Genomic DNA, 72,089 nt, shown 5'->3' on the forward strand with positions numbered 1-72,089 from the left:
ACAAGGAACATCATCGGTTCCTAAGGTTCGCATTCCTGGACAAGCATTACCAGTTCGTGGCGCTTCCTTTCGGATTAGCCACTGCTCCAAGGATTTTCACAAAGGTACTAGGGTCCCTTCTAGCGGTGCTAAGACCAAGGGGCATTGCAGTAGTACCTTACTTGGACGACATTCTGATTCAAGCGTCGTCCCTTCCTCAAGCAAAGGCTCACACGGACATAGTCCTGGCCTTTCTCAGATCTCACGGATGGAAAGTGAACGTGGAAAAGAGTTCTCTATCTCCGTCGACAAGGGTTCCCTTCTTGGGAACAATAATAGACTCCTTAGAAATGAGGATTTTTCTGACAGAGGCCAGAAAAACAAAACTTCTAAACTCTTGTCGGACACTTCATTCCGTTCCTCTTCCTTCCATAGCGCAGTGCATGGAAGTAATAGGTTTGATGGTAGCGGCAATGGACATAGTTCCTTTTGCGCGCATTCATCTAAGACCATTACAACTGTGCATGCTCAGTCAGTGGAATGGGGACTATACAGACTTGTCTCCGAAGATACAAGTAAATCAGAGGACCAGAGACTCACTCCGTTGGTGGCTGTCCCTGGACAACCTGTCACAAGGGATGACCTTCCGCAGACCAGAGTGGGTCATTGTCACGACCGACGCCAGTCTGATGGGCTGGGGCGCGGTCTGGGGATCCCTGAAAGCTCAGGGTCTTTGGTCTCGGGAAGAATCTCTTCTACCGATAAATATTCTGGAACTGAGAGCGATATTCAATGCTCTCAAGGCTTGGCCTCAGCTAGCAAAGGCCAAGTTCATACGGTTTCAATCAGACAACATGACGACTGTTGCGTACATCAACCATCAGGGGGGAACAAGGAGTTCCCTGGCGATGGAAGAAGTGACCAAAATCATTCAATGGGCGGAGACTCACTCCTGCCACCTGTCTGCAATCCACATCCCAGGAGTGGAAAATTGGGAAGCGGATTTTCTGAGTCGTCAGACATTACATCCGGGGGAGTGGGAACTCCATCCGGAAATCTTTGCCCAAATTACTCAACTGTGGGGCATTCCAGACATGGATCTGATGGCCTCTCGTCAGAACTTCAAGGTTCCTTGCTACGGGTCCAGATCCAGGGATCCCAAGGCGACTCTAGTAGATGCACTAGTAGCACCTTGGACCTTCAAACTAGCTTATGTATTCCCGCCGTTTCCTCTCATCCCCAGGCTGGTAGCCAGGATCCATCAGGAGAGGGCGTCGGTGATCTTGATAGCTCCTGCGTGGCCACGCAGGACTTGGTATGCAGATCTGGTGAATATGTCATCGGCTCCACCATGGAAGCTACCTTTGAGACGAGACCTTCTTGTTCAAGGTCCGTTCGAACATCCGAATCTGGTCTCACTCCAGCTGACTGCTTGGAGATTGAACGCTTGATCTTATCAAAACGAGGGTTCTCAGATTCTGTTATTGATACTCTTGTTCAGGCCAGAAAGCCTGTAACTAGAAAAATTTACCACAAAATATGGAAAAAATATATCTGTTGGTGTGAATCTAAAGGATTCCCTTGGGACAAGGTAAAGATTCCTAAGATTCTATCCTTTCTTCAAGAAGGATTGGAGAAAGGATTATCTGCAAGTTCCTTGAAGGGACAGATTTCTGCCTTGTCTGTGTTACTCCACAAAAAGCTGGCAGCTGTGCCAGATGTTCAAGCCTTTGTTCAGGCTCTGGTTAGAATTAAGCCTGTTTACAAACCTTTGACTCCCCCTTGGAGTCTCAACTTAGTTCTTTCAGTTCTTCAGGGGGTTCCGTTTGAACCCTTACATTCCGTTGATATTAAGTTATTATCTTGGAAAGTTTTGTTTTTGGTTGCAATTTCTTCTGCCAGAAGAGTTTCAGAATTATCTGCTCTGCAGTGTTCTCCTCCTTATCTGGTGTTCCATGCAGATAAGGTGGTTTTACGTACTAAACCTGGTTTTCTTCCAAAAGTTGTTTCTAACAAAAACATTAACCAGGAGATAGTCGTGCCTTCTTTGTGTCCGAAACCAGTTTCGAAGAAGGAACGTTTGTTGCACAATTTGGATGTTGTTCGCGCTCTAAAATTCTATTTAGATGCTACAAAGGATTTTAGACAAACATCTTCCTTGTTTGTTGTTTATTCTGGTAAAAGGAGAGGTCAAAAAGCAACTTCTACCTCTCTCTCTTTTTGGATTAAAAGCATCATCAGATTGGCTTACGAGACTGCCGGACGGCAGCCTCCTGAAAGAATCACAGCTCATTCCACTAGGGCTGTGGCTTCCACATGGGCTTTCAAGAACGAGGCTTCTGTTGATCAGATATGTAGGGCAGCGACTTGGTCTTCACTGCACACTTTTACCAAATTTTACAAGTTTGATACTTTTGCTTCTTCTGAGGCTGTTTTTGGGAGAAAGGTTTTGCAAGCCGTGGTGCCTTCCATTTAGGTGACCTGATTTGCTCCCTCCCTTCATCCGTGTCCTAAAGCTTTGGTATTGGTTCCCACAAGTAAGGATGACGCCGTGGACCGGACACACCTATGTTGGAGAAAACAGAATTTATGTTTACCTGATAAATTACTTTCTCCAACGGTGTGTCCGGTCCACGGCCCGCCCTGGTTTTTTAATCAGGTCTGATAATTTATTTTCTTTAACTACAGTCACCACGGTATCATATGGTTTCTCCTATGCAAATATTCCTCCTTGGAGAAAGTAATTTATCAGGTAAACATAAATTCTGTTTTTTCAATAAATGTTGCACAAGAAAATTTGTCTCTGCGCTAGGATAGTAATCAAAACACAACTTTGTCAAAGGAGATCCCTCTTGTCTCCTTATGTGTATAAAAGTTGTGCTAATGAAAGCTAAATCTGAGTTTAGAAACCGAATGGGCAATTCATCTAAGAAAAAAAAGAATCAAATGAAATTTAATCAATATATTTTAAAAAAATATGCATGCATAAAAAATAAAGCATACAACCTAACACCGCAAATTTTCAATCCAATAATAGTCAATATTATTGGATTTTATGTTTCATTTTTATGCATGCATATTTTTCATGTAATTTACAAGAGTCCATGAGCTAGTGACGTATGGGATATACAATCCTACCAGGAGGGGCAAAGTTTCCCAAACCTCAAAATGCCTATAAATACACCCCTCACCACACCCACAATTCAGTTTTACCAACTTACCTCCTATGGAGGTGGTGACGTAAGTTTGGGCTTGATTTCTCCAACATAGGTGTGTCCGGTCCACGGCGTCATCCTTACTTGTGGGATATTCTCTTCCCCAACAGGAAATGGCAAAGAGCCCAGCAAAGCTGGTCACATGATCCCTCCTAGGCTCCGCCTTCCCCAGTCATTCTCTTTGCCGTTGTACAGGCAACATCTCCACGGAGATGGCTTAGAGTTTTTTGGTGTTTAAATGTAGTTTTTATTCTTCAATCAAGAGTTTGTTATTTTAAAATAGTGCTGGTATGTACTATTTACTCTGAAACAGGAAAGAGATGAAGATTTCTGTTTGTAAGAGGAAAATGATTTTAGCAACCGTTACTAAAATCGATGGCTGTTTCCACACAGGACTGTTGAGAGGAATTAACTTCAGTTGGGGGAAACAGTGAGCAGACTTTTGCTGCTTGAGGTATGACACATTTCTAACAAGACTCTGTAATGCTGGAAGCTGTCATTTTCCCTATGGGAACCGGTAAGCCATTTTCTTAGTTTAAGTAAAAGAATAAAGGGCTTCATTAGGGCTTAAAAAACTGGTAGACATTTTTCTGGGCTAAAACGATTACTTTACTAAGTATATTTGGCAGATTATTACTTTTAATAGTTGTTAAATCTTGGATTGTTTTAATAGAAATGGCAGACACTGTATTGGACACCTTTTTCACTGGGGGCCTTTTCTAGTCATAGACAGAGCCTCATTTTCGCGCCTTTAATGCGCAGTTGTTTTTGGAAAGCATGGCATGCAGATGCATGTGTGAGGAGCTAAGAACCACTGAAAAAGCTTATAGAAGGCATCATTTGGTATCGTATTCCCCTCTGGGCTTGGTTGGGTCTCAGCAAAGCAGATACCTGGGACTGTATAGGGGTTAAATGTAAAAACGGCTCCGGTTCCGTTATTTTAAGGGTTAAAGCTTTCAAATTTGGTGTGCAATACTTTTAAGGCTTTAAGTTACTGTGGTGAAATTTTGGTGAAATTTGAACAATTCCTTCATACTTTTTCACATATTCAGTAATAAAGTGTGTTCAGTTTAAAATTTAAAGGGACAGTAACGGTTTTATTGTAAAACGTTTTTTGTGCTTTGTTGACAAGTTTAAGCCTGTTTAACATGTCTGAACCATCAGATAACGATGTTCTATATGTATGAAAGCCAATGTGTCTCCCCATTTAAATATATGTGATATATTTGTGTCATAATGTCCAAACAAAGTAGGGATAATAATTCCATAGATATGATATTGCCCAAGATGATTCCTCTAATGAGGGGAGTAAGCATGGTACTGCATCATCCCCTTCTGTGTCTACACCAGTTTTGCCCACACATGAGGCCCCTAGTACATCTAGTGCGCCAATACTTATTACCATACAACAATTAATGGCTGTAATGGATAATTCTATTGCATGCATTTTTTTCCAAAATGCCTACTTATCAGAGAAAGCGTGATTGCTCTGTTTTAAACACTGAAGAGCAAGAGGACGCTGATGATATCTGTTCTGACATACCCTCACACCTATCTGAAGGGGCCAGGAGGGAGGTTTTGTCTGAGGGAGAAATTTCAGATTCAGGGAAAATTTCTCAACAAGCAGAACCTGATATTGTAACTTTTAAATTTAAATTTCAACATCTCCACGCACTACTTAAGGAGGTATTATCTACTCTGGATGATTGTGACAATTTGGTCATTCCAGAGAAATTAGGTAAGATGGACAAGTTCCTAGAGGTTCCGGTGCCCCCCGATGTTTTTCCTATACCCAAGCGGGTGGCGGACATAGTAAATAAGGAGTGGGAAAGGCCCGGCATACCCTTTGTCCTCCCCCTATATTTAAGAAATTAGTTCCTATAGTCGACCCCAGAAAGGACTTATAGCATACGGTCCCCAAGGTTGAGGGGGCGGTTTCTACTCTAAACAAACGCACTTCTATTCCTATAGAAGATAGTTGTGCTTTCAAGATCCTATGGATTAAAGGTTAGAGGGTTTGCTTAAAAAGATGTTTGTTCAGCAAGGTTACCTTCTACAACCAATTTCATGCATTGTTCCTGTCACTACAGCTGCGTGTTTCTGGTTCGAAGAACTAGAAAAGTCGCTTAATAAAGAATCTTCGTACGAGGAGGTTTTGGACAGAGTTCAAGCTCTTAAATTGGCTAACTCTTTTTTATTTTAGATGCCGCTTTGCAATTAGCTAGATTAGCAGCGAATAATTCAGGGTTTGCTATCGTGGCGCGCAGAGCGCTTTTGCTTAACATCCCTTTCAAGGGTAAAACACTGTTTGGCCCTGACATGAAAGAGATTATTTCAGGCATCACTGGGGGAAAGGGCCACGCCCTTCCTCTGGATAGGTCTTTTAAGGCTAAGAAGAAGCCAAATTTTCGTCCCTTTCGCAGAAACGGACCAGCCTCAAATTCTACACCCTCTAAGCAAGAGGGTAATACTTCTCAAACCAAGCCAGCCTGGAGGCCGATGCAAGGCTGGAACAAGGGTAAGCAGGCCAAGTCACCTGCCACTGCTACCAAAACAGCATGAAGTGTTGGCCCCCGATCTGGGAAGGATCTGGTGGGGGGCAGACTTTCTCTCTTTGCTCAGGCTGGGGCAAGAGATGTTCAGGATCCTTGGGCGCTAGAAATAGTTTCTCAAGGTTATCTCCTGGAATTCAGGGAACTACTCCCAAGGGGAAGGTTCCACGGGTCTCAATTATCTTCGAACAGGCATTCTTACACTGTGTAGAAGACCTGTTAAGCATGGGAGTGATTCATCCTGTTCCATTAGGAGAACAAGGGATGGGTTTTTACTCCAACCTGTTCATAATTCCCAAAAAAGAGGGAACATTCAGACCTATTTTAGATCTCAAGATTCTAAACAAGTTTCTAAGGGTTTCATCATTCGAAATGGAAACCATTCGAACGATCCTTCCTACCATCCAGGAAGGTCAATTCATGACCACGGTGGACTTAAAGGATGCGTACCTACGTATTCCTATCCACAAGGAACATTTTCGGTTCCTAAGGTTCGCCTTTCTGGACAAGCATTACCTGTGGCACTTCCATTCGGATTAGCCACTGCTCCAAGGATTTTCACAAGGGTACTAGGGTCCCTTCTAGCGGTGCTAAGACCAAGGGGCATTGCAGTAGTACCTTACTTGGACGACATCCTGATTCAAGTGTCGTCTCTGTCAAAAGCAAGGGCTCATACGGACATTGTCCTAGCCTTTCTCAGATCTCACAGGTGGAAAGTGAACATAGAAAAAAGTTCTCTGTCCCCGTCAACAAGAGTTCCCTTCTTGGGAACAATAATAGTTTCCTTAGAAATGAAGGTTTTTCTGACAGAGGCCAGAAAATCAAAACTTCTAAGCTCTTGTAAGGTACTTCATTCTGTTCTTCTTCCTTCCATAGCGCAGTCCATGGAAGTAATAGGGTTGATGGTTGCGGCAATGGACATAGTTCCTTTTGCACGAATTCATCTAAGACCATTGCACCTGGGCATGCTCAGACTGTGGAATGGAGATTATACAGACTTGTCTCCGACGATACAAGTAGATCAAATAACCAGAGATTCACTCCGTTGGTGGCTGACCCTGGACAACCTGTCACAGGGAATGAGCTTCCGCAGACCAGAATAGGTCATTGTCACGACCGACGCCAGTCTGGTGGGCTGGGGCGCGGTCTGGGAACCCCTGAAAACTCAGGGTCTATGGTTTCGGGAAGACTCTCTTCTCCCGATAAACATAATGGAACTGAGAGCGATATTCAATGCTCTCAAGGCTTGGCCTCGACTAGCAAAGGCCAAATTCATAAGGTTTCAATCAGTCATCATGACGACTGTTACATATATCAACCATCAGGGGGTAACAAGGAGTTCCCTGGCGATGGAGGAGCATCCGGGGGAGTGGGAACTCCATCTGGAAATCTTTGCCCAAATAACTCAATTATGGGGCATTCCAGACTTGGTTCTGATGGCCTCTCGTCAGAACTTCATGGTCCCTTGTTACGGGTCCAAATCCAGGGATCCCAAGGCGACTCTATTGGATACAATAGTAGCACCTTGGATCTTCAACCTAGCTTATGTATTCCCACCGTTTCCTCTCATTCCCAGGCTGGTAGCCAGGATCAATCTGGAGAGGGCTTCGGTGACCTTGATAGTTCCTGTGTGGCCACGCAGGACTTGGTATGCAGACCTGGTGAATGTGTCATCGGCTCCACCATGGAAGCTACCTTTGAGACAGGACCTTCTTATTCAGGGTCCATTCGAACATCCGAATCTGGTTTTCCTCCAACTGACTGCTTGGAGTTTGAACGCTTGATTTTATCAAAGCGTGGGTTTTCAGATTCTGTAATAGATACTCTTATTCAGGCTAGAAAGCCTGTAACTAGAAAAATTTACCATAATATATGGAAAAAATATATCTGTTGGTGTGAATCTAAAGGATTCCCATGGAACAAGATAAAAATTCCTAAGATTCTTTCCTTTCTACAAGAAGGTTTGGAGAAAGGATTTTCTGCGAGTTCTCTGAAGGGACAGATCTCTGCTTTATCTGTTTTACTTCACAAAAGGCTGGCAGCTGTGCCAGACGTTTAAGCGTTTGTTCAGGCTCTGGTTAGAATCAAGCCTGTTTACAGACCTTTGACTCTTCCCTGGAGTCTTAATCTAGTTCTTTCAGTTCTTCAAGGGGTTCCGTTTGAACCCTTACATTCCATAGATATTAAGTTATTATCTTGGAAAGTTTTGTTTTAGGTTGCAATTTCTTCTGCTAGAAGAGTTTCTGAGTTATCTGCTCTGCAGTGTTCTCCGCCCTATCTGGTCCATGCAGATAAGGTGGTTTTTACGTACTGAGCCTGGTTTTCTTCCGAAGGTTGTTTCCAACAAAAATATTAACCAGGAGATAGTTGTACCTTCTTTGTGTCCGAATCCAGTTTCATAGAAGGAACGTTTGTTACACAATTTGGACGTTGTCCGTGATCTAAAATTCTATTTAGATGCTACAAAGGATTTCAGACAAACATCTTCCTTGTTTGTTGTTTATTCTGGTAAAAGGAGAGGTCAAAAAGCAACTTCTACCTCTCTATCTTTTTGGCTTAAAAGCATCATCAGATTGGCTTATGAGACTGCCGGACGGCAGCCTCCTGAAAGAATCACAGCTCATTCCACTAGGGCCGTGGCTTCCACATGGGCCTTTAAGAACGAGGCTTCTGTTGATCAGATATGTAAGGCAGCGACTTGGTCTTCACTGCACACTTTTACCAAATTTTACAAATTTGATACTTTTGCTTCTTCTGAGGCTATTTTTGGGAGAAAGGTTTTGCAAACCGTGGTGCCTTCCATCTAAGTGACCTGATTTGCTCCCTCCCATCATCCGTGTCCTAAAGCTTTGGTATTGGTTCCCACAAGTAAGGATGACGCCGTGGACCGGACACACCTATGTTGGAGAAAACAGAATTTATGTTTACCTGATAAATTACTTTCTCCAACGGTGTGTCCGGTCCACGGCCCGCCCTGGTTTTTTAATCAGGTCTGATGATTTATTTTCTTTAACTACAGTCACCACGGTATCATATGATTTCTCCTATGCAAATATTCCTCCTTTACGTCGGTCGAATGACTGGGGAAGGCGGAGCCTAGGAGGGATCATGTGACCAGCTTTGCTGGGCTCTTTGCCATTTCCTGTTGGGGAAGAGAATATCCCACAAGTAAGGATGACGCCGTGGACCGGACACACCGTTGGAGAAAGTAATTTATCAGGTAAACATAAATTCTGTTTTTTATGATTTCTTCTGTAACGAGCGCTTCTAAGCATTCTGAAGCCCAATTCCTCTGAGTACAGTGTTTGTCAGAAGGATGTGAAGAGAGTATCGCCTATTTGATTTTATGGTTTCCCTCGCGGGAAATCTTTTCAAGGGTACTGTTATCGGTCGTAGGGATTAATCTCCTACCTCCCTTTTCAGATCGACAATATACTTATTTACCATTACCTCTGTTGATAGCTTTCAGTACTTGTTTGGCTATCTTAAATAATGATACATACTTACCGAAATACACCCATCCACATATAGCAGACACTCAGCTATGGTTTGGCGCTTTATAAAGTTTTTAAAATATATGTATTTTACCTATATTTGCCATGAGTCAGGCCTATGTGTATTTCCCTCTGAAGTCTGGCAGTTTTGTTATGGGAATCATGTTTTAGGAAGTTTGTCTTACCTGGGGTATAGTCTGTTTTTTTGTTTTTTTTTTACTTGTTTTTTCTTTGAAAAACTTGCAGGCAAATTAGGCTTGCGAGGGCGCAAAATGCAGTTTCTAATGACACGGTGAGTCCACGGATCATCTCTAATTACTATTGGGAATATCACTCCTGCCCAGCAGGAGGAGGCAAACAGCACCACAGCAAAGCTGTTTATCACCTCCCTTCCCTCCAACCCCAGTCATTCTCTTTGCCTACGTTAAGAGCAAGGAGGTGGTAAAGTTTAGGTGTCTGGAAGAAGATTCTTCAATCAAGATTTTATTAATTTTCAGCAGTGCAAGTTTGTTCTGCTTTCTCCTGGGGTGTAGCCATAGCCCAGGTAAGTCTCTTCAGTAGAGCAGTGGTGGCTTTTAAGCAATTGGGAACTTGTGGGGTATAATCCTCACTGCGTCTCCCAAGTAGTTATTGCTGCCCTAACTTGAAAGCCTGAGTAAGATTACTCAATCTGTCTTTTTCCACAGGTCCATGTGAGGGAGCAAGCCTCTCAAACCTAGTGAGCTGCCCTGCTGCCTGGCAGATTACATTGAGGTAAGTGCTAATCTTATTTTTCTGAGCAGTATATGGCACTTTAACACTTCACTTGGATGGGACGCTAGATACATTGCTCCTATTGAGTTAAGGAGATAATATAAGGCAGTGTTTGCAGGCACTGGGGACAAGGAGACATAGGCTGTTAGTATGTTCAGATCTAGAAGTGGTGTGTTTTCACTTGCTCCCAACGGCTTTACTTCAGAGTACAATTATGCCGGCCGGGAGGTTAGTGTCTTTCTAATGACATGGTAAGTCCACGCATCATCTCTAATTACTATTTGGGAATATCACTCCTGGTCAGCAGGAGGAGGCAAAGAGCACCACAGCAAAGCTGTTACATATCCACCTCCCTTCCCTCCAACCCCAGTCATTCTTTGCCTACATTAAAAGCAAGGAGGTGGTAAAGTTTAGGTGTCTGAAAGAAGATTCTTCAATCAAGATTTTATTATTTTGAAGCAGAGCAAGTTTGTCCTGCTTCCTCCTGGGGTTTAGCCGTAGCCCATCTCAGTCTCTTCAGTAGAGCAGTGGTGGCTTTTAAGCAGTTGGGAACTTGTGGGGTATAATCCTCACTGCACCTCCCAAACAATTGTTGCCCTATTCGGAAAGCCTGACTAGGATTATTCAGTCTCTTATTTTTCCCACGGGTCCATGTGAGGGAGAGGACCAATCATACCATGTGAGCTGCCCTGCTGCCGGGCAGATTGTTCTTCAGGTAAGTGCCTAATTTTATTTTCTTGATGAATGTGGCACACTTTGTTAAGCCTGATTTTGGGACACTTACAATCCTATTTGGGGTTAATGTGATTTTAGTAGGCAGTGTGTGCAGGCACTGGGGATGTATAGTATTTTGGAGAGAGGCTCAGACTTTATTATTTTATTGTTCCAGTTCTGAAGGCTGATATGGTTATTGTTCAGGTTTTCATTCCGGTTCTTGGGGGACAGTCAGTGTGTGTTTACTATGAGAAGCAACGGCTCTGGCATTAATAATGGGGACCGGCTTCTTCTAGTTAGATTACGCCCACGAATAGGAAGGGCAGGCTTCTGAGGCGGCAATTATTGTTAGTGTTCATGTTAGTTCTGGTCCGGAGTCTGTTACTGCGTCTCTACTTAAAGGAATCAGTGACAAGTGTTACGGAGCCGTTTTTGAACAGCTAGACTTGAGTCCGGATCGTAGTTTGAGGAATCCGGTTCACAGGGGGACAGGTAGGCACCTCAGCAAGGAGTGCTGAGGTGAGGAGGCTGCCTGAGGGTTATTGTACACTGCTGTTTTTGCGGTAGTCAAGGAATAAAATAAATGTATTTTTACTTAAAATTTAAAGTGACTAACATTTTTTGGTATTAATATTTTTAAACTTAAATAAAGCTGTTTAAGTTTATTTTGTTTATAAATTGAGTAAAGATGGATCAAGAGGCCCCTGCAAAATGTTACATGTGGCTTGTGTTTTGACTCTAATGTGGAACCCCCAATTCCATTATGTCCCTTATGTATTGAAAGAACATTACATTACAGGGATAGAGTTTTTGAATCTGAGCCATCATTAGCTAAGGCGGATGCTGTTCAGGGGTCCCCTGTCCAAGATATGCTGCAGCTTTCTCCTCAAGTGTCCCAAACATTATCGCCCACACATGCAGTGCCCTGCGTTTCCTCTCAAACTCCAGTTGGGGTTACCTTGCATGACATTGCTACCTACATATCCTCTGCGGTAACTGATGCGCTGTCTGCTTTTCCCATGCTACAGGCAAAGCGCAAGGGGAAATGTAAGGAATCAATGAGTAAGGTTTCTGACAGTCGTGGCTATTCTGAATGTTTCCTCCTAGAAGTCTGAGGAGGAAGATACTTCGGTAGCATCTGAGGGTGAAGTCTCAGACTCTGTGTAATTCCTTCTACTGATGCTGAAGTTGTATCCTTAAGGTTTAAGCTAGAACACCTCCAGTTCTTACTTAGAGGTTTTGGCCACTCTGGACGACTCCGACCTGACTGTTGTGGTCAATCCTAAGAAGTCAAGTAAGTTAAACAAATACTTTGACTTCCTTCCACGGTGGAGGTCTTTCCGGTACCAGACCGGGCTACAGGGATTATTGCTCGGGAATGGGAGAGACGTGGTATCCCTTTTTCTCCATCCCCAACTTTTAAGATGTTTCCAATAGCTGACTTTATTAAAGACTCTTGGCAGACGGTCCCCAAGGTGGAAGGGGCAATTTCCACTTTGGCTAAGAGAACCACTATTCCCATAGAGGTCCTTAACGACCGAGGACGTGCAGGGTACGTCCTCAGAAAAAAGGCAGTTAATGCCTGAGAACGTACCCTGCACGTCCTCGGTTTGGAAAGCAGCTGGAAGCGATCCTGATCACTTCCAGCTGCTTTCCGGTTATTGCAGGATGCCTCGATATCGAGGCATCCTGCAATAACAATTTTTGCCCCTCCGGTGCAGAGAGAGCCACTCTGTGGCCCTCTCTGCACCGGACATCGATGGCCGCATTCGTTGGTGGGTGGGAGCGTAAATGGGAGGTGGGTGGGCGGCCATCGATGGCTTCTTAGTCAGAGAGGGGGGCGGGATCGCCGGGGGCGCGCACAGGGCGTGTGCACGGGGAGGGAGCGGGTGGGAACCGCTTACACTACAGAAACTTGTACATATTTTTGTACAAAATAATAAAAATAAAACGTAATGGAAGGGATCTGGGAGGGGGTGGGGGATTGATCTGGGGGGGGGGGGAGCTACACTACAGAAAAAACTAAAATAAATAAAAAAAAAAACCATTTTTATATGCAAACTGGGTACTGGCAGACAGCTGCCAGTACCCAAGATGGCCCCCAATAAGGCAGTGGGGTGGGGGGGGGGTAGAGAGCTGTTTTGGGGGGGATCAGAGAGGTTGGGGGCTAAGGGGGATCCTACATAGCAGCATATGTAAATATGCTTTAAAAAAAACTAAAAAAAAAAAACTTTTATTTTAGTACTGGCAGACTTTCTGCCAGTACTTAAGATGGCGGGGACAATTGTGGGGTGGGGGAGGGAAGAGAGCTCTATGGGAGGGATCAGGGGGTCTGATGTGTCAGGTGGGAAGCTGATCTCTACACTAAAGCTAAAATTAACCCTGCAAGCTCCCTACAAGCTACCTAATTAACCCCTTCACTGCTGGGCATAATTCACGTTTTGTGCGCAGTGGCATTTAGCGGCCTTTTAATTACCAAAAAGCAACACCAAAGCCATATATGTCTGCTATTTCTGAACAAAGGGGATCCCAGAGAATCATTTACAACCATTTGTACCATAATTGCACAAGTTGTTTCTAAATAATTTTAGTGAGAAACCTAAAGTTTGTGAAAAAGTTGACTATTTTTTTTAATTTAATCGTATTTGGCGGTGAAATGGTGGCCTGAAATATACCAAAATGGGCCTAGATCAATACTTGGGGTTGTCTACTACACTACACTAAAGCTAAAATTAACCCTACAAGTTCCCTAATTAACCCCTGCACTGCTGAGCATAATACACTTGTGGTGTGCAGCAGCATTTAGCGGACTTCTAATTACTTAAAAACAACGCCAAAGCGATATATGTCTGCTATTTCTGAACAAAGGGGATCCCAGAGAAGCATTTACAACCATTTGTGCCATAATTGCACAAAATGTTTGTTAATGATTTCAGTGAGAAACCTAAAATTTGGAAAAATTTTACTTTTTTTTTTTATTTGATCGCATTTGGCGGTGAAATAGTGGCATGAAATATACCAAAATGGGCCTAGATCAATACTTTGGGATGTCTTCTAAAAAAATATATATACATGTCAAGGGATATTCAGGGATTCCTGAAAGATATCAGTGTTCCAATGTAACTAGCGCTAATTTTGAAAAAAAGTGGTTTGGAAATAGCAAAGTGCTACTTATATTTATGGCCCTATAACTTGCAAAGAACATGTAAACATTGGGTATTTATAAACTCTGGACAAAATTTAGAAACTATTTAGCATGGGTGTTTTTTGGTGGTTGTAGATGTGTAACAGATTTTGGGGGTCAAAGTTAGAAAAAGTGTGTTTTTTTCCATTTTGTCCTCATATTTTATAATTTTTTTTATAGTAAATTATAAGATATGATGAAAATAATGGTATCTTTAGAAAGTCCATTTAATGGCGAAAAAAACGGTATATAATATGTGTGGGTACAGTAAATGAGTAAGAGGGAAATTACAGCTAAACACAAAGACCGCAAAAATGTAAAAATAGCCTTGGTCCCAAACGGACAGAAAATGGAAAAGTGCTGTGGTCATTAAGGGGTTAAGGATCCTATGGATAAGTAGTTGAAGGGGTTACTAAAAAAAGATGTATGTACACCAGGGTTTACAATGGCAACCTGCGGTGTGTATTGCTACCATCACTAGTGCGGCGGCTTACTGGTTTGATATATTCAGACAGATACTCCCCTTGAGGAGATCAGGATAGGATCAAGGCTCTTAAGTTGGCCAATTCCTTTATTACTGATGCTTCTGGTTTTGCAGTACTGGCCCGCAGAGCTTTATGGTTGAAATCATGGTCTGCGGATGTGTCATTTAAGCTTTTGGCGATTCCCTTCAAGGGTAAGACCTTGTTTGGGCCGGGCTTGGCTGAAATTATTTCTGACATTATGGGAGGTAAGGGTCTTTTCCTCCAGGATAAGAGGAATAAGCAGAAGGGACGTTAGAGTAATTTTCGTTCCTTTCGAAACTTCAAGGGTAAGCCTTTCTCTCCCTCTACAAAGCAGTAACAGTCCAAGCCTTCCTGGAGGTCCAACCAGTCATGGAACAAGGGAAAGCAATCTAAGAAGCCCGCTACTGACTCAGTCAGCATGAAGGGTCTGCCCCCGATCCGGGATCAGATCTTGTGGGGAGCAGACTTTCTTTCTTAGCTCAGGCTTGGGTTCGGGATGTTCAGGATCCCTGGGCGGTGGACATCGTGTCCCAGGGGTACAAACTAGAGTTCAAAACCTTACCTCCCAGGGGCAGGTTTCTGCTCTCAAGATTATCTGTAGACCAGATAAAGAGAGGCGTTCTTACACTGTTAGACCTTTCTGACCTGGGAGTGATAGATCCTGTTCCAATGCAGGAACAGGGTCTGGGATTTTACTCCAATCTGTTTGTGGTTCCCAAAAAAGAGGGAACTTTCAGACCAATTTTAGATCTCAAGAGTCTAAACAAGTTCCTCAGAGTACTGTCCTTCAAGATGGAAACTATTCGTTCCATTCTTCCCTTGGCTCAAGAGGGTCAATTTATGACAACAGTAGATTTAAAGGATGCGTACCTGCATGTTGCCATCCACAGGGATCACTCCAGGTTTCTGAGGTTCGCATTTCTAGACAAACCCTTCCAGTTTGTGGCGCTTCCATTCGGCCTCGCCACAGCTCCCAGAATTTTTTCAAAACTCCTGGGACCTCTGTTGGCGGTGCTCCGGTTGAAGGGCATTGCAGTGGCACCTTACCTGGATGTCATTCTGGTTCAGGCGCCATCCTTTCAACAAGCGAACTCCCACACGGAGATGTTGTTATCCTTCCTGCGCTCTCAAGGATTGAATGTGAATTTGGGAAAGAGTTACTTAATGCCAGCTACAAGGGTAGTGTTTTTGGGAACCATAATAGATTCCCTATGGAAAATATTTCTGACAGAGGTCAGAAAATCGAAAATCTTTGATTCTTGTCAGGCGCTTCAGTACTCTCCTCGGCCATCAGTGGCTCAATGTATGGAGGTAATCAGTCTGATGGTAGCTGCCATGGACATCATTCAGTTTGCCCATTTCCACCTCAGACCTCTGCAGTTATGCATGCTCAGGCAATGGAACGGGGATTATGCGGATCTGTCTCCGTGATTACATCTGGATCAGGCAACTAGAGATTCTCTTCTTTGGTGGTTGTCTCAGGAACACCTCTCCCAGGGAACCTGCTTCCTCAGACCCACCTGGGTGATTGTGAAAACAGACGCCAGCCTGCTGGGATGGGGAGCAGTCTGGGGCTCTCTAAAGGCTCAGGGGACATGGACTCGGGAGGAGTCTGTTCTCCCCATAAACATCCTAGAGCTGAGGGCAATCTTCAATGCTTTTCTGGCCTAACCTCAGTTTGCTTCAGCCCGGTTTATCAGGTTCCAGTCGGACAACATAACTTCAGTGGCTTACATCAACCATCAGGGAGGAACTCTGCGTTCCTTGTCCATGATAGAGATAGCCAAGATTATTCAGTAGGCGGAGACCCACAACTGCTATCTGCGATCCACATTCCAGGAGTGGACAATTGGGAAGTGGATTTTCTGAGCAGACAGACCTCTCACCCGGGGGAGTGGGAACTCCATCTGGAAGTGTTTTCCAGCTTGATTCTCAAATAAGGACAACCAGAACTGAATCTCATGGCATCTCATCAGAATGCCAAGCTCCCGAGGTACGGGTCGAGGGATCCTCAGGCTGTACTAATAGATGCTCTGGCGGTCCCTTGGAATTTCAGTCTAGCATACCTATTTCCTCCGTTCACTCCTTCCTTGGGTCATTGCTCAAATCAAACAGGAGAGGGTATCGGTGATCCTCATTGCACCGGCGTGGCCTCGCAGGGTCTGGTATGCAGACCTAGTGGAGATGTCATCTCTTCCACCTTGGAGACTTCCATTGAGGAAGGACCTTCTACTTCAAGGGCACTAACTTCACTCAAATCTAGTTTCCCTGAAGCCGACTGCTTGAAAATTGAACGCTTAATTTTATCTAATTGTGTTTTTTCTGAGTCGGTCATTGAGACAATGATTCAGGCTCGTAAGCCTGTGACTAGAAAGATTTACCATAAGATATGGCGTAAATATCTGCATCAGTGTGAATCCAGAGGCTACTCTTGGAGTAGAGTTCGGATTCCTAGATTTTTGTCCTTTCTCCAGGAGGGTCTGGAGAAGGGTTTATCTGCGAGTACCTTGAAGGGTCAAATATCTGCCTTGTCTATTTTGTTGCATAAACGTCTGGCGGATGTACCAGACGTGCAATCTTTTTGTAAGGCCTTGGTCAGAATCAGGCCTGTGTTCAAACCTGTTACTCCTCCCTGGAGTCTTAACCTTGTTCTTAAAGTTCTTCAACAGGCTCTGTTGAGCCTATGCATTCCTTAGTTATTAAATTATCTTGGAAAGTTTTGTTTCTTGTTGCAATTTCTTCTGCCCGCAGAGTCTCAGAACTCTCGGCGTTGCGGTGTGATTCGCCTTATCTTATTTTTCATTCTAACAAGGTAGTTCTGCGTATTAAGTTAGGGTTCCTTCCTAAGGTGGTTTCGGATAGGAACATTTAATCAAGAATTGTTGTTCCTTCTTTGTGTCCTAACCCTTCTCATAAGGAGTTTCTGCTGCACAACCTAGATGTGGTGCGTGCGTTGAAATACTATTTACAGGCGACTAAGAATTTTAGTCAGTCTTTGGCTCTGTTGTTTTCTCTGGGAAATGTAAGGGGCAGAAAGCTACGGCTACTTCTCTTCGTGGCTGAAGAGTATAATTCGCTTAGCCTCCTGAGTGTCACGGCTTATTCTACGAGGGCTGTTTCCTCTTCCTGGGCTTTAAAAAAATGAAGCTTCTGTGGAACAGATTTGCAAGGCTGCAACTTGGTCCTCTTTACACACTTTTTCTAAATTTATATAAATTTGATACTTTTGCCTCGGCTGAGGCTTCTTTTGGGAGAAAGGTTCTTCAAGCAGTGGTGCCTTCCGTTTAGGTTTCCTGTCTTGTCCCTCCATTATCTGTTTCCTCTAGCTTGGGTATTGATTCCCAATAGTAATTAGATCATCCGTGGACTCACCGTGTCATTGGAAAGAAAACAAAATTTATGCTTACCTGATAAATTTATTTCTTGACACGGTGAGTCCACGGCCCGCCCTGTTTTTTTAAGACTAGTTTTTGTTGTATTATAAACCTCAGCCACCTCTGCACCTTGTTGCTTTCTCTCCTTTTACTTCGGTCGAATGACTAGGGTTAGATGGAAGGGAGGTGATATTTAACAGCTTTGCTGTGGTGCTCTTTGCCTCGTGCTGGTCAGGAGTAATATTCCCAATAGTAATTAGATGATCCGTGGACTCACCGTGTCATTAGAAACAGCATTTTGAATGAAAATATTTCTGACAGAGGTCAGGAAATCAAAGATCTTCTACTCTTGTCTGACCCTTCAGTCCTCTCCTCGGCCGTCAGTGGCTTAATGCATGGAGGTGATCGGTTTGATGGTAGCCGCCATGGACATCCTTCTGTTTTCACCTCAGACCTCTGCAGTTAGGCATGCTCAGGCAATGTTAACACAAAAACAATTATACACAATATGCTAGATGTTACCAAACCATATCTATGTACAAATGGTAAAAATACTGCCTTCTGTGTGTACCGCTGCCTTCTATCAGTCTCTTCCAAAATGAGAATGCTTAAAATTGTGGTTGTATGTGGTATAGAGGTGCAGGTGTTTTCTTATTCGATGTTCCAGAGTTGCCTGAGAATGAAAGGGCTTTATTTCTATGTGTGTAGATCAACACCACATAATTGATGCAGTATACTTACTCTGAAAAAGTTCAGAGTCTGGCTCCCTCTTATGAGTTAATCTGTATGATATGTTGAGAATAGAGATTTCCCAAATCCAATGTGGCTGTGATTGCAGAATAACGTACTCAAAATACGGTGTGATACTGATGTAAAATGTGCAGTATACTTACTCCGATAAAATCGGAATCCGGCTCCTTGTGCAGCGCTCCCGCTGATATGGTAGAAAGAATCCAAAGGACAGCAAACAAAATTCGTATAAAATACAAATTTATTTAAAACATGTCACTATAGATAAATAGGTAAAAGCTCATAATAAAAAGCTCTATGCGTTTCAACGATATTACGTCTTTCTCAAGAGCAGTAAAATAATGAGATGCTGCCTTTGGGTTTACACAGGTGCTTTTTATACAAAAGTAATCAATATTCCTTTTCCGGTTTTACCGGAGCCAGACTCACAAATTTATTAGATACTAATATCGTCAGCCGATTTTTTTTGTTTAGATTAATATTCAAAGTTAACTTTTTTGTGTGCAAAAATTGCACGGGGTCTAATTGTAATTTAGATATATAAATCGGATGAAGATATTTTGAAATTTTACCTCGTTTGTTTAGGACCAATCAAAATCATTTGAATACCACAGTTCCATTTCGAGTTCATGGTAAACATAAGTTCCAAAACAGGTCCGCTCCTGTGTTGCGGTCACGTGTTGGTAGAAGGGCCAATCCTGGATAGTGTTCGGCAATCTTTTGTTTTCATTCCAATACAGATAGATTTTGCCGTTTTACGTCAGACATGGCAAACAATCCTGATTGGCATTCCATAGTCCTTGTTTGTATGTCTAGTGGCAATAGTTATTATAGAAATTGATCTGAAAATAATAGTGAAGATCACTAAAAGTTCACTTTGCAATGGATTACAAATTCACAAACTTTATTTGATAAATGTTCTATTTCAGAACCATTATATTATTCAACTGAGATTATTCGCTAGAAAGCACTGTTATTTGTTGTAACATGGAGAAAAACTGCTTGTATGAATAAAGTTACAAAAGTGATATATCACAAATGTGATACATATGTAAAAATAAGAAAAAATATGAAAAAAGTGAAAAAATATGAATAAATAAGAAAAAATAAGAGAAAAAATAAAATAAAATAATAAAATTAAAATAAAGTAAAATGAAATAAAAACATAATTTATGTAAGAACTTACCTGATAAATTCATTTCTTTCATATTAGCAAGAGTCCGTGAGCTAGTGACGTATGGGATATACATTCCTACCAGGAGGGGCAAAGTTTCCCAAACCTCGAAATGCCTATAAATACACCCCTCACCACACCCACAATTCAGTTTAACGAATAGCCAAGAAGTGGGGTGATAAGGAGCGAAAGCATCAAAAATAAGGAATTGGAATAATTGTGCTTTATAAAAAAAAAAAAAAAAATCATAACCACCACAGAAAGGGTGGACCTCATGGACTCTTGCTAATATGAAAGAAATTAATTTATCAGGTAAGTTCTTACATAAATTATGTTTTCTTTCATGTAATTAGCAAGAGTCCATGAGCTAGTGACGTATGGGATAGCAGATACCCAAGTTGTGGAACTTCCACGCAAGAGTCACTAGAGAGGGAGGGATAAAATAAAGACAGCCAATTCCGCTGAAAAAATAATCCACAACCCAAATCAAAAAAGTTAATCTTATAATGAAAAAAACAAATTATAAGCAGAAGAATCAAACTGAAACAGCTGCCTGAAGTACTTTTCTACCAAAAACTGCTTCAGAAGAAGAAGAAAAAACATAAAAATGGTAGAATTTAGTAAAAGTATGCAAAGAAGACCAAGTTGCTGCTTTGCAAATCTGATCAACAGAAGCTTCATTCCTAAAAGCCCAGGAAGTAGAAACTGACCTAGTAGAATGAGCCGTTATCCTTTGAGGCAGGGACTTACCCGACTCTACATAAGCATGACGAATCAAAGACTTTAACCAAGATGCCAAGGAAATGGCAGAAGCCTTCTGACCTTTCCTGGAACCAGAAAAGATAACAAATAGACTAGAAGTCTTTCTAAAACCTTTAGTAGCTTCAACATAATATTTCAAAGCTCTTACTACATCCAATGAATGTAAAGATCTCTCCATAGAATTCTTAGGATTAGGACACAATGAAGGGACAACAATTTCTCTACTAATGTTGTTAGAATTCACAACCTTAGGTAAAAATTTAAATGAAGTCCGCAACACTGCCTTATCCTGATGAAAAATCAGAAAAAGAGATTCACAAGAAAGAGCAGATAACTCAGAAACTCTTCTAGCAGAAGAGATGGCCAAAAGGAACAACACTTTCCAAGAAAGTAATTTATTATCCAGAGAATGCATAGGTTCAAACAAAGGAGCCTGTAAATCCCTCAGAACCAAATTAAGACTCCAAGGAGGCGAGATTGACTTAATGACAGGCTTGATACGAACCAAAGCCTGTACAAAACAATGAATATCAGGATGATTAGCAATCGTTCTGTGAAAAAGAACAGAAAGAGCAGAGATTTGACCTTTCAAAGAGCTTGCAGACAAACCCTTATCCAAACCATCCTGAAGAAACTGTAAAATCCTAGGAATTCTAAAAGAATGCCAAGAGAATTTATGAGAAGAACACCAAGAAATGTAAGTCTTCCAGACTCGGTAATAAATCTTTCTAGACACAGACTTACGAGCCTGTATCATAGTATTAATCACTGAGTCAGAGAAACCTCTATGGCTAAGAATCAAGCGTTCAATCTCCATACCTTCAAATTTAATGATTTGAGATCCTGATGGAAAAATGGGCCTTGAGATAGAAGGTCTGGCCTTAACGGAAGTGTCCAAGGTTGGCAACTTGCCATCCGAACGAGATCCGCATACCAAAACCTGTGAGGCCATGCTGGAGCCACCAGCAATACAAACGAACGTTACCATTAGAATTTTGGAAATCACTTTTGGAAGAAGAACTAGAGGCGGAAAGATATAAGCAGGTTGATAATTCCAAGGAAGCGACAACGCGTCCACTGCTTCCGCCTGAGGATCCCTGGATCTGGACAGATACCTGGGAAGTTTCTTGTTTAGATGAGAGGCCATCAGATCTATTTCTGGAAGTCCCCAGATTTGAACAATCTGAAGAAATACCTCTTGGTGAAGAGACCATTCGCCCGGATGTAACGTCTGGCGACTGAGATAATTCGCTTCCCAATTGTGAACCACAGAGATTAGACAGGAGCTGGATTCCGCCCATACAAGTATCTGAGATACTTCTTTCATAGCCTGAGGACTGTGAGTCCCACCTTGATGATTGACATACGCCACGGTTGTGACATTGTCTGTCTGAAAACAAATAAATGATTCTCTCTTCAGAAGAGGCCAGAACTGAAGAGCTCTGAAAATCGCACAGAGTTCCAAAATGTTGATTGGTAATTTCGCCTCCTGAAATTCCCAAACCCCCTGCGCTGTCAGAGATCCCCATACAGCTCCCCAACCTGAAAGACTCGCATCTGTTGAGATCACAGTCCAGGTTGGACGAACAAAAGAGACCCCTTGAATTAGACGATGGTGATTCAACCACCAAGTCAGAGAAGATCGAACATTGGGATTTAAGGATATTAATTGTGATATCTTTGTATAATCCCTGCACCACTGGTTCAGCATACAAAGCTGGAGAGGTCTCAGTGAAAGCGAGCAAAGGGGATCGCGTCCGATGCAGCAGTCATGAGACCTAGAATTTCCATGCACAAAGCTACCGAAGGGAATGATTGAGACTGAAGGTTTCGACAAGCTGAAACCAACTTCAGACGTCTCTTTTCTGTTAGAGACAAAGTCATGGACACTGAATCTATTTGAAAAACCAAAAAGGTTACCATTGTCTGAGGAATCAAGGAACTCTTTGGTAAACTGACCCTCCAACCATGTCTTTGAAGAAACAAAACAAGTTGATCCGTATGAGATTCTGCAGAATGTAAAGACTGAGCAAGTACCAAGATATCGTCCAAATAAGGAAATACCGCAATACCCTGTTCTCTGATTACAGAGAGAAGGGCACCGAGAACCTTTGAAAAGATCCTTGGAGCTGTTGCTAGGCCCAAACGGAAGGGCAACAAACTGGTAATGCTTGTCTAGAAAAGAGAATCTCAGGAACTGATAGTGATCTGGATGAATAGGAATATGAAGATATGCATCCTGTAAGTCTATTGTAGACATATAATGCCCTTGCTGAACAAAAGGCAGAATAGTCCTTATAGTCACTATTTTGAATGTTGGTATCCTTACATAACGATTCAATATTTTTAGATCCAGAACTGGTCTGAAGGAATTCTCCTTCTTTGGTACAATGAATAGATTTGAGTAAAACCCCAGACCCCGTTCCAGAACTGGAACTGGCACAATTACCCCAGCCAACTCTAGGTCTGAAACACATTTCAGAAATGCCTGAGCCTTCACTGGGTTTACTGGAATGCGTGAGATAAAAAATCTTCTCACAGGCGGCCTTACCTTGAAACCTATTCTGTACCCTTGTGAAACAATGTTCTGAATCCAAAGACTGTGAATCAAATTGATCCAAATATCTTTGAAAAATCGTAACCTGCCCCCTACCAGCTGTGCTGAAATGAGGGCCGCACCTTCATGCGGATTTGGGAGCTGGTTTTGACTTTCTAAAAGGCTTGGATTTATTCCAGACTGGAGAAGGTTTCCAAGCGGAAACCGTTCCTTTAGGCGAAGGGTCAGGCTTCTGTTCCTTATTCTGACGAAAGGAACGAAAACGATTAGCAGCCCTATATTTACCTTTAGATTTTTTGTCCTGAGGCAAAAAGGTTCCTTCCCCCCCAGTAACAGTTGAAATTATAGAATCCAACTGTGAACCAAATAATTTATTACCTTGGAAAGAAAGAGAAAGCAAAGGTGACTTAGAAGTCATATCTGCATTCCAAGATTTAAGCCATAAAGCTCTTCTAGCTAAAATAGCTAAAGACATATACCTGACATCAATTCTAATGATATAAAAAATGGCATCACAAATAAAGTTATTAGCATGTTAAAGAAGTTTAGCAATGCTATAAGCATTATGGTCTGACACTTGTTGCGCTAAAGCCTCCAACCAGAAAGTGGAAGCTGCAGCAACATCAGCCAAAGAAATAGCAGGTCTAAGAAGATTACCTGAACATAAATAAGCTCTCCTTAGAAAGGATTCAAGCTTCCTATCTAAAGGATCCTTAAAGGAAGTACTATCCGCTGTAGGAATAGTAGTACCTTTAGCAAGAGTAGAGATAGCCCCATCAACTTTAGGGATTTTGTCCCAAAATTCTAATCTATCAGATGGCACAGGGTACAATTTCTTAAACCTTGGAGAAGGAGTAAATTAAGTACCCAGACTATTCCATTCCCTAGAAATTACTTCTGAAATAGCATCAGGAACTGGAAAAACTTCTGGAATAACTACATGAGGTTTAAAAACTGAATTTAAACGCTTAGTAGATTTAGTATCAAGAGGACTAGACTCCTCCATATCTAATGCAATCAACACTTCTTTAAGTAAAGAATGAATAAACTCCATCTTAAATAAATATGAAGATTTATCAGTGTCAATATCTGAAGCAGAATCTTCTGAACCAGATAGATCCTCATCAGAAACAGGTAAGTCAGAATGATGGCGGTCACTTAAAAATTCATCTGAAATATGAGAAGTTTTAAAAGACCTTTTACGTTTACTGGAAGGAGGAATAACAGACAGAGCCTTCCTAATAGAATTAGAAACAAATTCTTTTACATTAACAGGGACATCCTGAACATTAGATGTTGAAGGAAAAACAACAGGTAAAGGATTATTACTAATGGAGACACTATCTGCGTTAGAAAGTTTATCATGACAACTAACACAAACTACAGCCGGAGGAACAGTTACCAAAAGTTTACAACAAATGCACTTAACTTTGGTAGAACCAGCATCAGGCAGCGTCTTTCCAGAAGTAGATTCTGATCCAGGGTCAGGTTGTGACATCTTGCATTATGTAATAGAAAAAACAACATATAAAGCAAAATTATCAAATTCCTTAAATGACAGTTTCAGGAATGGGAAAAGATGCAAATAAACAAGCCTCTAGCAACCAGAAGCAATAAAAAAGTGAGACTTAAATAATGTGAAAAAAGGTGGAGACCAGAATGACGGCCACATTTTTTGGCACAAAGTATGACGCCCACATTATTGGCGCCAAATGCAAGGCCCATATTTTTTGGCGCCAAGTATGACGCCACATACTTTGACGTCAAAAACGATGCCCACATTTTTTGGCGCAAAAAAACGTCTGTAATACACATACGTCAAAAAATTACGCAACCACAAACAAACTTCAGGCGTCAACTATGGCGCCGGAAATGACAGAATTTTGCGCCAAAAAAGTTTGCGCCAAGAATGACGCAATAAATTGAAGCATTTTCTGCCCCTGCGGGTCAATTGAAAAATTTTAAGGTAAGAAAAAAATTATTTATTCATATGCATTATCCCAAATAATGAAACTGACAGTCTGAATGAAGGAATACTGATTATCCTGAATCATGGCAAATATAAGTTTAAACACATATATTTAGAACTTTACATATAAAGTGCCCAACCATAGCTTAGAGTGTCATAAATAAAATAAGACTTACTTACCCTAAGACACTCATCTACATATAGTAGATAGCCAAACCAGTACTGAAACGAGAATCAGTAGAGGTAATGGAATATAAGAGTATATCGTCGATCTGAAAAGGGAGGTAGGAGAAGAAATCTCTACGACCGATAACAGAGAACCTATGAAATAGATCCCCTATAGGAAGACCATTGTATTAAAATAGGCAATACTCTCTTCACATCCCTCTGACATTCACTGCACTCTGAGAGGAAAACCGGGTTTCAGCCTGCTGCGAAGCGCATATCAACGTAGAATCTAGCACAAACTTACTTCACCACCTCCATGGGAGGCAAAGTTTGTAAAACTGAATTGTGGGTTTGGTGAGGGGTGTATTTATAGGCATTTTGAGGTTTGGGAAACTTTGCCCCTCCTGGTAGGAATGTATATCCCATACGTCACTAGCTCATGGACTCTTGCTAATTACATGAAAGAAATCAATGATACCTTTCTATATTACACATCTTGGGTCTCAAGAAACTTACAGATAGAATTATATGAAGGCCGCTACTCTGATGTCTTTATTTAATCCATGGTGGCCATAGGTTTTTAATGTGTGTATCCACCATAATTCTCTCTTATTTAATTCTTTTTCTATCTCACCTCCTCTCCAATGTAGAGAGACTTTTTCAATGCCTATCCAAATTAAATGGTTTTTATTTTTGTAGCATTGGCAATTTTTGAAGTGAATAGGAACACCATGATCATCCTTCTTTTTCTCTATTTTGTATAGATGTTTAAGTATTCTTGTCTTTATAAATCTTGAGGTTTGGCCTAAATATTGTACTTTACATTCACATTGTAGTAACTATATCACATTCTTGGTCTTACAACTGATAAATTCTTTAATTGGATACGTTTTGCCTGTTACAGTTGAAGTAAAAATTTTGTATGTCTTTTTTGTGTGATTACATGCTTTGCAGTGTCCACAAGTGTAAAAGCCTGTCAGATTCGAGATCTGGATTGGTTTAGGTGGATTCATTCCTTTCATAAGGGACGGTGCTAATCTTTGTTTGAAATTCATGCCTTTTCTAAAAGTAATGGATGGCTTGTTTGGAATGATGGTTTTAAGATATTCATCATTTTTTAGAACTTTCCAATGTTTATTTATGATATGTTTTATCTGCTTATGGCCACAATTAAAAGTGGTAGTGAATCTTGGAAACTGTGTCTTAAAAAGTTCTTGTTTTTGTTTAGTAGTGTTTGAGATTAATGTTGTTCTATCTCTGTTACCTACTTCTTTCCTGTCCTTTTCTAATAGGTGGCTTTCATATCCCTTTTTATGATTTTATTTGATCTTTTTTCTTATTTTTTCTTATTTATTCATATTTTTTCACTTTTTTCATATTTTTTCTTATTCTTATTTTTTCTTATTTTCACTAATTTTTCTTATTATGAAATTTGCAATGTCATTTTACATATGTATCACATTTGTGATATATAACTTTTGTAACTTTATTCATACAAGCAGTTTTTCTCCATGATACAACAAATAACTTAGTGTTTTCTAACAAATGATCTCGGTTGAATAATATAATGGTTCTGAAATAGAACATTTATCAAATAAAGTTGTGAATTTATAATCCATTGCAAAGTGAACTTTTAGTGATCTGCACTATTATTTTCAGATCAATTTCTATAATAACTATTGCCACTGGACATACAAACAAGGACTATGGAATGCCAATCAGGATTGTTTGCCGTGTCTGACGTAAAACCGCAAAATCTATCTGTATCGGAATGAAAACAAAAGATTGCCGAACACTATCCAGGATTGGCCCTTCTACCAACACGTGACCGCAACACAGGAGCGCACCTGTTTTGGAACTTATGTTTACCATGAACTCGAAAGGGAACTGTGGTATTCAAATGATTTTGATTGGTCCTAAACAAACGAGGTAAAATTTCAAAATATCTTCATCCGATTTATATATCTAAATTACAATTAGACCCCGTGCATTTTTTGCACACAAAAAAGTTAACTTTGAATATTAATCTAAACAAAAAATCGGCTGACGATATTAGTATCTAATAACTTTGTGAGTCTGGCTCCGGTAAAACCGGAAAAGGAACATTGATTACTTTTGTATAAAAAGCACCTGTGTAAACCCAAAGGCAGCATCTCATTATTTTACTGCTCTTGAGAAAGACGTAATATTGTTGAAACGCGTAGAGCTTTTTATTATGAGCTTTTACCTATTTGTCTATAGTGACATGTTTTAAATAAATTTGTATTTTATACGAATTTTGTTTGCTGTCCTTTGGATTCTTTCTACCATATCAGCGGGAGCGCTGCACAAGGAGCCGGATTCCGATTTTACATCAGTATCACACCGTATTTTGAGTACGTTATTCTGTATTCACAGCCACATTGGATTTGGGAAATCTCTATTCTCAACATATCACACAGATTAACTCATAAGAAGGAGCCGGACTCTGAACTTTTTCAGAGTAAGTATACTGCATCAATTATGTGGTGTTGATCTACACACATAGAAATAAAGCCCTTTCATTCTCAGGCAACTCTGGAACATCGAATAAGAAAACACCTGCGCCTTTATACCACATACAACCACATGCTCAGGCAATGGAATGAGGATTATGTATACCTGTCTCCACGAATTCTTCTGGATCAGGCGACGAGACTCTTCCTTGGTGGCTGTCTCAGGATCATCTCTCCCAGGGAACCAGCTTCCGCAGACCCACCTGGGTGATTGTGACAACGGATGCTAGCCTGCTGGGATGGGGAGCTGTCTGGGGCTCGTTAAAGGCTCAGAGGTAATGGACTTGGGAAAAGTCTGTTCTCCCCATAAACATACTTTTTTTTTTTAAATGCTCTTCTGGCCTGGCCTCAATTAGCGTCAGCTCGGTTTATCAGGTTCCAATTGGACAACATAACTTCAGTTGCTTACATCACACATCAGCGAGGACCTTGGAGTTCCTTTTCCATGACAGGTAGCCAAGATTATCCAGTGGGCAGAGACCCACAACTGCTGTCTATCTGCGATCCACATTCCAGGAGTGGACAATTGGGAAGCGGATTTTCTGAGCAGACAGACCTTTCACCCGGGGCAGTGGGAACTTCATCCGGAGGTGTGTTCCATCTTGATTCTCAAATGGGGACAGCCGGAGCTGGATCTCATGGCATCTCGACAGAATGCCAAGCTCCCGAGGTACGGGTTGAGGGATCATCAGGCTGTACTGATAGATGCTCTGGCGGTCTCTTGGAATTTCAGTCTAGCATACCTATTTCCTCCGTTCGCTCTCCTTCGGGTCATTGCTTGAATCAAACAGGAGAGGGCGTTTGTGATCCTCATTGCACCGGCATGGCTTTGCAGGATCTGGTATGCAGACCTAGTGGAGATGTCATCTCTCCCACCTTAGAGACTTCCATTGAGGAAGGACCTTCTACTTCAAGGGCCCTTCATCCAAATCTCATTTCTCTGAAGCTGACTGCTTGGAGATTGAACGCTTAATTTTATCTAAGCGGGGATTTTCTGAGTAGGTCATTGAGACAATGATTCAGGCTCATAAGCCTGATACCAGAAAGATTTACTATAAGATATGGTGTAAATATCTGTGTTGGTGTGAATTCAGAGGCTACTCTTGGAGTAGAGTTCAGATTCCTAGAATTCTGTCCTTTCTCCAGGAGGGTTTGGAGAAGGGTTTATTGGCAAGTACCTTGAAGGGTCAAATATCTGCCTTGTCTATTTTGTTACATAAACGTCTGGCGGATGTACCAGACGTGCAATCGTTCTGTTAGGCCTTGGTCAGAATCAGGCCTTTGTTCAAACCTGTTACTCCTCCCTGGAGTCTTAACCTTGTTCTTAAAGTTCTTCAGCAGGCTCTGTTTGAGCATATGCATTCCTTAGATATTAAGTTATCTTGGAAAGTTTTGTTTCTTGTTGCAATTTCTTCTGCTTGAAGAGTCTCAGAGCTCTCGGCGTTGCAGTTTGAATCTCCTTACTGTATTTATTATTCGGATAAGGTAGTTTCTCCAACATAGGTGTGTCCGGTCCACGGCGTCATCCTTACTTGTGGGATATTCTCCTCCCCAACAGGAAATGGCAAAGAGCCCAGCAAAGCTGGTCACATGATCCCTCCCAGGCTCCGCCTACCCCAGTCATTCTCTTTGCCGTTGTACAGGCAACATCTCCACGGAGATGGCTTAGAGTTTTTTAGTGTTTAACTGTAGTATTTTTATTATTCAATCAAGAGTTTGTTATTTTAAAATAGTGCTGGTATGTACTATTTACTCTGAAACAGAAAAGAGATGAAGATTTCTGTTTGTATGAGGAAAATGATTTTAGCAACCGTTACTAAAATCCATGGCTATTCCACACAGGACTGTTGAGAGGAATTAACTTCAGTTGGGGGAACAGTGAGCAGTCTCTTGCTGCTTGAGGTATGACACATTCTAACAAGACGATGTAATGCTGGAAGCTGTCATTTTCCCTATGGGATCCGGTAAGCCATGTTTATTAAGATAGTAAATAAGGGCTTCACAAGGGCTTATTAAGACTGTAGACTTTTTCTGGGCTAAATCGATTCATATATTACACATATTTAGCCTTGAGGAATCATTTAATCTGGGTATTTTGGTACGGCAGGCACTGTTTTAGACACCTTATTCTTTAGGGGCTTTCCCTAATCATAGGCAGAGCCTCATTTTCGCGCCGGTATTGCGCACTTGTTTTTGAGAGGCATGACATGCAGTCGCATGTGTGAGGAGCTCTGATACATAGAAAAGACTTTCTGAAGGCGTCATTTGGTATCGTATTCCCCTTTGGGCTTGGTTGGGTCTCAGCAAAGCAGATACCAGGGACTGTAAAGGGGTTAAAGTTAAAACGGCTCCGGTTCCGTTATTTTAAGGGTTAAAGCTTCCAAATTTGGTGTGCAATACTTTTAAGGCTTTAAGACACTGTGGTGAAATTTTTGGTGAATTTTGAACAATTCCTTCATATTTTTTCGCAATTGCAGTAATAAAGTGTGTTCAGTTTAAAATTTAAAGTGACAGTAACGGTTTTATTTTAAAACGTTTTTTTGTACTTTGTTATCAAGTTTTATGCCTGTTTAACATGTCTGAACTACCAGATAGACTGTGTTCTGAATGTGGGGAAGCCAGGGTTCCTTCTCATTTAAATAAATGTGATTTATGTGACAATGAAAATGATGCCCAAGATGATTCCTCAAGCGAGGGGAGTAAGCATGGTACTGCATCATTCCCTCCTTCGTCTACACGAGTCTTGCCCACTCAGGAGGCCCCTAGTACATCTAGCGCGCCAATACTCCTTACTATGCAACAATTAACGGCTGTAATGGATAATTCTATCAAAAAACATTTTAGCCAAAATGCCCACTTATCAGCGTAAGCGCGACTGCTCTGTTTTAGATACTGAAGAGCATGACGACGCTGATGATAATGGTTCTGAAATGCCCCTACACCAGTCTGATGGGGCCAGGGAGGTTTTGTCTGAGGGAGAAATTTCAGATTCAGGGGAAAATTTCTCAACAAGCTGAACCCGATGTGATTACATTTAAATTTAAGTTGGAACATCTCCGCGCCCTGCTTAAGGAGGTATTATCCACTCTGGATGATTGTGAGAATTTGATCATCCCAGAGAAACTATGTAAAATGGACAAGTTCCTAGAGGTCCGGGGCTCCCAGAAGCTTTTCCTATACCCAAGCGGGTGGCGGACATTGTAAATAAAGAATGGGAAAGGCCCGGTATACCTTTCGTCCCTCCCCCCATATTTAAAAAATTGTTTCCTATGGTCGACCCCAGAAAGGACTTATGGCAGACAGTCCCCAAGGTCGAGGGAGCGGTTTCCACTTTAAACAAACGCACCACTATACCCATAGAAGATAGTTGTGCTTTCAAAGATCCTATGGATAAAAAATTAGAAGGTTTACTTAAAAAGATGTTTGTTCAGCAGGGTTACCCTTCTACAACCAATTTCATGCATTGTCCCTGTCACTACAGCCGCGTGTTTCTGGTTCGATGAGCTAGTAAAGGCGGTCGATAGTGATTCTCCTCCTTATGAGGAGATTATGGACAGAATCCGTGCTCTCAAATTGGCCTAATTCTTTCACCCTAGACGCCACTTTGCAATTGGCTAGGTTAGCGGCTAAGAATTCTGGGTTTGCTATTGTGGCGCGCAGAGCGCTTTGGTTGAAATCTTGGTCAGCTGATGCGTCTTCCAAGAACAAACTACTTAACATTCCTTTCAAGGGGAAAACGCTGTTTGGCCCTGACTTGAAAGAGATTATCTCTGATATCACTGGGGGCAAGGGCCACGCCCTTCCTCAGGATCGGTCTTTCAAGGCCAAAAATAAACCTAATTTTCGTCCCTTTCGTAGAAACGGACCAGCCCAAAGTGCTACGTCCTCTAAGCAAGAGGGTAATACTTCTCAAGCCAAGCCAGCTTGGAGACCAATGCAAGGCTGGAACAAGGGAAAGCAGGCCAAGAAACCTGCCACTGCTACCAAGACAGCATGAAATGTTGGCCCCCGGTCCGGGACCGGATCTGGTGGGGGGCAGACTCTCTCTCTTCGCTCAGGCTTGGGCAAGAGATGTTCTGGATCCTTGGGCACTAGAAATAGTCTCCCAAGGTTATCTTCTGGAATTCAAGGGGCTTCCCCCAAGGGGGAGGTTCCACAGGTCTCAGTTGTCTTCAGACCACATAAAAAGACAGGCATTCTTACATTGTGTAGAAGACCTGTTAAAAATGGGAGTGATTCATCCTGTTCCATTAGGAGAACAAGGGATGGGGTTCTACTCCAATCTGTTCATAGTTCCCAAAAAAGAGGGAACGTTCAGACCAATCTTAGATCTCAAGATCTTAAACAAGTTTCTCAAGGTTCCATCGTTCAAAATGGAAACCATTCGAACAATTCTTCCTTCCATCCAGGAAGGTCAATTCATGACCACGGTGGATTTAAAGGATGCGTATCTACATATTCCTATCCACAAGGAACATCATCGGTTCCTAAGGTTCGCATTCCTGGACAAGCATTACCAGTTCGTGGCGCTTCCTTTCGGATTAGCCACTGCTCCAAGGATTTTCACAAAGGTACTAGGGTCCCTTCTAGCGGTGCTAAGACCAAGGGGCATTGCAGTAGTACCTTACTTGGACGACATTCTGATTCAAGCGTCGTCCCTTCCTCAAGCAAAGGCTCACACGGACATAGTCCTGGCCTTTCTCAGATCTCACAGATGGAAAGTGAACGTGGAAAAGAGTTCTCTATCTCCGTCGACAAGAGTTCCCTTCTTGGGAACAATAATAGACTCCTTAGAAATGAGGATTTTTCTGACAGAAGCCAGAAAAACAAAACTTCTAAACTCTTGTCGGATACTTCATTCCGTTCCTCTTCCTTCCATAGCGCAGTGCATGGAAGTGATAGGTTTGATGGTAGCGGCAATGGACATAGTTCCTTTTGCGCGCATTCATCTAAGACCATTACAACTGTGTATGCTCAGTCAGTGGAATGGGGACTATACAGACTTGTCCTCCGAAGATACAAGTAAATCAGAGGACCAGAGACTCACTCCGTTGGTGGCTGTCCCTGGACAACCTGTCACAAGGGATGACCTTCCGCAGACCAGAGTGGGTCATTGTCACGACCGACGCCAGTCTGATGGGCTGGGGCGCGGTCTGGGGATCCCTGAAAGCTCAGGGTCTTTGGTCTCGGGAAGAATCTCTTCTACCGATAAATATTCTGGAACTGAGAGCGATATTCAATGCTCTCAAGGCTTGGCCTCAGCTAGCGAGGGCCAAGTTCATACGGTTTCAATCAGACAACATGACGACTGTTGCGTACATCAACCATCAGGGGGGAACAAGGAGTTCCCTGGCGATGGAAGAAGTGACCAAAATCATTCAATGGGCGGAGACTCGCTCCTGCCACCTGTCTGCAATCCACATCCCAGGAGTGGAAAATTGGGAAGCGGATTTTCTGAGTCGTCAGACATTGCATCCGGGGGAGTGGGAACTCCATCCGGAAATCTTTGCCCAAATCACTCAACTGTGGGGCATTCCAGACATGGATCTGATGGCCTCTCGTCAGAACTTCAAGGTTCCTTGCTACGGGTCCAGATCCAGGGATCCCAAGGCGACTCTAGTAGATGCACTAGTAGCACCTTGGACCTTCAAACTAGCTTATGTATTCCCGCCGTTTCCTCTCATCCCCAGGCTGGTAGCCAGGATCAATCAGGAGAGGGCGTCGGTGATCTTGATAGCTCCTGCGTGGCCACGCAGGACTTGGTATGCAGATCTGGTGAATATGTCATCGGCTCCACCATGGAAGCTACCTTTGAGACGAGACCTTCTTGTTCAAGGTCCGTTCGAACAGTCCGAATCTGGTCTCACTCCAGCTGACTGCTTGGAGATTGAACGCTTGATCTTATCAAAGCGAGGGTTCTCAGATTCTGTTATTGATACTCTTGTTCAGGCCAGAAAGCTGTAACTAGAAAAATTTACCACAAAATTTGGAAAAAATATATCTGTTGGTGTGAATCTAAAGGATTCCCTTGGGACAAGGTTAAGATTCCTAAGATTCTATCCTTCCTTCAAGAAGGATTGGAAAAGGATTATCTGCAAGTTCCTTGAAGGGACAGATTTCTGCCTTGTCTGTGTTACTTCACAAAAAGCTGGCAGCTGTGCCAGATGTTCAAGCCTTTGTTCAGGCTCTGGTTAGAATCAAGCCTGTTTACAAACCTTTGACTCCTCCTTGGAGTCTCAACTTAGTTCTTTCAGTTCTTCAGGGGGTTCCGTTTGAACCCTTACATTCCGTTGATATTAAGTTATTATCTTGGAAAGTTTTGTTTTTGGTTGCAATTTCTTCTGCTAGAAGAGTTTCAGAATTATCTGCTCTGCAGTGTTCTCCTCCTTATCTGGGGTTCCATGCAGATAAGGTGGTTTTACGTACTAAACCTGGTTTTCTTCCAAAAGTTGTTTCTAACAAAAACATTAACCAGGAGATAGTCGTGCCTTCTCTGTGTCCGAAACCAGTTTCGAAGAAGGAACGTTTGTTGCACAATTTGGATGTTGTTCGCGCTCTAAAATTCTATTTAGATGCTACAAAGGATTTTAGACAAACATCTTCCTTGTTTGTTGTTTATTCTGGTAAAAGGAGAGGTCAAAAAGCAACTTCTACCTCTCTCTCTTTTTGGATTAAAAGCATCATCAGATTGGCTTACGAGACTGCCGGACGGCAGCCTCCTGAAAGAATCACAGCTCATTCCACTAGGGCTGTGGCTTCCACATGGGCCTTCAAGAACGAGGCTTCTGTTGATCAGATATGTAGGGCAGCGACTTGGTCTTCACTGCACACTTTTACCAAATTTTACAAGTTTGATACTTTTGCTTCTTCTGAGGCTATTTTTGGGAGAAAGGTTTTGCAAGCCGTGGTGCCCTTCCATTTAGGTGACCTGATTTGCTCCCTCCCTTCATCCGTGTCCTAAAGCTTTGGTATTGGTTCCCACAAGTAAGGATGACGCCGTGGACCGGACACACCTATGTTGGAGAAAACAGAATTTATGTTTACCTGATAAATTACTTTCTCCAACGGTGTGTCCGGTCCACGGCCCGCCCTGGTTTTTTTAATCAGGTCTGATAATTTATTTTCTTTAACTACAGTCACCACGGTATCATATGGTTTCTCCTATGCAAATATTCCTCCTTAACGTCGGTCGAATGACTGGGGTAGGCGGAGCCTGGGAGGGATCATGTGACCAGCTTTGCTGGGCTCTTTGCCATTTCCTGTTGGGGAGGAGAATATCCCACAAGTAAGGATGACGCCGTGGACCGGACACACCGTTGGAGAAAGTAATTTATCAGGTAAACATAAATTCTGTTTTTGCGTACTAAGTTAGGGTTTCTCCCTAAAGTGGTTTTGTATAGGAACATTAATCAGGAGATTGTTGTTCCTTCTTTGTGTCCTAACCAATTTTATCATAAGGAACATCTGCTGCACAACCTAGACGTGGTGCATGCGTTGAATTTCTATCTACAGGCGACTAAGGTTTTTCGCCAGTCTTCTGCTCTGTTTGTAGTTTTCGCTCGGAAACGTAAGGGGCAGAAGGCTACGGCTACTTCTCTCTCTTTGTGGCTGAAGAGTATAATTCGCTTTGCCTATGAAACTGCTGGACAGCAGCCTCCTGAGAGAGTCACGGCTCATTCTACGAGGGCTGTTTCCTCTTCCTGGGCATTCAAAAATGAAGCTTCTGTGGAACAGATTTGCAAGGCTGCAACTTGGTCCTCTACACACTTTTTCAAAATTCTATAAATTTTATACTTTTGCCTCGGCTGAGGCTTCTTTTGGGAGAAAGGTTCTTCAAGCAGTGGTGCCTTCCATTTAGGTTCCCTGTCTTGTCCCTCCCTTATCTGTGTCCTCTAGCTTGGGTATTGATTCCCAATAGTAATTAGATAATCCGTGGAAATTTTGTTGGCGCGAATATGCGTCTGTAATGACGCAAGTTCGTAATTTCCTGCGTCTTGGTTGACGCTAGGATGTTTGGCGAGAAATTGTTTGTTATGACGCGAGTTGTCATTTACGGATGTTGGCGGCAAAAAAAATTTTCAACTTTTTTTTTTTTAGCATTTGCATTTTTTTCCATTCTTGAAACTGCTATATGTGGAAATAAGATATTTCTGTTTAAATTTTATTTTTTCTATAGCATTTTACAAGATGTCTCGATCTGATCCTGTCTCAGAAGCTGCTGTAGGAATCATGCTGCCTGAACACAGCTCTACCAAAGCTAAGTGTATCTGTTGTAAGCTATTGGAGATTATATCTCCAGCTGTAGTATGTAACAGTTGTCATAAGCTTTTGCGTGCAGAAAAGGTTTCTATTAGTGCTAGTACAGTATCTGTTCCTTCAACATCTAAAGTACATGATATCCCTGTTAATATGAAAAATTATATTGCTGATGTGATACAGAAGGCTATGGCTGCTATACCGCCTTCAAATAAACGTAAAAGTTCTTTTAAAACTTCTCATAATACTGATGAAATTTGTAATGACCGACAACATACTGATATATCATCCTTCTGATGAGGATCTCTCTGATTTAGAAGATCCTACTTCAGACATTGACACTGATAAATCATCTTATCTATTTAAGTTTGAGTATATTCATTCTTTGTTAAAAGAAGTGTTGATAACTTTGGATATTGAGGAGTCTGGTCCTCTTGATAATAAATACAGTAAACGTTTAAATGTTGTCTATAAACCTCCTGTGACTACTCCTGAGATTTTTCCTGATGCTATTTCTGATGTAATTGCTAAGGAATGGTCTAAGCTTGGTGGTACTTTTGTTCCTTCTTTAAGGTTTAAAAAGTTGTATCCTTTGCCAGGGCTAAATTAGAGTTTTGCGAAAAAGTCCCTAAGGTTGATGGGGCTATTTCTACTCTTGCTAAACGTACTACTATTCCTATGGAAGATTAGTACTTATTTTAAGTATCCTTTAGATAGGAAGATTGAATCTTATCTAAGGAAAGCTTATTTGCATTCTGGCTATATTCTCAGTTCTGCCATTTCTATGGCTGATGTTGCGGCTGCATCTACTTTTTGGTTGGATAGCTTAGCACAACAGGAAAAAGACTGATTTGCATAGCATTTTTAGTTTGCTTCAACATGCTAATCATTTTATCTGTGATGCTATTTTTGATATCAAGATTAATGTTAAATCTATGTCTTCAGCTATTTTAGCTAGAAGAGCTTTATGGCTCAAATCATGGAATGCTGACATGGTATCTAAATCTAGGTTACTATCTATATCATTCCAGGGTAATAATTAGTTTGGTTCCCAGTTGGATTCTATTATTTCCACTATTACTGGGGGAAGGGAGTTTTTTTTGCCTCAAGATAAAGTCTAAGCGCAAATCTAAAGCTTCTAATCGGTTTCGTTCCCTTCGTCAGAATAGAGAACAGAAAACCACTACTTCCCCTAAAGACTCTGGCTCCAATCGGAAGCCATCCTCAAGTTGGAATAAATCCAAGCCTTATAAGAAACCAAAGCCAGCTCCCAAGACTGCATGAAGGTGTGGCCCTCAATCCAGTCCTGCTAGTGGGGGGCAGATTGAAATTAGTTCAAGACGTTTGTGTAGGTTCTATTCAGAGTCATTGGATATTGTCTCTCAGGGGTATCGAAAAGGTTTCAGAATAAGAATAATATTTTCTCTCTCATGTTCCAACAAATCCTGTGAAAGCTCAGGCTTTTCTGAAGTGTTTCAGATCTAAAGCTTTCAGGAGTAATTGTACCAGTTCCAATTATGGAACAGGGTCTGGGTTTTTATTCAAATCTATTCATTGTCTCGAAGAAGGAAAATTCTTTCAGACCAGTTCTGGATCTGAAGTTTTTTAATCAATTTGTAAGGGTCCCAACTTTTAAGATGGTGACTATAAGGACTATTCTGACTTTTGTTCAGCAAGGTCATTACAAGCTTATTTGCATTCTGGCTATATTCTCAGTTCTGCCATTTCTATGGCTGATGTTGCGGCTGCATCTACTTTTTGTAAGGGTCCCAACTTTTAAGATGGTGACTATAAGGACTATTCTGACTTTTGTTCAGCAAGGTCATTACATGTCCTCAATAGACTTACAGGATGTGTATCTTCACATTCCGATTCATCCAGACCACTATCGGTTTCTGAGATTCTCTTTTCTAGACAAGCATTACCAATTTGTTGCTCTTCCATTTGGCTTAGCAACAGTTACAAGAATCTTTTCGAAGGTTCTCTGTGCCCTTCTATCTGTAATCAGAGAGCAGGGTATTGCGGCGTTTCCTTATTTGGACGATATCTTGGTACTGGCTCCATCTTTTCATTTAGCAGAATCTCACACAAATCAACTTGTGGTGTTTCTTCAAAGACATGGTTGGAGGATCAATTTACCAAAGAGTTCCTTGATTCCTCAGACAAGGGTCACCTTTTTAGGTTTCCAGATAGATTCAGTGTCCATGACTCTGTCTTTAACAGACAAGAGACCAAATTAAATTGGTTTCTGCCTGTCGAAACCTTCAGTCTCAATCATTCCCCTCAGTGGCTATGTGCATGGAAGTTTTAGGTCTCATGACTGCAGCATCGGACGCAATCCTCTTTGCTTGTTTTCATATGAGACCTCTGCAGCTTTGCATGCTAAATCAATGGTGCAGGGATTATATTTGGATATCACAGTTGATATACTTAAATAGACACTAAACCCAAACATTTTCTTTCATGATTCAAGTAGAGAATACAATTTTAAACAACATTCCAGTTTACTTCTATTATGCAATTTGCTTCATACATTGAATATCCTTTGTTGAAGAAATAGCAATGTACATGGGTGATCCAATCACATGAGACATCTATGTGCAACATTCAATAAGCAGCTACTGAGCCTATCTAGATATGCTTTTTAGCAAAGTATATCAAGAGAATTAAGCAAATTAGATAATAGAAGTAAATTAGAAAGTTGTTTAAAATTGCGTGTTCTTTCTAAATCATGAAAGAAAAAAATGGGGTTTCATGTCCCTTCAAATCCCAACATTCAACTCTCTCTCTGTCCTGGTGGTTGGATCATCATCGGATTCGTCGTGGGGCCTCTTTTGTACGTCCTTCCTGGACTGTGATTTCAACAGATGCAAGTCTCACAGGTTGGGGAGCTGTTTGGGGTCGCTGACAGCACAAGGAGTTTGGAATCCTCAAGAGGCGAAGTTACCAATCAATATTTTAGAACTCCATGCTATTTTCAGGGCTATTCAGGCTTGGCCTTTATTAAAGAGAATCATTTATTTGTTTTCAGACAGACAATATCACAACTGTGGCATATGTCAATCATCAGTGGGGGACTCGCAGTCCTTTAGCGATGAAAGAAGTATCTTGGATACTTTCTTGGGTGGAATCCAACTCCTTGGGAAGCGGATTATCTCAGTCGTCGGTCTCCATCCAGATGTATTTTGTCAGATTGTACAGATGTGGGGTCTCCCCGAAATAGATCTGATGGCTTCCCTTCTAAACAAGAAGCTTTCCAGGTCCAGGGATCCTCAGGCTGAGATGATGGATGCGTTAGCAGTGACGTGCGGTGAGGTCAGAGGCAGGTGAGGCACTCGCCATAATACACACAAGAATCACTATATATATATATATATATATATATATATATATATATATATATATATATATATATATATATATATATATATACACACACACACACACACACATATCACTAAATTACTGGCACCAACAAGTATTTCACACCTGAAAAGAGTTAGGTATGTTAATCTCTAGCACAGGGATCATGCATTGTGGCCCTCGTGAGGTTTGAAAACCTTGCAAATTCTGCATTACAAAAGGATGGCACACAAAATTAATGTTTATATACACAGTACACACAGTATATATTAGTAATTAAGCGCTCAAAAATGGCTGAGAGACTTCCAATCGGATTAATCCATAAAAAACACAGACACTAAATCCCAGCTACACCAGTTAATTTGCCATGATGCCTGTTCCTACAGCATCTGTTGGAAAACATTGGGATTTTACCATCATCCCTTGCGAGAGGGGTGCAACATGCGTGTCTGTGGGTTACCTTATGGAAACCCAGCACCAAAGCAGGACACACCCTGAAAAGGTGAACTGACTACTGATTCCATCTTTTTTTTTGGCTTTTTTTCTGAGAATGTTGAAAATAAGTAAATGCTATGGGTTAATATTTACAAATAAAAAAAATACAGAATAAAGCTGCATGTTTTATCTTGCTTTCAAACCATGTTAACATTTGTTTAGATTTATTGTGTTATGTTAACTATGCTATACAAATATACTTTTGCTATGTAAAATGGCTTGTATATAGAATGTTGTGGGACTGCAGCATTAGGCAAAACCCAACCCTCTCTAAGAAATAAGAGATTGCAGTATTTTTTATTATTAGTTATATATTTTTAACTGCATACAATATTTTGTTGTTACTGAGGTATGAAAAAATTAAATTTTGGAAGATGCATATGTGTTACTGAGCACTGGCAGACACATATTACTAATAAAGTGCAGAGATGTCTTTTAAAATGCTAAAGTAATAGAAGTAAATAATATTTTAATGCACATAATCTTTCTTCCAACATATACATGGATGGTGGGTGTAAAACATTGTTGCTTAAAATGGTTAATTCTGCACTATGAGAGCAGTCAAATCACCTGTCTGACTACTGAGATTTATTCTTCTATTCATAACCAATTGGTTTTCTGCGGGTCTGTCACTATTACACTTTTACAACAAACCCTCACCTTACTTTTACTACATACATTACATGATTCAATAAAAAATATACTGGTATTTGAAATAGTTAAAATATTCAATAGAAAAGTAATCTCTGAACTACATATTTTATATTTTAGTCTACTACTAGATTGCAGCTAGAGAGTAAGGGGACTGTAAAAATATCCTTCTAAAATAATACACATTATATAAAAAAAAATACATTGGAAAAGAGGGAATCAGGTATGTAATTCATACTCAAATTTTATATATGCATTGTCCAAGTGAAAATGGCCTGTTTTGTATTTAAATTGTATAAAGTAAAGCTACTCCATGCAAGAAAGTGAAATAGTGACAGATATTCTGTCTCAATATAATCTGGGCTGTCCACTCTTTAAATCCTCTTACATTTGTATAATACCTTACCCTTGCAGTAACAGCATTTCCTTGTGATGTTGAAGACCGTGACACTAAGACACTCCACACCTCTGTCGGCTCTTTCCCGCCCACCTCAGACCTTCTAGCTAGTGCTACTCGGATCTAAAAAGAGAGCCGGGCGCTGATTGGCTGTGCTTCTGCCGAGGCTTCTAAATAACATGGCCTCTATAAGCAATATGGGCCGCGCGACCATAGAGACATAATCGTTTTACACCCCTAGGTGTCAGTCTCTAGCAGCTCATTTGCTCTAATACATCCATATTGCGCAAAGGGAAGGGAGCTGAACGTCTCACAGCCTCTCCTTCCTTATAGATGGATGGATGGAATCCACGCCAGTTAAGTTTTATTTAATAGCATGGTGGCGGCATCACGGGTTGGGGGGCAGGGGGGTCCCTTGGGATTACAAAAAAAAATATTAAAAAAATGTAAACTTTTTTTTTTAATTAAAAAAAAAAGTGTAATTACACACATAGGACAGGTGAGGCACTGCCTCACCTGCCTCCTATGACTGCAGGTCACTGGTTCCTTGGTTTTACCAACCTGCTTACATTTTAACGCCTCTAGTTTTTTTTCAAGGGTGATCTCCAAGATCATATTGGAACAATCGCATGTGTTACTGATAACACCAGCATGGCCTCACAGGTTTTGGTATGCAGATCATGTCCGGATGTCCAGTTGCCAACCTTGGCCACTTCCTTTAAGGCCATACCTTCTGTCTCAAGGGACGTTTTTCCATCATGATCTCAAATCTATAAATTTGAAGGTATGGAAATTGAACGCTTAGTACTTAGTCATAGAGGTTTCTCTGATTCAGTGATTACTGCTACAGGCTCGTAAGTCTGTTTCAAGGAAGATTTATTTTCGTGTTTGGGAAACCTATATTTCATGGTGTTTTCTCATAAATTCTCTTTTTTTTTTGCAGTTTCTTCAGGATGTTTTGGATAAAGGTTTGTCTACAAGTACCTTGAAGGGACAAATCTCTGCTCTTTCTGTTTTATTTCATAGAAAGATTGCTAAACTTCTTGATATTCACTGTTTTGTTCACGCTTTGTTTTTCCTTTTGAGCCTATGCATTCTTTGGATATTAAACTACTTTCTTGGAAAGTGTTGTTTCTTTTGGCTATCTCTTCAGCTAGAAGAGTCTCTGAATTGTAAGCTCTCTCTTGTGAGTCTCCTTTTCTGATTTTCCATCAGGATAAGGCTGTTTTGCGGACTTAGTTTAAATTTCTTCCTAAGGTTGTGAATTTTAACATTAGTAGGAAAATTGTTCCTTCCTTGTGTCCTAATCCCAAGAATACTCTTGAAAGATCTTTACATTCTTTGGATGTTGTAAGAGCTTTGAAATATTGTATCGAAGCTACTAAAGATTTAAGGAAGACTTCTAGTCTATTTTGTTTTTTCTGGTCCTAGGAAAGGTCAGAAAGAATCTGCCATTTCTTTGGCATCTTGGTTAAAGCTTTTGATTCACAAGGCTTATTTGGAGGCGGGACGGTCTCCGCCTCAGAGAATTACAGCTCATTCTACTAGATCAGTCGCAACTTTTTGGGCTTTTAAGAATGAAGCTTAGGTTGATCAGATTTGCAAAGCAGCAACTTGGTCTTCTTTGCATACATTTACTAAATTTTACCATTTTTATGTATTTGCTTCTTCTGAAGCAGTTTTTGGTAGAAAAGTTCTTCTGGCAGCTGTCTGATTCTTCTGCTTATGATTTAAGTTTTTTTCTTAATTTATGAGAGACTTATTTTTTTTTTTTGTGGATTTCATTTTTTCAGCGGAAATAGCTGTTTTTATCTTATCCCTCCCTTTCTAGTGACTCTTCTGTGGTCTCCCACACCTTGGGTATTTCTATTCCATACGTCACTAGCTCATGGACTCTTGCCAATTACATGAAAGAAAACATAATTTATGTAAGAACTTACCTGATAAATTAATTTCATTCATATTTGCAAGAGTCCATGAGGCCCACCATTTTTATGGTGGTTATGATTTTTGTATAAAAAGCACAATTTTATTTCCAGTTCCTCCTTTTTGTATGCTTTTTTACTACTTATATTTTTTCACCCCACTACTTGGCTATTCGTTAAACTGAATTGTGGGTGTGGTGAGGGGTGTATTTATAGGCATTTTGAGGTTTGGGAAACTTTGCCCCTCCTGGTAGGATTGTTTATCCCATAAGTCACTAGCTCATGGACTCTTGCCAATATGAAAGAAATGAATTTATCAGGTAAGTTCTTACATAAATTGTGTTTTTTATATATTGAATTCATTGGATGATTTTTTATTTTTTTTTATTACTCATTTAGTTTTAGTTGTGTCTAAACTCAGATTGAGCTTTTATTAGCACAACTTTTGAACATGTGATGCTTTTCAATAGCCAATCTTCACACACCGCTTGCCTTGTCTAGAAGAACCAATATGGACCTGGCTTCTGGAGAAGGCAAGGCTATCAACAGTATTTGTCAGTGTATACAGGATTGTTTTGCAGTTAACTGCTGAAGCTGAGGAAAGATCTGTAGACGGGTTAGCCTTAGAGGGACAGTAAAATTGTATGCCATATTCAAATCATGAGTTTTGTTTTGACTTTAAACAACTTTCCAATTTACTTTGATCAAATTTGCTTTGTTCTTGGTATTCTTTGTTGAAGGCTAAAATTAGGTAGGCCCGTGCTGATTTCAAAGCCCTTAAATGCTGCCTCAGTGCATTTTATGAACTTTTCACAGCTAGACAGTGCTAGTTCATGTGTAATGTAGATAACATTGTGCTCACTCCTGTGGAGTTATGCATAAACCAGCACTAATTGACTGACATGTAAGTCTGTAGACTTTTTACAGAGGCTTAGATACAAGATAACCAGAGGTAAAATGTGTATTAATATAAGCTGCTTATGCAAAACTGGGTATAAAGGGATCATCTATTTAAACAATAAAACTTTTCATTTAAGAAATATACTTTGTGCACTTCCGGCTCAGAGAATTGGAATTTGCAGATCTCATAGGGACTTATTTATACATGCGTTTTTAAAAATTATATGGTTTATTGGGTAAAAAAGGGGAAAAGTTAATGTCCATAAAGCAGTGGGTGCTGCCGTATTGTAACTTAGGTTACCTTTTCTGCTGAGGCCAATTAGGAACGGTTATAAATGGCTTACTAGAGTGTGCAACCAATGAATGTGTGAAATACAGCTGTGTCTGCACTTCCATGTTTAACATGAATTGGATTCCCACAATAATCAGAATTACAGGAAAGGAGAACAAAATAAAAGTATATTGCAAAGTTGTTTTACCACATATAATTAAACCATTCATATTAATATATTGAGGTGTTTAATGTCCCTTTAATTACATGAAATGGAATGAAAGATGAATTGAGAATTTTAATTTATTTTATTTTTTTCATTTTATTACCCATAACTTAACATTTTATTCTAAGATTTCTAAAGTCTTTTTATTGGGTAGTAGGGTTTTTGTTTAAGGTGTCATTGCTCTGTTTAATATGCAATATATTTAATGTTCCAAGAAACAATAATTTCTTTCTAATGGCAGTGAGAGTCCTCAAAATCCATTCATAACCTATTTGGAAAATACTTCACCTGGCCACCAGGAGGAGGCAAAGAGGTGCTCTGCTGAAGGTTCAGTTATTGTTTCCTGCAAGAGAGGACAGGGTAGTTGTTTAATGCCATGTAAATCTTAGAGTTTTGGTGTGTACTAGCTTCTGGATATCGCAGGGAAGTTCCCATGCCTCTTTCCAGTGTGTCTGAGCTATCCTCCCTTTATTGGCAAACAGAACTGATTTTCCTTTTTTGTATTACAGGACCTAGACTGGATGAAGAATTCTGACAAGTGGGTAAGTCCCTTTCTCCCACTCCAATGTCTTGTTGCCTAGGTCTACTGAGCAGTGGACAATTAACTGTATGATTCATGGAAGGGGACTATTGTTTTATTCATCTTGGGGGAGGCTTTGCTGCTGAGAAGACCTCTGGTGAAAGTCGGCATTGACTCTGTATGTGAAACACCTTATAAGCGGCACCGAGTCCTCTGCTTCAACTTACCATTCAGACCCAGTGCGCACCGCTATAACTCCACAAGGGTCTCCGGTAAGGTTATATACTAGCATTTTAAGGTTTTTTTACACTATATAAAGGGAGAGTTGTAATGCAGCTAACAGAGCATGGTGCACATCTGATGTTGGCGCCTTTTATTTTTTAAGGACATAGTCTGGCGGGAGTGTAAAATAATGAAGGGAAGCTGCACTTACGTCGCAGACCTCTTTTTGGCACCATCCGTGCCCGGCCTTTTTCTCACAACATGCCCTGTGTGCTGATACAGTTTGGCAACGGATTGGCATCGTGGGATAGTAGCACTTCACAGGAGGTGGTGAGACATCACAAATAGAAGCATTATTGTGGGGGGCTATGGGGGGCTACATTAGGCATTTCATATAGCTGTGCTAAGGGATTTTCTAACTTCATTATAAATATATAGATTATTTTTATTTATTTTTTTGTCTGTAATCTGATAAATATGGAGGACTCCATTTCAGACCTCAGTCAGGAGGGTATTTGCCCTACTACTTTAATAGAGACTAACAAATGTAGGGTTTGCAGGTTAAGCACAGTGTGTCCTGCACAATTGTCTAGCTCAGTCTCATTCGGGGGAGATCCTGGTATCCAGACACCCGTGATACCCTCGCCAGCTCAGGCTATCCCTGGATGCTCTGCAGACTCGCAGATATCAGTTTGCCCTGATATGCCAGTACTACGGTCCCCTGCGACCCCATCCCTGAAACTCTTTCAGGGGTTAATGCTTTTCCTCATGACATTGCAGCCCAATTACAGTCTGCAGTTTCTGCTGCTCAGAGTGGTACGCCTATTGCAGGGAAGAGGAAGTTTTAAGCATTGTTCCTCTGATTTCCTGTACTGGATAGCCATTTGTAGGTGTGTCATACTGTCCCTAAGATAGGCTGTGCCATTTCCACTCTTGCTAAACACACTACTATCCTTCTAGAAGAGAGAGTGTGCATCTTTTAAGGACACTATGTATAGGAAATTATAGGGATAACCAAGGTCTTTCTTCAAGAAGGCTTGCTTTTCCAGCCTACTGTAGGCATCACAGCGGTGGCTGGGACTTCCACCTTTTGGTGTGACACCTTATCTGAACTGATTTTGGTGGAATCTCCCTTTGGAGGATATTCAGGCCCTAAAAACGGCCATTTCTTTTATTTGTGTCGCAATTATAAAAATCATTCTTCTCAATGCAAAGACCTCTGGCTTTGCTGTGCTTGCTAGAAGTCATGGTCAGCGGACATGCTTTCCAAGTCAAGGCTCCTATCTCTGGCCTTTATAGGAAAAACCTTATTTGGGCATGGCCTGGATTCTATCATTTCTATTGTCACTAGTGGTAAGGGGGCTTTTCTGCCCGAGGACATGAAATCCTAAATCTAAGGGACGTTGTATGGAACATTTTCGCTCCTTTTGTCAGAACAAGACACAGAGGAGCACTTCCACATCTGAAACACCCAGGAGTACCTAGAAGCCTAACCTGGTGTGGAGCAAGAACAAACAGCCTTCGTAATGGAGCCCAGGCAACAAGTCAGCATGAAGGGTGGGCCCCCAATCTGGGCTCAGTTCAAGTAGAGGGGGACAGGTTATCTTGGTTTCAAGAAGTTTGGGCTCAATCTGTCCAGGACCCCTTGGGTTCTGGACATTCTATCACAGGGATACAAAATAGGTTTCTGATCTTGCCCTCCAAGGGTCAGGTTCCTCCTTTCAAGGATTTTGGGGAGGCCGGAACAAAAATCAGCCTTTCTACGCTGTGTGGATGATTTGGTATCCATGGGAGTTATCTTCCCAGTACTCCAAGCAGAGTGAGTAAAGATATTTTATTCAAATCTATTTATTATTCCCAAACAAGAGGTAACCATTCATCCCATTTTAGACCTGAAGTGCCTCAACAAATTCTTAAAGGTCCCTTCCTTCAAAATGTAGACCTTTAGGTCCATTCTTCCACTCGCCCTGGAGGATCAGTTCATGACCACCATAGACTTTACTTTAGTTTTGCCTTCCTGGACAAGCTTTATCAGTTCATTGCTCTTCCATTCGGTTTAGCTACGGCTCCGAGAATCATTACAAAAGTCCTAGGGGCCCTCCTTGCTGTAGTAAGACTGCAAGGGATTGCTGTGGCGCCATACTTGGAAGACATCTTAGTTCAGGCTCTATCTTTACATTTAGCAACATTTCACACAGAGAAGTTAATTTGGTATCTTCAGGCGCATGGCTGGAAATTTTAAATCTGGAAAAGAGCTCTCTCATTCCTAACACGAGTGAACTTCCTAGGCATCATTATAGATTGTTACAATGCATATTTATCTTACAGATCAATGCATGGAGAAGCTTTAGGCTGTCTACTTCAATCCATTCCTCAGCCTTTGGCTTAATGCTTGGTGGTAGGGCTTATGGTTGCGGCATTGGACACTGTTCCTTTTGCTCACTTTACATCTGAGACCTCTACAGTTATGTATGCTTAATCAATGGTATGGGAATCACTTAGGTCTGTTTCAGATTTATAGATCCAATGGCGAGAGAGTCTCTTTCTTGGTGGCTGTCTCAGGAACCCATTTGTCAGGGCATGTGCTTCCTAGGCCCATCCTGGGAGATCTTGACAAGCTGGGGTGCTTTGTGGGGTTCTCTGAGAGCCCAGGGTATCTGGCGCCAAGAGGAAGCGATCCTTACAATCAACCTCTTCAGTTGTTGCCCCAGTTACGTTCCGTCTGTGTTATTCAATTTCAATTGGACAACATCACTGGTGGCCTATGTCAATCACCAGGACGGAACTCGCAGTTCTCTGGCGATGATTGAGGTTTCTTGTATCTTTCAATAGGCAGACACATATCAATGCCAAATATCAGCTATCCACATTCGAGGCGTGGACAGTTGGGAAGTGGATTTGCTGAGTAGACACTCTACATTCCAGGGAATAGTTGCTAAACCAGGAGGTGTTTTGCAAGATCACCCGCAGGTGAGGGTGCCCGGAGATAGATCTGATGGCTTCCCCTCTCAATGCCAAACTACCGAGATACAGATCCTCAGACAGAGTTGGTGGACACCTTAGCAGTTTCTTGGCTTTTCAATCTAGTGTATCTTTTTGTATCTTGGTACCTGATTCTCCAGGTAACATAACACAGGAAAGAACTGCAGATGTATTTTTGAGGAAAAGACTGTTAGTGGGTGACTCTATTTTGAGGAATGTGTACTTAGGTGAAAGTAAAGGAGAAGCAAGGGAGGTTAGATGTCTTCCAGGAGCTACTGCTCACAGGGATACGAATCGTATTTTGAGAATTGTTAAGGCAGCAGGAAAGGGAAGTGAGTTAGATGTGATTGATCTTTTAGGAACACATGATCTGGCTAGTAATCATGTTGCTGCTGTTCAGAAAGAGTTTTGTGACCTAGGTAATCATTTAGAGAATGTGACATCAACTCTATCATTTTCTGCTATTTTACATGTGTATGGCTAGGAAGCAGGAAAGATGGAGCGAATAACAACATTTAATTCTTGGTTAGATAAGTGGTGCAGGGAATGAGGATTTGGTTTTATTGGCCATTATAGCTCTGTTTGGAAAGATACTAGGTTATTTAGGAGAGATGGCTTGCATTTGGATGTTAAAGGGACATAGTATCTGTGAGAGGAGTTCAAATGCTTTATTAGAAATCATTTCAACTAATAAAGGGGGGTAGCATTAATGTATCCACCTGCCCCCCACAGCATGCCAAAACTGTTAGTCCAAGTAACAATTCTAGAAATTCTAGTAGAAAAATTATTTGTGCCATGAGCACAAATGCTTGCAGCTTAGGAAATAAATTACCTGAACTCATTTCAATAATGACTAGGGATAACTTGGAATTAATAGCTATAACAGAAACATGGTACAATGATTTGCATGACTGGGACATAGTCATACCTGGAATGTAAATGAAAATATAAAGGTTACTGAAATTGTAGGAACAAATGATGAGGTGGAAAGTATTTGGGTGACTTTGGAAATTATAGATAAAAATGTATTTAGAATAGGGGTTGTATATAGGCCTCCATTGCAGGATGAAAAACTGGACAATCTGTTATTAGAAGAAATAACCAAAATGACCATGAAGGGTAAGGTTATAGTACTGGGGGACTTTAATTTGCCAGATATAGAATGGAAGATTCCTTCTGCTAGATCAGCTAGAAGCAGGTATATTCTTGAATCTCTACTAGGGGAATCACTTGAGCAATTAGTTAAGGAACCAACTCGTAAGGAAGCTATATTAGATCTAATACTTACAAACGGAAACCAATTCGGTTTTCCAAAGATAGCTTATAAAAATTACAGACACACAAAAGCCGATGATGATATGAAAATATGGAGAGTCCAACAAAAAAAGACTAAGCAGTTAATTAGGAAGGTTAAAGCTCCTGCAGAAGAGAAGATAGCACCGTCAGTAAAACATGGGGACAAAACATTCTTTAGATATATTAGTGAAAGAAGAAAAAATAAGGTAGGAATAGTAAAATTGAAATCAGTTGATGGTAGAATAATAGGAGATAAGCAGATTGCAGACTGTCTCAATGATTACTTCTGTTTTCACAAAAGATAGTAAAGATAAAATGTCTACTTTAAAGGGATATAATACTCATATGCTAAATCACTTGAAACTGATGCAGTATAACTGTAAAAAGCTGACAGGAAAATATCACCTGAGCAAAAAAAGGAAGATATTTTACCTCACAATCTCCTCAGCTCAGCAGAGTAAGTTCTGTGTAAAAAGTTATACTCAGCTGCTCCCAGCTGCAGGTAAAAAATAAATGAAGAAATGAACAGCAGCCAATCAGCATCAACAGTGCTGAGGTCATGAACTCTTTTACTGTGATCTCATGAGATTTGACTTAACTCTCATGAGATTTTATTGTTACACTGAATAGGGAAATAATATGAGTGCACGAGGCTCATCCTTTTAGCTGTCCCGGGACAGACATACTAATATGCTGCTTAGAAATCCTTTACAATGGGATGTGACTACTGAGGAACTTTTGAGGTAAAATATATTTATTTTTTACATAGAGATGTTCAGGTGATATTTTCTAGTCCGCTTTTTACAGCTATGCTGCATCACTTTCAAGTGTTTAAACATTTGGGTATTATGGCCCTTTAAGGGATGCTACGAAAAATAGAAACAAGCTTAACAGTAATCTTTTCTCCAACATTGGTGTGTCCGGTCCACGGCGTCATCCATAACTTGTGGGAATATTCTCTTCCCCAACAGGAAATGGCAAAGAGCACAGCAAAAGCTGTCCATATAGTCCCTCCTAGGCTCCGCCCACCCCAGTCATTCTCTTTGCCGCTGAACAAGCAGCATCTCCACGGAGATGGTGAAGAGTATGTGGTGTTTAGTTGTAGTTTTTTATTCTACTATCAAGAGTTTGTTATTTTAAAATAGTGCTGGTATGTACTATTTACTCTGAAACAGAAAAGGATGAAGGGTTCTGTTTGTGAGAGGAGTATGATTTTAGCAGCAGTAACTAAAATCGGTTTCTGTTCACTGTTGAGATGAGATAACTTCAGTTGGGGGGAACAGTTGGCAGACTTTTCTGCTTAAGGTATGACTAGCCATATTTCTAACAAGACTGTGTAATGCTGGAAGGCTGTCATTTCCCCTCATGGGGACCGGTAAGCCATTTTCTTAGTCTCAAACAGAATAAAGGGCTTAATATGGGCTATAAAACTGGTAGACACTTTTATGGGCTAGATCGATTGCTTTATTTGGGCATTTTATACAGCTTGATGTTGAAATTCACACTTTATAACTTTGGGGAACGTTTTTTAAGTCAGGCACTGGTTTAGACACCTTCCCAGTCAGGAAGGGCCTTCTCTGTAGTAGGCAGAGCCTCATTTTCGCGCCATTACTGCGCAGTTACTTTTGAGAGCAGGACATGCAGCTGCAAGTGTGTGGGTCTGGAAGTAGTTGAAAAGGTTCCTAGAAGGCTTCATTTGGTATCGTATACCCCCCTGGGTTTGGTAAAGTCGCAGCAAAGGCTGTAGTTGGGACTGTAGAGGGTTTAAAACTGTAAACGGCTCTGGTTTCCTCATTTTAAGGGTTAAAGGTCTGAAATTTGGGGTGCAATGCTTTGAATGCTTTAAGACACTGTGGTGAAAATTTGGTTAAAATTGAACAATTCCTTCATAGTTTTTCACGTATTCAGTAAAAAAGTGTGCCCTGTTTAAAATTTAAAGAGACAGTAACGGTTTTGTTTTAAAACGGTTTTTGTACTTTATTGACAAGTTTAAGCCTGTTTAACATGTCTGTGCCTTCAGATAAACTATGTTCTGTATGTATGGAAGCCAATGTGTCTCCCCCTTCAAAATTGTGTGATAATTGTGCCATAGCGTCCAAACAAAGTAAGGACAGTACTGCCACAGATAGTAAAGTTGCCCAAGATGATTCATCAGATGAAGGGAGTAGACATAGTTCTACATCATCTCCTTCTGTGTCTACACCAGTTTTGCCCACGCAGGAGACCCCTAGTACTTCTAGCGCGCCAATGCTTGTTACTATGCAACAATGGACGGCAGTAATGGATAACTCCATAGCAAATATTTTATCCAAAATGCCTGCATTTCAGAGAAAGCGCGATTGCTCTGTTTTAAACACTGTAGAGCAGGAGGGCGCTGATGATAATTGCTCTGTCATACCCTCACACCAATCTGAAGTGGCCATGAGGGAGGTTTTGTCAGATGGGGAAATTTCTGATTCAGGTAGAATTTCTCAACAGGCAGAACCTGATGTTGTGCCATTTAAATTTAAATTAGAGCATCTCCGCGCACTGCTTAAGGAGGTGCTATCTACTCTGGATGATTGTGACAACCTGGTCATTCCAGAAAAATTGTGCAAGATGGACAAGTTCCTAGAGGTTCCGGTGCACCCCGACGCTTTTCCTATATCCAAGCGGGTGGCAGACATAGTGAATGAGTGGGAGAAGCCCGGCATACCTTTTGTCCCCCCTCCTATATTTAAGAAATTATTTCCTATGGTCGACCCCAGAAAGGACTTATGGCAGACAGTTCCTAAGGTCGAGGGGGCAGTTTCTACACTAGCCAAGCGCACTACTATTCCTATCGAGGATAATTGTGCTTTCAAAGATCCTATGGATAAAAAATTGGAGGGTTTGCTTAAAAAGATTTTTGTACAGCAAGGTTACCTCCTGCAACCTATTTTGTGCATTATTCCTGTCACTACAGCAGCGTGGTTCTGGTTCGAGGAACTAGAAAAGTCGCTCAGTAGAGAGACTCCGTATGAGGAGGTTATGGACAGAATTCACGCACTTAAGTTAGCTAATTCCTTTATTTTAGATGCCGCTTTGCAGTTAGCTAGATTAGCGGCGAAAAATTCAGGGTTTGCAATTGTGGCGCGCAGAGCGCTCTGGCTAAAGTCTTGGTCAGCGGATGTATCTTCCAAGACAAAATTGCTTAATATCCCTTTCAAGGGTAAACCCTTTTTGGGCCAGAATTGAAAGAGATTATCTCAGACATCACTGGGGGTAAGGGCCACGCCCTCCAACAAGATAGGCCTTTCAAGGCCAAGAATAAGTCTAATTTTTGTTCCTTTCGCAATTTCAGGAACGGACCGGCCTCCAACTCTGCAGCCTCTAGACAAGAGGGTAATGCTTCGCAAACCAAACCAGCTTGGAAACCGATGCAAGGCTGGAACAAGGGTAAGCAGGCCAAGAAGCCTGCTGCTGCTACCAAAACAGCATGAAGGAGTAGCCCCCGATCCGGGACCGGATCTAGTTGGGGGCAGACTCTCTCTCTTCGCTCAGGCTTGGGCAAGAGATGTTCAGGATCCCTGGGCACTAGAAATAGTTTCTCAGGGTTATCTTCTGGAATTCAAGGATCTACCCCCAAGGGGAAGGTTCCACATGTCTCACTTATCTTCAAACCAAATAAAGAGACAGGCATTCTTACATTGTGTAGAAGACCTGTTAAAAATGGGAGTGATACATCCAGTTCCAACTGTGGAACAAGGAATGGGGTTTTACTCAAATCTGTTTGTAGTTCCCAAAAAAGAGGGAACTTTCAGACCAATTCTGGATTTAAAGATTCTAAACAAATTTCTCAGAGTGCCATCGTTCAAAATGGAAACTATTCGAACGATTTTACCTACAATCCAGGAGGGTCAATTTATGACTACCGTGGATCTAAAGGATGCGTATCTACATATTCCTATCCACAAAGATCATCATCAGTTCCTAAGGTTCGCCTTTCTGGACAAACATTACCAGTTTGTGGCTCTCCCATTCGGGCTGGCCACTGCTCCAAGGATTTTCACAAAGGTACTCGGGTCCCTTCTAGCGGTTCTAAGACCAAGGGGCATTGCAGTGGCACCTTACTTGGACGACATTCTGATACAAGCGTCGTCTCTTTCAAAGGCAAAGGCTCACACAGACATCGTTCTGGCCTTTCTCAGATCTCACGGGTGGAAGGTGAACATAGAAAAAAGTTCCCTGTCTCCGTCGACAAGAGTTCCTTTCTTGGGGACAATAATAGATTCTTTAGAAATTAAGATTTTCCTGACAGATGTCAGAAAGTCAAAACTTCTAAACGCTTGTCAAGTTCTTCACTCTGTTCCACGACCTTCCATAGCTCAGTGCATGGAAGTAGTAGGGTTGATGGTTGCAGCAATGGACATAGTTCCTTTTGCGCGAATTCATCTAAGACCATTACAACTGTGCATGCTGAAACAGTGGAATGGAGACTATACAGACTTGTCTCCAGTGATTCAAGTAGATCAGAAGACCAGAGACTCACTCCGTTGGTGGCTAACCCAGGATCACCTGTCCCAGGGAATGAGCTTCCGCAGACCAGAGTGGGTCATCGTCACGACCGACGCCAGTCTAGTGGGCTGGGGCGCGGTCTGGGACTCCCTGAAAGCTCAGGGTCTATGGTCTCGGGAAGAGTCTCTTCTCCCGATAAACATTCTGGAACTGAGAGCGATATTCAATACTCTCAGGGCTTGGCCTCAACTAGCAAAGGCCAGATTCATAAGATTCCAATCAGACAACATGACGACTGTTGCTTACATCAACCATCAGGGGGGAACAAGGAGTTCCCTGGCGATGAGAGAAGTGACCAAAATCATAAAATGGGCGGAGGATCACTCCTGCCACCTATCTGCGATCCACATCCCAGGAGTCGAAAACTGGGAGGCGGATTATCTGAGTCGTCAGACATTCCATCCGGGGGAGTGGGAACTCCACCCGGAGATATTTGCCCAGTTGACTCAATTATGGGGCATTCCAGACATGGATCTGATGGCGTCTCGTCAGAACTTCAAGGTTCCTTGCTACGGGTCCAGATCCAGGGATCCCAAGGCGACTCTAGTGGATGCATTAGTAGCGCCTTGGGCCTTCAACCTAGCTTATGTGTTTCCACCGTTTCCTCTCATTCCCAGGCTGGTAGCCAGGATCAAACAGGAGAGGGCTTCGGTGATCTTGATAGCTCCTGCGTGGCCACGCAGGACTTGGTATGCAAACCTGGTGAATATGTCATCAGCTCCACCATGGAAGCTACCTTTGAGACAGGATCTTCTAGTACAGGGTCCATTCGAACATCCAAATCTAGTTTCCCTCCAGCTGACGGCTTGGAAATTGAACGCTTGATTTTATCTAAGCGTGGATTTTCGGATTCTGTGATAGATACTCTGGTACAAGCCAGAAAACCTGTAACTAGAAAAATTTACCATAAAATATGGAAAAGATATATCTGTTGGTGTGAATCCAAGGGATTCTCATGGAGTAAGATCAAAATTCCTAGGATCCTTTCCTTTCTCCAAGAAGGTTTGGATAAGGGATTATCAGCGAGTTCTCTAAAGGGACAGATTTCTGCTTTATCTGTCTTGTTACACAAACGACTGGCAGCTGTGCCAGATGTTCAAGCTTTTGTTCAGGCTTTGGTCAGGATCAAGCCTGTTTACAGACCTTTGACTCCTCCCTGGAGTCTGAATTTAGTTCTTTCAGTTCTTCAAGGGGTTCCGTTTGAACCTCTACATTCCATAGATATCAAGATGTTATCTTGGAAAGTTCTGTTTTTGGTTGCTATTTCTTCTGCTAGAAGAGTTTCTGAGTTATCTGCTCTGCAGTGTAATCCGCCCTATCTGGTGTTCCATTCAGATAAGGTTGTTTTGCGTACTAAACCTGGTTTCCTTCCAAAGGTTATTTCCAACAAGAATATTAACCAGGAAATAGTTGTGCCTTCTTTGTGTCCGAATCCAGTTTCAAAGAAGGAACGTTTGTTACACAATTTAGATGTAGTTCGTGCTTTAAAGTTCTATTTAGAAGCAACAAAGGATTTCAGACAAACGTCTTCTCTGTTTGTCATTTATTCTGGCAAGAGGAGAGGTCAAAAAGCTACTGCTACCTCTCTTTCCTTTTGGCTGAAAAGCATCATCCGATTGGCTTACGAGACTGCCGGACGGCAGCCTCCCGAACGCATCACAGCTCACTCTACTAGGGCTGTGGCTTCCTCATGGGCCTTCAAGAACGAGGCTTCTGTTGATCAGATATGTAAGGCAGCGACTTGGTCTTCCCTGCACACTTTTGCCAAATTCTACAAATTTGATACTTTTGCTTCTTCAGAGGCTATTTTTGGGAGAAAGGTTTTGCAAGCCGTGGTGCCTTCTGTTTAGGTAACCTGATTGGCTCCCTCCCTTCATCCGTGTCCTAAAGCTTTGGTATTGGTTCCCACAAGTTATGGATGACGCCGTGGACCGGACACACCAATGTTGGAGAAAACAAAATTTATGCTTACCTGATAAATTACTTTCTCCAACGGTGTGTCCGGTCCATGGCCCGCCCTGGTTTTTTAATCAGGTTTGATGAATTTCTTTCTTTAACTACAGTCACCACGGCACCCTATGGTTTCTCCTGTTTTTCTCCTGTCCGTCGGTCGAATGACTGGGGTGGGCGGAGCCTAGGAGGGACTATATGGACAGCTTTTGCTGTGCTCTTTGCCATTTCCTGTTGGGGAAGAGAATATTCCCACAAGTTATGGATGACGCCGTGGACCGGACACACCGTTGGAGAAAGTAATTTATCAGGTAAGCATAAATTCTGTTTTTACAGAGGATGAGGTTTTGTTAGCATTATCAAAAATAAATGTTAAAAAGGCAGTGGGTCTTGATAATATTCATCCAAGGGTTTTAAAAGAACTTCCATCAGTGCTAACTGACCCATTAACTGATCTGTTTAATCAGTCACTATTAACAGGAGCTGTCCCAGATGATTGGAGAATAGTGAATGTAATACCTCTTCATAAAAAGGGCAGTAGAGAAGAATCTGGTAACTAAAGGCCAGTTAGTTTAACTTCAGTAGTAGGGAAATTAATGGAAAGCCTCTTAAAAGAAAGAATTATGACTTGCATATAGACAAACAATTTAGAGGACCAACATCAGCATGGTTTTACTTCAGGGAGATCATGTCAGACTAATCTAATTGACTTCTTTGATAATGTAACAAAAGTATTAGACAAGGGTGGAGCAGTTGATGTAGCATATCTAGATTTCAGCAAAGCAAAAATTGTGAACTGGGTGGAATGCTGGCTTAAGGACTGAAAACAGACGGCTAGATTTAGAGTTTTGTCGGTAACGACCCGCGTAGCTAACGCATGCTTTTTTTCCCCCCGCACCTTTTAAATACCGCTGGTATTTAGAGTTCACAGAATGGCTGGGTTTTCAGTGCGTTAGGCTCCAAAAGGGAGCTTAGAGCATAATTTACCGCCACTGCAACTCTCAATACCACCGTTGCTTACGGACGCGGCCAGCTTCAAAAACGTGCTCGTGCACGATTCCCCCATAGGAAACAATGGGGCAGTTTGAGCTGAAAAAAACCCAAACACCTGCAAAAAAGCAGCGTTAAGCTCCTAATGCAGCCCCATTGTTTCCTATGGGAAAACACTTCCTAAGTCTGCACCTAACACCCTAAAATGTACCCCGAGTCTAAACACCCCTAACCTTACACTTATTAACCCCTAATCTGCCGCTCCCGCTATCGCTGACACCTGCATATTTTTTTTAACCCCTAATCTGCCGCTCCGTACACCGCGCAACCTACATTATACCTATGTACCCCTAATCTGCTGCCCCTAACACCGCTGACCCCTATATTATATTTATTAACCCCTAATATGCCGCCCCCAACGTCGCCTCCACCTACCTACAATAATTAACCCCTAATCTGCCGACCGGACCTCACCGCTACTATAATAAATGTATTAACCCCTAAAGCTAACTCTAACCCGAACCCTAACACCCCCCCTAAGTTAAATATAATTTAAATCTAACGAAATAAATTAACTCTTATTAAATTAATTATTCCTATTTAAAGCTAAATACTTACCTGTAAAATAAACCCTAATATAGCTACAATATAACAAATAATTATATTGTAGCTATTTTAGGATTAATATTTATTTTACAGGTAACTTTGTATTTATTTTAACCAGGTACAATAGCTATTAAATAGTTAAGAACTATTTAATAGCTACCTAGATAAAATAATTACAAAATTACCTGTAAAATAAATCCTAACCTAAGTTACAATTAAACCTAACACTACACTAGCAATAAATTAATTAAATACAATATCTACAAATAAATACAATGAAATAAACTAACTAAAGTACAAAAAATAAAAAAAAACTAAGTTACAAAAAATTAAAAAATATTTACAAACATTAGAAAAATATTACAACAATTTTAAACTAATTACACCTACTCTAAGCCCCCTAATAAAATAACAAAGACCCCCAAAATAAAAAAAACGCCCTACCTTATTCTAAAATTAAAATAGAACAGCTCTTTTACCTTACCAGCCCTGAAAAGGGCCCTTTGCGGGGCATGCCCCAAAGAATTCAGCTCTTTTGCCTGTAAAAAAAAACCATACAATACCCCCCCCCAACATTACAACCCACCACCCACATACCCCTAATCTAACACAAACCCCCCTTAAATAAACCTAACACTAAGCCCCTGAAGATCTCCCTACCTTGTCTTCACCACACCGGGTCCCGATCTGTCCAGAAGAGCCTCCGATGTCTTGATCCAAGCCCAAGCGGGGGGCTGTAGACATCCATCCTACGGCTGAAGTCTTGATCCAAGCGGGCAGAAGAGGACATCCGGACCAGCAAACATCTTCATCCAAGCCGCATCTTCTATGTTCTTCCATCTGATGACGACCGGCTCCATCTTCAAGACCTCCAGCGCGGATCCATCCTCTTCTTCCGACGACTAGACGATGAATGAAGGTTCCTTTAAGGGACGTCATCCAAGATGGCGTCCCTCGAATTCCGATTGGCTGATAGGATTCTATCAGCCAATCGGAATTAAGGTAGGAAAATTCTGATTGGCTGATTCCAAGTTCCAAGATCAATCCGATTGGCTAATAGGATCAGCCAATCAGATTGAGCTCACATTCTATTGGCTGATCGGAACAGCCAATAGAATGCGAGCTCAATCTGATTGGCTGATTGGATCAGCTAATCGGATTGAACTTGGATCTGATTGGCTGATTCCATCAGCCAATCAGAATTTTCCTACCTTAATTCCGATTGGCTGATAGAATCCTATCAGCCAATCGGAATTCGAGGGACGCCATCTGGTAAGGTAAAAGAGCTTTTCTATTTTAATTTTAGAATAGGGTAGGGCATTTTTTTATTTTGGGGGGCTTTGTTATTTTATTAGGAGGCTTAGAGTAGGTGTAATTAGTTTAAAATTGTTGTAATATTTTTCTAATGTTTGTAAATATTTTTTTATTTTTTGTAACTTAGTTCTTTTTTATTTTTTGTACTTTAGTTAGTTTATTTAATTGTATTTATTTGTAGGTATTGTATTTAATTAATTTATTGATAGTGTAGTGTTAGATTTAATTGTAGGTATTTGTATGTAATTAATTTATTGATAGTGTAGTGTTAGGTTTAATTGTAGATAACTGTAGGTATTTTATTTAATTAATTTATTGACAGTGTAGTGTTAGGTTTAATTGTAACTTAGGTTAGGATTTATTTTACAGGTAATTTTGTAATTATTTTAACTAGGTAGCTATTAAATAGTTCTTAACTATTGAATAGCTATTGTACCTGGTTAAAATAATTACAAAGTTGCATGTAAAATAAATATTAATCCTAAAATATCTACAATATAATTATTAGTTATATTGTAGCTATATTAGGGTTTATTTTACAGGTAAGTATTTAGCTTTAAATAGGAATAATTTATTTAATAAGAGTTAATTTATTTCGTTAGAGTTAAATTATATTTAACTTAGGGGGGTGTTAGGGTTAGAATTAGCTTTAGGGGTTAAAAAATTTATTAGAGTAGCGGTGAGGTCCGGTCGGCAGATTAGGGGTTAATGCTTGAAGTTAGGTGTCGGCGATGTTAGGGAGGGAAGATTAGGGGTTAATACTATTTATTATAGGGTTATTGAGGCGGGAGTGAGGCGGATTAGGGGTTAAGACATTTATTATAGTAGCGGTGAGGTCCGGTCGGCAGATTAGGGGTTAATAAGTGTAGGCAGGTGGAGGCGGCAGGTTAGGGGTTAATAAATATAATATAGGGGTCGGCGGTGTTAGGGGCAGCAGATTAGGGGTACATAGGGATAACGTAGGTGGCGGCGGTGTGCGGTCGGCAGATTAGGGGTTAAAAAATTTTAATAGAGTGGCGGCGATGTGGGGGGACCTCGGTTTAGGGGTACATAGGTAGTTTATGGGTGTTAGTGTACTTTAGAGCACAGTAGTTAAGAGCTTTATGAACTGGCGTTAGCCCAGAAAGCTTTTAACTCCTGACTTTTTGCTGCGGCTGGAGTTTTGTCGTTAGATTTCTAACGCTCACTTCAGCCACGACTCTAAATACCGGTGTTAGAAAGATCCCATTGAAAAGATAGGATACGCAAATGGCGTAGGGGGATCTGCGGTATGGAAAAGTCGCGGCTGCAAAGTGAGCGTTAGACCTTTTCCTGACTGACTCCAAATACCAGCGGGCGGTAAAAACCAGCGTTAGGAGCCTCTAACGCTGGTTTTGACGGCTACCGCCAAACTCTAAATCTAGGCGAAAGTGTCTTAGTAAATGGAGTTCATTCAGCAGAGAGGGCTGTTACTAGTGGTGTTCCTCAGGGGTCAGTTCTGGGGCCTGTTTTGTTTAACATATTTATCTGTGATATCAGCAAAGGGCTACAGGGAAAAGTATGTTTGTTTGCAAATGATACAAAAATGTGTAACAGAGTGGATGTTCCAGGGGGGGTAGACAAAATGAGAATTGATATACAACAATTGGAGGATTGGACAAACGACTGGGATCTAAAGTTTAACACAGCAAAGTGTAAAATAATGCATTTAGGGAAGAAAAATCCAAATGCTAATTACAGACTCAAGGACACTTTACTGACTGTTATAGATGAGGAACAGGACTTGGGAATTATTATTTCAGATGATTTAAAACTTAGTAAACAATGTAGTAATGCAGTGAGTAAGGCTAGCAGAATGCTTGGATGTATTGGTAGAGGTATTTGCAGCAGAAATAGTAAGGTTCTTATGCCACTTTATAGATCATTAGTTAAGCCTCATCTTGAGCATTATGTGCAGTTCTGGAGGCCATATCTTCAGAAGGATATTCACAAACTTGAATCTGTGCAAAGAAGGGCTACCAAAATGGTACATGGTCTAACAAATAAAACTTACCAGGATAGGCTCAATGACCTAAATATGTATAGCTTAGAGGAGAGAAGGGAAAGAGGTGATATGATAGCAACTTTCAAGTACGTTAAAGGGCTTAGTAAAACTGAGGCTGTGGGTATTTTACATAAAATGGAAAATTCAAGAACAAGGGGTCATGATCTCAAGCTAAAGGGTAGTAGATTTAGGAGTCATTTGAGGAAGCACTTCTTTACAGAAAGAGTGATTGATTTATGGAATAAACTTCCTCAAGCGGTAGTAGCAACGAACACTGTGGGGGACTTTAAAAATGCATGGGACAAGCATAAGGCTATCCTACAAACAAGATAAGTTTATACTTTTAGGTAATATCTGGCAGACTTGCTGGGCCTATGGCTCTTATCTGCCATCAATATCTGTTTCTATGTTTTTCCTCCAATTGTTCTGCTCCCTCGAGTAATAGCTTGAATCAAACAGGATGGAATTTCAGCAATCATGTTAGCTCCCGCATGGCCATACAGGATTTGGTATGCAGACCTCATAGGGATGTCGTCTACTCCTCCATGGCGGCTACCTCAGAGGCCGGACCTTCTAGCACAGGGTCCTTATCAAAAGCTAGATTTGAAAATGACTGCATGGAGATTGAACACATAGTTTTGTTTCAGAGAGGATTCTCTGAGGCGGTGATTAATACTCTGATTCAGGCTAGAAAGCCTGTTACCAGATGTATTTACCACAAAGTGTGGAGGGCTTATCTGTCTTTGTGTGTGGACCCTAGGTTCCCATGGCACAGGGTGAAGAGACTGTGTATTCAGTTTCTAAAGGATGACTTAGAGAAGGGCATGTCGGCTAGTTCTCTTAAAGGTCAGATTTCTGCTCTTTGTTTTGTTGCATAAGAAATTGGCTCGTTTGCCAAATGTTCAGTCGTTTTTTCAAGCTGTTGCTAGAATTAGACCTGTGTTCAAACCTATTGCTCCTCCATGGAGCCTTAATCTTGTTCTTAGAGTTCTTCAACAGAGACTCTGTTTGAGGCTATACATTCTATTGATATTAAGTTACTATGTTGGAAAGTGTTATTTCTGTTTTGAATTATCTACCCTCCAATGTGACCGGCCTTATCTATTGTTTCACTCAGATAAGGCTGTACTGAGGACAAAGATGTTTTTTTTATCTAAGGTTATCACAACTCACAATATTAATCGTCTTTGTCCCAATCCTTCTAAACAGAGTCTGTTACATAATCTGGACGTGGTTAGAGCCTTGAAGTTCTAACTTTAAGCTACCAGGAGTTTTATCAATCATCTTCCTTGTTTATCCTACATTCTGGTAAGTGCAAGGGTCAGAAAGACACAGCTTTTACCCTATCCTTTTATCTCAGAAGTTTGATTTGCATGCTGTATAAAGAAGTGGGCCAGCAGCCTCCATCATGGATTACGGTACATTTTACTTGTGCATTGTCTTCTTCCTGGGCCTTCAACTAAAGCCTCTTTCTTCTGTTAAGTGTGATCAGTCCACGGGTCATCATTACTTGTGGGATATTAACTGCTCCCCTACAGGAAGTGCAAGAGGATTCACCCAGCAGAGTTGCTATATAGCTCCTCCCCTCTACGTCACCTCCAGTCATTCTCTTGCACCCAACGACTAGATAGGATGTGTGAGAGGACTATGGTGATATATTTAGTTTTTATATCTTCAATCAAAAGTTTGTTATTTTATAATAGCACCGGAGTGTGTTATTCCTTCTCTGGTAGAATTTGAAGAAGAATCTACCTGAGTTTTTCTATGATTTTAGCCGGAGTAGTTAAGATCATATTGCTGTTTCTCGGCCATCTGAGGAGAGGTAAACTTCAGATCAGGGGACAGCAGGCAGATTAATCTGCAAAGAGGTATGTAGCAGTTTATTATTTTCTGACATGGAATTGATGAGAAAATCCTGCCATACCGTTATAATGTAAACCCAGCCTTGAATGCAGTAGATGTAGCTGATATCAGGCTGTCATGTATGTATATTTTACACTTCAGTTTTCTGGGAAATGGTACTTCTCTGGCTTTTAAACTGTATACATAGACTTAACCTATTTTGCAGGGACTTGCAATAGGTTTTAAATGACAATTAATTATTGAGGTAAAACGTTTTTTTGCTGGCATGTAAAAACGTTTTTTTCTCTGAGGTACTGGGTGAAAAAATGTTTTGGGCACTTTTTTTCCACTTGGCAATAGTTTTGATTTAAATTAGAGCAGTTCACTGATCCCTCTCACTGTTATGTGTGTGGGGGAGGGGCCATTTTGGTGCTTTCACTATGCATCAGAAAAACTCAGTCAGAGGTTCATTTTCTTCCTGCATGATCCGGTTCATCTCTACAGAGTTCAGGGATCTCCAAAGCCTTTTTTGAGGGAAGTAATCATTCACAGCAGAGCTGTGCTGATTGTATTGACTGTGATATAAAAAACGTTTATTTGTGTATTTTTTTTCTGCTGCCTTGGTTAGTTATCATTTGCTGAGGGGAACAATCCTTTGCTAAAACTGTATATTCTGACAAAGATTGATGCTATAACTTAATTATTTTATCTGTTATAATATTTTCTGTGCTTCTTAAAGGCACAGTTCGTTTTCATATTATTTGTAAATTACTTTGAAAAGTATTTCCAAGTTGCTGTTTATTTGCTAGTGTGTTAAACATGTCTGATTCAGAGGAATATCTCTGTGCTATATGTGTTAATGCCAAAGTGGAGCCCAATAGAAATTTATGTACTAAATGTATTGATGCTACTTTAAAAAATAGTCAATCTGTACAAATTGAACATATTTCACCAAACAACGAGGGGAGAGTTATGCCGACTAACTCGCCTCACGTGTCAGTACCTGCATCTCCCGCTCAGGAGGTGCGTGATATTGTAGCGCCGAGTGCATCTGGGCGGCCATTACAAATCACATTACAAGATATGGCTACTGTTATGACTGAAGTTTTGGCTAAACTACCAGAACTAAGAGGTAAACGTGATCACTCTGGGATGAGAACAGAGTGCGCTGATAATGCAAGGGCCATGTCTGATACTGCGTCACAGTTTGCAGAACGTGAAGACGGAGAGCTTCATTCTGTGGGTGACGGTTCTGATCCAAATAAACTGGACTCAGACATTTCAAATTTTAAATTTAAGCTTGAGAACCTCCGTGTGTTACTAGGGGAGGTATTAGCGGCTCTGAATGATTGTAACACAGTTGCAATCCCAGAAAAAATGTGTAGGTTGGATAAATATTTTGCGGTACCGACGAGTACTGACGTTTTTCCTATACCTAAGAGACTTACTGACATTGTTACTAAGGAGTGGGATAGACCCGGTGTGCCTTTCTCACCCCCTCCTATATTCAGAAAAATGTTTCCAATAGACGCCGCCACACGGGACTTATGGCAAATGGTCCCTAAGGTGGAGGGAGCAGTTTCTACTTTAGCTAAGCGTACCACTATCCCAGTGGAGGATAGCTGTGCTTTTTCAGATCCAATGGATAAAAAATTAGAGGGTTACCTTAAGAAAATGTTTGTTCAACAAGGGTTTATATTGCAACCTCTTGCATGTATTGCGCCTGTCACGGCTGCAGCAGCATTTTGGTTTGAGTCTCTGGAAGAGACACTTCAATCATCCACACTAGATGACATCACACACAAACTTAAATTCCTTAAGTTAGCTAATTCATTTATTTCAGATGCCGTAGTACATTTAACTAAACTTGCGGCTAAAAATTCAGGATTCGCCATTCAGGCACGCAGAGCTCTGTGGCTAAAATCCTGGTCAGCTGATGTTACGTCTAAATCTAAATTGCTTAATATTCCTTTCAAAGGGCAGACCTTATTCGGGCCCGGCTTGAAAGAGATTATTGATGACATTACAGGAGGTAAAGGTCATGCCCTGCCTCAGGACAAGGCCAAAGCCAAGGCTAGACAGTCCAATTTTCGTTCCTTTCGTAATTTCAAAGCAGGAGCAGCATCAACTTCCTCTGCACCAAAACAGGAAGGAGCTGTTGCTCGCTACAGACAAGGCTGGAAACCTAACCAGTCCTGGAACAGGGGCAAACAGGCCAGAAAACCTGCTGCTGCCCCTAAGACAGCATGAATTGAGGGCCCCCGATCCGGGACCGGATCTAGTGGGGGGCAGACTTTCCCTCTTCGCCCAGGCTTGGGCAAGAGATGTTCAGGATCCCTGGGCGTTAGAGATCATATCTCAGGGATACCTTCTGGACTTCAAATCCTCTCCCCCAAGAGGGAGATTTCATCTGTCAAGGTTGTCAACAAACCTAACAAAGAAGGAAGCGTTTCTACGCTGCGTACAAGATCTTTTATTAATGGGAGTGATCCATCCAGTTCCGCGGTTGGAACAAGGACAAGGGTTTTACTCAAATCTGTTTGTAGTTCCCAAAAAGAGGGAACCTTCAGGCCAATCTTGGATTTAAAGATCCTAAACAAATTCCTAAGAGTTCCATCGTTCAAGATGGAAACTATTCGAACAATTTTGCCCATGATCCAAGAGGGTCAGTACTTGACCACAGTGGATTTAAAGGATGCTTACCTTCACATACCGATTCACAGAAGTCATTACCGGTATCTAAGGTTTGCCTTTTTAGACAGGCATTACCAGTTTGTAGCTCTTCCATTCGGACTGGCTACGGCTCCAAGAATCTTCACAAAGGTTCTGGGCACTCTTCTGGCGGTACTAAGACCGCGAGGAATTTCAGTAGCTCCGTACTTAGACGACATACTGATACAAGCTTCAAGCTTTCAAACTGCCAAATCTCATACAGAGATAGTACTGGCATTTCTAAGGTCGCATGGATGGAAAGTGAACGAAGAGAAAAGTTCTCTCTTTCCACTCACAAGAGTTCCCTTCCTGGGGACTCTGATAGATTCTGTAGAAATGAAGATTTACCTGACAGAGGACAGGTTAACAAAACTTCAAAATGCATGCCGTGTCCTTCATTCCATTCAAGAGACCAGAAATTCTCTTCTATGGTGGCTTTATCGGCCACATCTGTCCAGGGGAATGCCATTCAGCAGGCCAGACTGGTCAATTGTAACAACAGACGCCAGCCTACTAGGTTGGGGCGCTGTCTGGAATTCTCTGAAGGCTCAGGGACTATGGAATCAGGAGGAGAGTCTTCTTCCAATAAACATTCTGGAATTGAGAGCAGTCCTCAATGCTCTTCTGGCTTGGCCCCAGTTAGCAACTCGGGGGTTCATCAGGTTCCAGTCGGACAACATCACGACTGTAGCTTATATCAACCATCAGGGAGGGACAAGAAGCTCCCTAGCAATGATGGAAGTATCGAAGATAATTCGCTGGGCAGAGTCTCACTCTTGCCACCTGTCTGCAATCCACATCCCGGGAGTGGAGAACTGGGAGGCGGATTTCTTAAGTCGTCAGACTTTTCATCCGGGGGAGTGGGAACTTCATCCAGAGGTCTTTGCCCAAATACTTCCACGTTGGGGCAAACCAGAGATAGATCTCATGGCGTCTCGACAGAACGCCAAGCTTCCGCGCTACGGGTCCAGATCCAGGGATCCGGGAGCGGTCCTGATAGATGCCTTGACAGCACCATGGACCTTCAGGATGGCTTATGTGTTTCCACCTTTCCCGATGCTTCCTCGATTGATTGCCAGAATCAAACAGGAGAAAGCATCAGTGATTCTAATAGCGCCTGCATGGCCACGCAGGACTTGGTATACAGATCTGGTGGACATGTCATTCTGTCCACCTTGGTCGTTACCTCTGAAACAGGACCTTCTGATTCAGGGTCCTTTCAAACATCAAAATCTAACTTCTCTGAAGCTGACTGCTTGGAAATTGAACGCTTGATCTTATCAAAGCGTGGTTTTTCTGAGTCAGTTATTGATACCTTAATACAGGCTAGGAAGCCTGTCACCAGAAAGATTTACCATAAAATATGGCGTAAATACCTATATTGGTGCGAATCCAAAGGTTACTCTTGGAGTAAGGTTAGGATTCCTAGGATATTGTCTTTTCTACAAGAAGGTTTAGAAAAGGGGTTATCCGCTAGTTCCTTAAAGGGACAGATCTCAGCTCTGTCCATTCTGTTACACAAGCGTCTGTCAGAAGTTCCAGACGTTCAGGCTTTTTGTCAGGCTTTGGCCAGGATTAAACCTGTGTTTAAAGCTGTGGCTCCACCATGGAGTTTAAACCTTGTTCTTAACGTTTTACAGGGTGTTCCGTTTGAACCCCTTCATTCCATTGATATAAAGTTGTTATCTTGGAAAGTTCTATTTTTAATGGCTATTTCCTCGGCTCGAAGAGTCTCTGAGTTATCAGCCTTACATTGTGATTCTCCTTATTTGATTTTTCACTCGGATAAGGTAGTTCTGCGTACTAAGCCTGGGTTCTTACCTAAGGTAGTCACTAACAGGAATATCAATCAGGAGATTGTTGTTCCATCCTTGTGCCCAAATCCTTCTTCGAGGAAGGAACGTCTTTTGCACAATCTGGATGTAGTTCGTGCCCTTAAATTTTACTTACAGGCAACTAAAGATTTTCGACAAACGTCTTCCCTGTTTGTCGTTTACTCTGGTCAGAGGAGAGGTCAAAAAGCTTCTGCTACCTCTCTCTCTTTTTGGCTTCGTAGCATAATTCGTTTAGCTTATGAGACTGCTGGACAGCAGCCTCCTGAAAGAATTACAGCTCATTCCACTAGAGCTGTGGCTTCCACTTGGGCCTTTAAGAATGAGGCCTCTGTTGAACAGATTTGCAAGGCTGCAACTTGGTCTTCGCTTCATACTTTTTCCAAATTTTACAAATTTGACACTTTTGCTTCCTCGGAGGCTATTTTTGGGAGAAAGGTTCTTCAGGCAGTGGTTCCTTCTGTATAAAGAGCCTGCCTATCCCTCCCGTCATCCGTGTACTTTTGCTTTGGTATTGGTATCCCACAAGTAATGATGACCCGTGGACTGATCACACTTAACAGAAGAAAACATAATTTATGCTTACCTGATAAATTCCTTTGTTCTGTAGTGTGATCAGTCCACGGCCCGCCCTGTTTTTTAAGGCAGGTAAATATTTTTTGAATTATACTCCAGTCACCACTACACCCTTGGCTTCTCCTTTCTCGTTGGTCCTTGGTCGAATGACTGGAGGTGACATAGAGGGGAGGAGCTATATAGCAACTCTGCTGGGTGAATCCTCTTGCACTTCCTGTAGGGGAGCAGTTAATATCCCACAAGTAATGATGACCCGTGGACTGATCACACTACAGAAGAAAGGAATTTATCAGGTAAGCATAAATTATGTTTTCTTAAACAGATATGTAAGGCTGCTACTTCGTCCTCATTACATACCTTCACAATTTTAAAGAATTTATGTTTTTGCATCAAAAGAGGAGTCTTTTGGAAGAGCGGTTCTTCATGCAGTGGTGCCTAGTATTTAAGACTACCTTCCCTACCTTTCCCTCACAATTTTTTTTGTGAACTCCACAGCTTGGGATAGGTTATGAATTGATTTGATTTTGTGGACTCACTGTCAGAAAAAAAGAAAACATTTGTTTACCTAATAAATAAATTATTTTCTTCCTTGGCAGTGAGAGTCCACTACCCCCCCCCCCCCCCCAAAAAAATAATATAGTGGCAGCAGTCTTACAGCACCTTTGTTACCCCTTTTTATCTTTCTACGTTTCTTTAACCTTGACTTGAACTAATGAGAGGGTAGGGGAAGTGGGATACTTAATGCTTTGTTTTGAATGTGTCTACCACCTCCTGGTAGCCAGGTGAACTATTTTCCCATAGGTAATGAATGGATTTTGTGGACTCTCACTGCCAGGAAAGAAAATAATTTATCAAATAAGCATAAATTATGTTTTCTGGATTAAGGCAGGGCTTGACAAATTTGTTCAAAATCTAGGAGGCAGAAACTCTCTTGTATATTATATAACCCAGACAAATTTGTATTTCATAGCCTGAGGCCTAGAAAGAATCCAGCTGCACAAAAGATAAATGCTATATGCCATGGGGGTCTTGGGGACTCCAAACCAGCTAGCCATGGCCTTTTTATTAAAGAAAATAAAGACAATCATTTCTGTACCACTCCTCCCAAAGAGTCAAGAATGCTTTCACCATATTTAATCTGGTCATTCACATCTGTATAAGTAAATGTCACAAAGTCCTAGGCTACTTCCCCTTCACACTGTTAGGACTTTCCATGCCATCCTAACAGCACAGGGAATGCCATTAGGATGGCATGGAACTTTCTACATATATGGTGTTGTGCAACTTTCCTCTTTTATGAAGTGAAGAATTAGCCTGGGAGGGCATGCCTAGTAGCGAAGAAGTCCATGATCCAATCCCAGCCTTGAAATCCCTTGATCGCATAGAAGATAGAAGATTTCATTTTAACCAATAGTATTTACACTATACTGTCCCTTTAACCCCTTTATGCAGGTACTAAATACCTTAACATAATATAAATGGTTTTATTACATGTAGTACAACAACTTTGCAATATACTTTAAAGGGACAGTCAACACCAGAATTTTTGTTGTTTTAAAAGATAGATAATCCCTATATTACCCATTCCCCAGTTTTGCATAACCAACAAAGTTATAATATACTTTTTTACCTCTGTAATTACCTTGTATCTAAGCCTCTCCAGACTGCCCCCTTATTTCAGTTCTTTTGACAGACTTGCACGTTAGCCAATCAGTGCTCACTCCTCTGTAAATTCACGTGCATGAGCTCAATGTTATCTATATGAAACACATGAACTAACTCCCTCTAGTGGTGAAAAAACTGTCAAAATGTATTTAGATTGGAGGCGGCCTTCAAGGTCTAAGAAATTAGCATATGAACCTCCTAGGTTTAGTTTTCAAATAAGAATACCAAGACAACAAAGCAAAATTGGTGATAAAAGTAAATTGGAAAGTTGTTTAAAATTACATGCCCTATTTGAATCATGAAAGTTTTTTTTTTGGACTTGACTGTCCCTTTAATTATTTTTGTTCTCCTTTCCTGTAATTTAATTCTGAACATTGTGGGTTTTCCAACTCATGTTAAAGGGACAGTTTACATCAGAATTTTTATTGTTTAAAAAGATAGATAATCGCTTTACTACCCATTCCCCGGTTTTGCTTAACCAACACACTTATATTAATATACTTTTTACCTCTGTGATTACCTTGTATCGAAGCCTCTGCAGACTGTATTTCAGTTCTTTTGCTAGACTCTTTATTTTAGCCAATTAGTGCAGACTTTTAGGTAACCCCATGTGCGTGAGTACAATGTTATCTATATGTCACACATGCACTAATGCCCTTTAGTTTGAAAATATGTCAAAATGATATGATATACGTTTATTTTTTGACAAGGCTGTCCCTTTAAACATAGAAGTGAAGACACTGCTATATTCCAAAAAGTCATTATCTTTCCAAAGGCAGGGAGAGTCCATGACTTAATTCATTACTGTTGGGAATAAACACCTGGCCACCAGGAGGAGGCAGACACCCCAGCCAAAAGCTATAAATATCCCTCCCACTTCCCCTATCCCCCCAGTCATTATTTGCCTTTTGTCATTAAAGGAGGTGGCAGAGAAAGTGTTAGAAGAAAATGGATAGTCCGTTAATGGTTATTTCCTTCTTAATATAAGGAGAATCCATGGCATAATTTCTTACTGTTGGGAAATACTTAAACTGGCCACCAGGAGGGGGCAAAGACACCCCAGCCAAAGGCTCAAATACCTCTCCCACTTCCCCCAGTCATTCTTTGCCTTTCGTCACAGGAGGATGGCAGAGAAGTGTCAGACATTTCGGAGTAGTTCCTTAGGAAGGGTATCTGTCCTTCGATATGGGATTGGAGTTTTAAGTAGTCTTGTCAGCCTTTCAGTGAGAGCATTGACGTAAGTTAGTCATCCAGACTGCCTGCTAACAGCTCCTAAGCAATCAGTGTTAACGAGTTTCACTGCCTGCTTGTTTTCTCACTCAAAACAAAAATGTCTATGTCAGGAGCGATGCTACAAGACTGTCACACTTGAGAGGCTGTGTTTCTGTTCCACAGCATGGACTCTGGTAAGATTGTTTCAATTTTTTTAAATATACTGAAAACGCTAGAAGACAGGGTCACAGTGTGGCTCCTTTTATCTTAATAGAATCATGGGTTAATATCTCCTGAGGGGGATTATTGAACAGTGGGGATTAATCAAATATGATGCTTTGATTTTATGCTGCTTTATGTGTGAGATGTTATTGGGCTCATAGGCTGTTTATGTGGCTGGAACGAACAGGTTTTTACTTTCACTTTGAACGCTGCGCAGCTTTTAGCTTGGCACGCTTTTTCTCAAAGCAGGGGAGGTCCAGCTTTGCACACCATGTGACTGGGAGTGGTCTCGCTTTCATTTTCTCTTTCCTGAGCGAGCTGGCTGTCGGAGAAGACGCCATTTCTCTGCATTGTCTGAGTCTAGGAGGTGGTGAGTGCCCCAGCCATTGGGAGTATAAAGGTGCCGTTTTTTTGAGAAATAAAGATCGTTTATTTTCTGTGTCCTGCTGTCATTAGCTTAACCCTTTCCTGCCAGGGCTAAAGTGTCTACATTGGAACAAATTGCAATCACACGATCGCGAGATTTCAATTATTGGATCGGGTCTGGGGGGCGTCCCTATACCCTAGGAAGGCCCTTCAGACCTTGATCAAATCCAGGAAGCACAGAAGTCTTCAGGATAGCTTTTGGCTATGACGTTCTTTTCCGTCATAACGGCTCTAAAGCCCAGTGTAATTATGATGGAATAGAACAGCATAACCGCGTTAAAAGGTTAAGCTATGGAGGATACTGAGATATTAGAGGGTACTCCCTCTATTCCAAATAGTAATACCTGTTTATATTGTGAGAAGGCCTTGGTATGCCCGCCCTCTTAACTATGTTCCACATGCCTTGACATTGTTATTTGGTCAAAGAAGGTTAACCCTTTTAGTACCACTGAGCCATCCACCTCTGAGGACTCGCAGTTCCATGAGGTGCATACTCAACATTCATCGACACACGCAGCTTCCCGTAGCACGCTTAATCCTTCATCTGGAGGGAGCCTTTTACCATCAGATTTTACAGCGCAGTTAAAAAACGGCGGTGTCTGAGGCCCTCAGTGCTTTACCTCGCCCTGCTAAACACAAGCGAACGGTTAAACATAGCTCTCCTACCCGGGGTCATCATGTAATTTATTGTATTTCTCTGCTCTATCTCAGTTATGCGAAGATGAGTCGCACTGTGAGGCTTCAGAGGGTGAACTTTTTGGGACGGAGTCTGCTGCCTCTAAGCCTCCTGCTGCGGAGGAACCAGCCTTTAGATTTACGATTGAACGATTACGTTTTCTTCTAAAGGAAGTTCTGTCTAAATAAAAGTTTCCAGAGGCCAAGCTGCTGTCAGGGTATCTGTAAATGTCAGTGGATAATACATATCTATATAATAAGATAAAATCAGTATGAAATCGATCAAATATTAAGGTTGAGCATGCTGAATGCCATTTTC

Source organism: Bombina bombina, chromosome 5 (genome assembly GCF_027579735.1).
Source record: "Bombina bombina isolate aBomBom1 chromosome 5, aBomBom1.pri, whole genome shotgun sequence".
Lineage (NCBI taxonomy): Eukaryota > Metazoa > Chordata > Amphibia > Anura > Bombinatoridae > Bombina > Bombina bombina.